Here is a 72,089-nt window from a genome sequence, read left to right as displayed (position 1 = left end):
TAAGTAGGACATAAAATGATGAAAAACAAGTGCAGAAAGAAAGCATTGTTGTTATGCAAATCAAGTTGAATGCTTTACAACAATTCAGTAAAAACTTGTTACTAAAAATAATTCTTGCCAATTAATTGTAGGCAAGTTAAATGAAAAAGGAAAGTCATAAAAGTCTAGAATGATTCTGCATTTAGATGTCTTCACAACTATCTTTGCAATCTCACTTGACTTGAAGAAATAGAAACCTCTAAATCACAGGTGGTGTGTTAAAGGGAGTTCTGAGTGAGAAAGGTAATGTTGGATTTCATCCAGAGGATTCATATTCAGAGAATGAATCTTGGCCCTACATTCATTGACTGGCAAATGAATATGCATTTGTATGTTTTTAGTTACAATGGTTAGAATGTGTCGTTTACTTTCTTTCTTTTTTTTTTTTTTTTTTAGAGCCAGAGTTTCGCTATTGTTGCCCAGGCTGCAGTGCAACGGTATGATCTCGGCTCACACAACCTCCACCTCCTGGGTTCAAGCCGTTCTCCTGCCTCAGCCTCCTTAGTAGCTGGAATTACAGGCATGCGCCACCACGCCCAGCTTATCTTGTATTTTTAGTAGAGATGGGGTTTCTCCATGTTGGTCAGTCTGGTCTTGAACCCCCGGACCTCAGGTGATCCGCCCACCTCGGCCTCCCAAAGTGCTGGGATCAGAGGCATTAGCCACCACGCCCAGCTAATCTTGTATTTTTAGTAGAGATGGGGTTTCTCCATGTTGGTCAGTCTGGTCTTGAACCCCCGGACCTCAGGTGATCCGCCCGCCTCGGCCTCCCAAAGTGCTGGGATCAGAAGCATTAGCCACCACACCCATTCCAAAAGTGTCGTTTTCATCCTACTCTTTTTAAATCAACTTTTTCAATTAACTCACCAAGCGCAGGCACCGATCATATTAAGTAGGAGTGCTTCTTCTGTATAAAAGATACCTATATTGTTTAAGCAGGAGGGACAGTTTTGTGAAGAGGACATTAGGAAAATTCAAAACTATATTGTTAGTCTGGAATTACTGGCTAAAATTTAATAAAGTTACAAAAACAGCGGCATAATTACAGGATAACAAAAACTAGCTTCCTATCTCTGCAGCTGAATATTTGCCAAAAAGATGGGATCTTGGGTAAAATACGTTATGAACAAAGAGGCACAAAGGTGCGTGGTAGTTTGGGGAAGCAAGGAGATTTGATCAAGGGGGTAGCTCATATTGGCTGTAAGTGAGATAATATATAAGTAATTCTGCAGGAATAGGAGATGATTCTGTAGGAAACAGGAAGAAATTGAAAACATCCCTAATAAACTTACAAAAAGACTGATTTCAGTTCAATTTAAGGACATATGTATGAAAGCTGTTGGGGAATGTACAGACTTAGGAGATATTAAGTCACTAAAGAGAGTCTGCATCAGGAGTTTTTGACAGATTTTTCTTCCCTGCATCCCTTTTGGCATACTCTTTTCAAAATTATATTATTAAATGCATAAAACAAAATACTTAGCATTTCAAAGAAAACAAATCCTCTTTTATAATAATTATAAAATAATTTAAAAGGCATATTTTGATACAGTACATATGCTTCGGCGTACATCCACTAAATAGCAACGTCTGATACTGGGTCTATTTGATGAGCACGATGAATATTTAGAGATGTCTGATATGAAAATACAGGTAATTTCAATTGATGACAAGTATCAGGTAGTGCTAGTACAACTTTGGCTCGTTTAGATTCATCATGGAAGGAAGCGAAAAGAAAGGCATAATTTTATATTTTCCCGTAAAATTTCAAGGATTTCCTGAATTCCATCCATTGTATAGGTTACATTAGGGCTTATGTGATTCTGTAAATTACCGTGAAATGTTTTGATTGACGATAACTAATTAGAGGCATTCAGAAGATTCATTAATATATATAGAGATAATAATATATACTTTTTCCCCCAAAGTTTTCAGCTAATCTCAGGAGAGAGTGCTTATGAGACACTTTCTCTTTCTGAACATACATTTGTAAAATGTTGAGATTTTTACAATGAGCATGTATTATTATAAGAAGAAAATGCATTTTAAAAATACTGGTTTCTAACATAAATAAAAGGAAGGAAGGAAGTGGGGAGGGAGGGAAGGAGAGAGGGATGGACGGAAGGAGGGAGGAAGGAAAGGAGGAAAGAAGGAAGGACAGAAGGAAGAAAGGAAGGAAGGAAGGAAGGAAGGAAGGAAGGAAGGTAAAGGAAGGAAGGAAGGGGGGGAGGGAGGGAAAAGGCAAAACAGAAGACACAACCTGCCTTTCCATCAATAGAGAAATGGTTAACTCAGTTACAATCATTTCTACCTATAGAATACTGAATGTGTTTGATAAGATTTTTAAAAAAATCTTAATGATATATACATATTCACTGAGTACTACACTTGAGGTTTTTTGTGCTTTATTGTATGTACATTATACATCAATAAAAAAGTTAAGAACAATCAAACTTTGATGAAAAAAACTTCAGAGGAGAGCAACAAGGATGGCAGGAGATCTGGGAATTGAAACCAGATGTAAAAAGACAGGAAGAACTAGAGAAATTTTATTAAAAAGGGAGAAGAACTAAGGTTTACAGGACGGTGTACAAAAATAATTGAAAGGTTATCTTGCAGAACAGGTGGAAAAAATTAATGTTGAAGACCCGGGCAAACATATTCCAATGTAAAGATGACAATTTATGCTAAGTCAGTTTTCTATCAAAGTAATGATGATATAATGAAATATTGTTGAAATAACAAGAAGTATGTATTTGGTCCTGGCATAGAGCTCCGAGAATCCTTGAAATTTCTCCATGATAGGGGTGAGAGGAGCATCTTTTGCTGTAATATTTGGTCTTAATCTCCAGTTAATGACACAAGAGCTTCTAACACCTTTGGAATCTCCAGAGTGATAAGTGTCTTTTTGTGTGCTGAGATGACAGGTGGCTGGGGGACCCTAGATAGCTGCGAGATGGGAACTGGCTGTTAAAAGAACCAGCCCTGTGAGTAGAGGGTTAAACCTCTCAGCCCCATCCCTGGACCTCTGGAGAGGGCAGAGGGGCTGGGAATTGAGTCCAGTCACCAATGGCCAATGACTTAAACAATGTTTTCTACTTCATGGAACCTCTATACAACTCCCAAAATGACAGGGTTTGGAGAGCTTCCAGTTCGGTGAATACACTGAGGTGCTGGGAGGGAGTGGCCCAGAGAGGACGGAAGCTCTGCAGCACTTACCCACATGCTTTTTCGGTGCATCTCTTTTTTTTTGGCTGATCTTTGAGTTGGGTCCACATAAAAGTGATTTCCTGTGTTCTTTGAGCTGTTAATAGCAAATTACTGAACCTGAGGAGGGAGTTGTGGGAAGCCCCTGGCATCACCACCTGTACGTCAGAAGTACAGATAGCCCAGACTTCCACTTGGCATCTGAAATTGGGGAAAATGGGTGGGACTGGCCCCTTCACTTGTGGGATCTGTGCTAATTCCAGGTAGTTTGTGTTAGAACTGAATTAAATTCTTGAATACTCAGATGGTGTCCAGAGAGTCAGAGAATTGGTTATTTGAGTGGAAGAACCTCACACATTGGATATCAGAAGTACTGGGAGTATAAACGTATCATGGTAATAATCAAGTATTCAGGGAGAGGCCAGAAACTAAGAGTAACAAGTTTCCAGTGTTCCTTTTAGATGGAGAGAATCACTAAGATTCTTTCCACTTCTAGCAATCTCTGGTTCTTTGGTGATTGGTGTGAACAGTAAGAAATGTTATCGGGGGCTTTGTTTTCTTAAAAAACCTCATGGTACTCGTAGTATTTGAATTACAGCTTGATGTGTGAAAGAGCATTATAGTAACACACCTCTGACTCCCAGGCTTGTGAAGAAAGTCAGCAATAGCTGTCTTGAAGTCTTGCAGATAGTAATCTTTAAGCAAATATGTATTAAAATGTGAATATAAAATAAATCTCTAAAATTCGAGGAAATTCAGTAAAGCTTGATAGTCATCATTAAGCATTTAGGGATTACCAAGCATTTGAACATATAATTCTAATAATTGATCAAATCCAGTGGTATAATCATTGTATCATAATCGTAATTAAAGGCTGAAATGTTTCCTGAATGTTCATACCAGCAATGAGTTTCCAAAATTTTAGGCTAGAGATTTATAAAGTGGATATCCAATTATTTGATACCATATTTAAATTGGTTTGACTAATTTGAACTATCTGGTGTCAGTTACATTGCATGAGACTCAGAACAGGTTATATAGTCAAATACACATGTCAAACATTGAATTAGTTACCTCTTAGATTTGAACAACTGGTTCAAGTTTTTGATGATTTGATTATAGGTCTAGGCATAATAGTGACTTATTTGGGTTAGATATTGATAGATAATAATATAAAATTTTGAAATTCTACTAATGACTGTTTTATTTGCTTATTCATTTAGCTTCTTCAGTAATAACTTAGTATTATTCAATAGTATTCAGACTATATTAAATGCAGGCTGAAGAGTAAGGTCACAAGGCTGAGATTCAACATGTGTCAGATATAAAACCATCAGGAATTTGGGGAAGATGAAAAACCAGGCTTTTGATGTGACCTGATGTAACTGAGTAACTCACAAAGTCACAAGTCAGCTTCTGACTATAAAAGAGACATCTGATCAGATTGTCATGCACTGTGGTTAATGGAGTGTTGCAAGGACTTTGACACAAACCATTACCCACTATTTACTTATTCAAAGCAGAAACTTACTGGAAAATTGAGTGAAATTATCCATACTTTAACAGTTTTGAGCAGATTGCATTATTATCAACATTTCTAAAACACACCCTTCTGAACACATAGGTATTAAGTATTACTGCATTCTGTTACAGTACTTTAATTGTCATGTTTCACAAGACTGTTTCTATCCTCAGAATATGAAGTAACATTGCATAAGTGTGGGAGAATTTAATACCTACACTTAGATCTGGGATTCATCAGTAGCTGTGCTATTTGGAAGGATGTGATAGCCCAGAAAGTAGCTTAACTTTCACACTCTTCTTTTCTCGGCAGTCCTGTTTTATTTCCAGATTTCTTTCTCTGCTTTTTTTTTTTTTTTTTTTTTTGAGACGGAGTCTGGCTCTGTCGCCCAGGCTGGAGTGCAGTGGTGCGATCTTGGCTCACTGCAAGCTCCGCCTCCCGGGTTCACGCCATTCTCCTGCCTCAGCCTCCAGAGTAGCTGGGACTACAGGCGCCCGCCACCACGCCCGGCTAATTTTTTGTATTTTTAGTAGAGGCGGGATTTCACTGTGTTAGCCAGGATGGTCTCGATCTCCTGACCTCATGATCCGCCAGCCTCGGCCTCCCAATGTGCTGGGATTACAGGTGTGAGCCACCGTGCCCAGCCTATTTCCAGATTTGTAACACTAGTTCTTAATTTGGGTTCTTTGGACAGAATTATATAGTAAACCAAACATAAACTTTCTTGTGCTTTAGGCTAATTGAAAGAAACTTTTTCTAATAAGAGATAACTCTGAAACTCAGTGAATAGTTTGGGTATTATTATATTTTAAATCGACTGTTAACATTACATGGGACTGGGTGCAATGGCTCACACACGTAATCCCAGCACTTTGGGAGGCCGAAGCGGGTGGGTCACTTGAGGTCAGGAGTTTGAGACCAGCCTGGCCAATATAGTGAAACCCGTTGCTACTAAAAATACAAAAATTATCCGGGCATAGTGGCACACCGGCTGTAATCTCAGCTACCCAGCAGGCTGAGGTGGGAGTATCACTTGAACCCAGGAGGTAGAGGTTGCAATGAGCCAAGATTGCACCGTTGCACTCCAGCCTGGGTGACAGAGCAAGACTCCATCTCAGAAAAACAAAAAACGAAAAACAAAAAAACACATTATATGGGAATATGTTTTTCTAATTTCTCTTGTGGCCATTAAAGGTAAATTAGAGCTGAGTTAAAAATTGTCTTTTCAAGTCTTGCAAAGTCATAATGAACAACTAAAATGGGAGAAACTGCCAACAAATATTAATGTTAAAATGTAAGAGTACTTAAACATATTAAGTAAATGTATTCCAAAGCCTCTTTATTCTTAATTAGTTTGTATCTTTTTCTTTTTAACTGATATGTGATAATTGTACATGTTTATGGGATACAGAGTGATATTTTGATGCATGTGATATTTGTATACATGTATACAAATGCAATGATTAAATTAGGGTAATTGTGATATCCATCACCTCAAACATTTCTATTTCTTTGTGTTGGGAACATTCAAAATCCTCTCTTCTAGGTTTTGAACATATATAATAAATTATCATTAACTGTATTCATCCTACAGTGCTATAGCACACCATAACTTATTCCTCTTATCCAGCTATAACTTTGCATCCATTCTCCTCTCCCTCTCCTTCCCTTCTTCCCATCCTTCCCAGTCACTAATAACCATAATTCTCTCTCAATTTCTATGAGCTCTTCTTCCTTAACTCCCACACAGAGTGACAACATGTAATATTTATGTTTTTGTGCCTGACTTATTTAACTGAACATAATGTCCTCTAGTTTCATCCATATTGCCGTGAATGACAAGATTTCATTATTTTTTATGTCTGGATAGTATTCCATTGTGTATATATACCACATTTTTAAATTCGTTCATCCATTTTTGGAATACTTGGATTGATTCCATATCTTGGCTATTATAAATAGTGCCGCAATAAACACGGGAGTGCAGATATGTCTTCGACATACTGATTTCATTCTTTTGGACATCTACCCAGTGGTGTGATTACAGAATCATTTGGTAGTTGTAGTTTTGATTTTATGAGGAGACTGCATACTGTTTTCCATAGTGGCTGTACTAATTTACCTTCCCATCAATAGTGTGTAAGTGTTCCCCATTCTTCACATCCTCATCAGCACTTGTTTTATCTTTTTGGTAACAGCCATGTAACTGGAGCGAAGTGGTATTTCATTGCAATTGCAATTTGCATTTCCCTTGTGATTAGCGCTCTTGAGCATTTTTCCTATACCTGTGAATTATTTGCATGTCTTTCTGAGAAATGTCTACTAAGGAGTTTTGCCACTTGTTATTCTAGTTATTACTTTTTCTATTAAGAGTTTAATATATTCTTGATATTACCCCTTGTCAGGTGCGTTGTTTGCAAATATTTTCTCCCGTTTTTTCAGGTTGCCTTTTCACTCTTTGTTTTCTTTGCTGAGCAAAAGCTTTCTGTTTGGTGTAATCTCATGTGTCTACTTTTGCTTTTGCTGTCTGTAAGTCTTATTTAAAAAATTATTGCCTACCCCACTATCATCATTTCCCCTATATTTTCTTCTAGTAGTTTTATAGTTTCATGTTTTATATTTAAGCCTTCAATCCATTTTGAGTTAATTGTAGTATACGGTGAGAGGTAGGGGTGTAGTTTTATTCTTCTGCATGTGTATATCCAATTTTCTCAGCACCGTATGTTGAAGAGACTGCCTTTTCCCCGATGTGTGTTATTGGCATCTTTGTTGAAAATCAGCTGTAGGAGCATGAATTTACTTCTGGGTTTTCTATTCTGTCTTACTGTTCTGTGTGTATGTTTTTATGCCAGTATCATGCTGTTTTGGTTACTGTAGCCTGTAGCATATATTGAATTCAGGTAGTGTGATTCCTCTAGCTTCATTCTTTTTGTACAGGATTCCTTTGGTTACTTGGGGTCTTTACTGGTTCTATATGAATTTTAGGATTTTATTTCTCTGTATTTTGATAGAATTACATTGAATTTGTAGATTGCCTTGGGTAGTATAGCCTTTTTATCAGTATTAATTCCTCCAATCTATGAATATGGGATATCTTTTCATTTATTTGTGTCTTCTTCAATTTCTTTCATTAATGTTTTATAGTTTTCAGTGTGCAAATCTTTTATGCCTTGGTTAAGGTTATTCCTACATATTTAATTTTTCATAGTTATTATAAATAGAATTATTTTCTTCTGTTATCATATATAGAAATGCTACTGATTTTTGTATCTTGATGTTGTATCCTGAATTTTTACTGAATTTATTAGTTCTACCAGTTTTTTGGTAGAATTTTTAGGGTTTTCTATCTGCAAGATCACATCATCTACAAACAGGGACAATTTGACTCCCTCATTTCTAATTAATTTGCCTTTAATATGTTTCTCTTGCCTAATTGCTCTGTCTAGAATTTCCAGTACTGTGTTGAATAGGAATGGTGAAAGTATGCATCCATATCTTGTTTCTGATTTTAGAGAAAAAGCTCTTAGCTTTTTTCTTGTTCAGCATAATGTTATCTGTGAATTTGTCATGTGTGTTCTTTATTGTGTTGAGGTACATACCTTCTATACTCATTTGTTGAGAGTTTTATTACAAAAGAATGTTAAATTTTGTCAAATGCTTTTTCTGCATTTATTTAAGTGATCATATGGCTTTTGTCTTTTTGTTAATATAATGTATTACATGTATTAATTTGCATATGTTGTACTATATTCTCATTCCTGGGATGAATCCCATTTGACCAGGGTAAATGATGTTTCTAACGTGCTGTTGAATTAGGTTTGTTAGCTTCTTGTTGAGAATTATTGCATCTATATTCATCAATTATATTCTTATTTTTCCCCTCTGTTTACTTGTCTGGTTTTGAAGTTACTGGCCTAGCTAATGCTGGCCTAGGAAAATGAATCTGGAAGTATTTCCTCCTCTTCCACAATTGTTTGAGAAGAATTGATATTAGCTCTTTAAATGTTTGGTAGATTTCAGCAGTGAAGTTATGAGGTCCTTCACTTTTTTTTTTCTTTTTTTGATGGAAGATTTTTATTACTGATTAAATTTCTTTACTGCTACTGGTCTGTTCAGATGTTCTCTTTCTTCATAATTTAACCTTGGTTGGTTTGTGTGTATCCAAAATTTGTCCATTTCTTCTATATTCTCAAAGTTGTTCATAGTGTCTCTTATGATCCTCTGTATTATGTCTCCTGTTTCATCTCCAATTTTATTAGTTTGGATCTTTTTTTACTTTTTTCTTATTTAGTCTAGCTAAAGATTTATTGATTTTGTTTACTACTTCAAAAACCATATCTTCATTTTATTGATTTTTTTAGTCACTATTTTATTTATGTTTCTTGTGTCCTGACACTGATATATGTGCATCTAGTGGAACAGTCATTTTTTCTCATTTTATGGAGTAGCTTTTGTAGGAAGAGACTTTTTTTCTGTAGATGGGAATTGGTGTTGATTGGGAATGGTGTATTGGTTGGGTGTTGATCGGAAGTAGGGTGTTGACTGGAAATGGTATGTTGGCTTTTGTTCTGGGTGGACTTAGTAGCATGGTCTCCATGCAGATTGTTCAGCTGTAATCTTTGTCTGCAATGTCTGTGATTGTCTCAGTGGCCTGGGCTGCTGTAGTTTGTAACAGCAGTGGCATGATCCAAAACCTCTTTTAACCAAGAGAGTTAAATGTATTTACTGATGAATGTTTTATGTATATTATGTTATCCACTAATTAATGAATATAACAACAGACTTTGATTACTTTTTTTTTTTTTAAGTATTTCAAACAGGATAGATGTTTTTCTTTGCCTTAAAATATTTCCAAAGAGGAGTTTTGCAAAACTGAACCAATTTAATAATAAATAACTCCCATAATCTAAAATTTAATCCTGGATATCTTGATCTTTGTCCTAGAACAATCTTTTAATTCTAGTTTTCTTATTAGTTGAAAGTCTGGTACATATTGTAAGATAAAATTAATTCTTTCATCTTACAGTCTAGTGGCATTAAGATGAGGCCTAATGTTAAGCATATCAGTCACATACCTAACTTGAGAAAAATTCCACTGGAAAGCTTTTTAAACATCAGCAATAACATCTGAAGTAATTACAAAGTTCAAGCACCAACTTAAATGAAAGGCTACCTCCTTTATTCAGTAGTTGAATATTATAATGTTAAAAATCATTAAAGTACCTGTAAGGTGAATTAATAATGTAGCATTTTATTGATTACCTATATATTCATTGAAGAATTATATTTTCGGCCCAGAGATTTTTACGGAAAGATCATTTCTAAAAACATTGTATGCAAAATTCTGAAAGCTACTGCTTCAAAAAAATTCGCTACTGAAAGGGCAATGAATTCTGAAGGGCCTATAAGTCTTGTTTGAAGCATATATTCTGCTTCTAAAATTACAGTCATAACAAATTCCTCAGACAATGCCACCTAACGAGCCTTCAAATGGTCACTAAAGTCATATTGTGATTCCATCATCAATCTAGTAGATTAAAAATAGACTCTTATTTTAGAAGACTCAACATGAATAAATGAAATAAGTTGAAATATGACTTATATTGGCAGCAAGGTAAGATTTTCACATGAAACAACTTGATGGGTGTTTAAGGGATATGCAATTTTATAATACCATGAGAAAACAAACTTCTTTTATCCTTTTAATATGATAGACTCTAGCCAATGGTTGTGTTGCATTTTGTGCCTTGACTAGCGAGAATAAGACAGATATAAAAAAGGAAGACAACTGCAGGCAGAAATTAAAGTATAAAACAGGGAAGAAGAAGAGTGAGAGGTACTGCTTTAAAGCTATGATTGTTGTTGGAACTGTGCTATGTAAATATATACCTGTCACCTTTACTGTGTCTTGCATTCCTATCTTAACCAGAAGCTGGGAAAACACCCTTTTATTTACGGCTTGCTGACTGGTGCCACCTTGCTTTTGGTTCTTGACTGGTGTTGAAATTATAATTCAGAAGCTATACTTTTATATTATAAATAATATTTGTCATTTTCTGATTGTGAAAGTAGCATACGCTGAAAATTCAATAAATTAAAAATGGTCAGTGGCAAAAGAAAATTAAATGCAACCACGAACCCACCACCAAGGGTTTCATCTTGTTGTAATTCATCTACATATAAATTTACATGAAATAGTACTTTTAAGAATGTGTTGTTTTGAGTTTACTAAAAATATGTTGTCTCTTTAGAACAGTGATGGAGGCAGTGAAGGAACTTCAGTATAGGAGATGGCATCTCATTTCTTCACTGTTCTCACAAAGGTGACCAACTGTGTGACAAATCCTCTAGAATCTGGAGCTGACCCCTGAGGGGTGAGTTTTGTTTCTATATCGGGAAGGCTTGTGCATTTGTTAAAATGCTTTTAACTATAAGTAATAATACTTGATTAACTGAAATGTAGACAAAGGCAGCTTACTTTTCTTCACATAAAGAGAAGGCCAGCTATTCACCAGCTATTCATCTTCAGTTGGATGGCTCAGGTTTCTGACTTCTCTTTCAGTCTTCTCTTGATGGTCTTAAAATGGCAGTTGCTGCAAACATCATAAACTTTGATAATCATATCTAAAGGCTGAAAATCATTGGGATGTACAGGAAGGGATGTTTCTGGGATGGGATGGCAAATTCCTCACCCTGTGGGTCTCTTTTTATTAGAAAATAATATTTTTCTTTTTATTATTTTTGTTTAATTTCAATAGGTTTTTGGGAAACAGGTCGTGTTTGGTTACATGCATAAGTTCTTTAGTGGTGATTTCTGAGATTTTGGTGGACCCATCAGCTGAGCAGTGTACACTATACCCAACGTGTAGTCTTTTATCCCTCACCCCACTTTCACCCTTTCACCTGAGTCCCCAAAGTCCATTGTATCATTCTTGTCTTTGCATCCTCGTATCTTAGTTCCCACTTATGAGTGAGAACATACAATGTTTGGTTTTCCATTCCTGAATTACTTCATATAGAGTAATGGTCTCCACTTCCAGGCTGCTGCAAATGCCATTATATAATTCCTTTTTATGGCTGAGTAGTATTCCATGATATATATTTACCACAATTTCTTTATCCACTTGTTGACTGATTGATTTGTGCTGGTTTGATATCTTTGGACTTGTGAATTGTGTTGTTATAAACTTGCATGTGCAAGTATCTTTTTCATATAATGACTTCTTTTCCTCTGGGTAAATACCAAGTAGTGGGATTGCTGGATCAATTGGTAGGTCTACTTTTGGTTCTTTAAGGAATCTCCACACTGTTTTCCATAGAGGTTGTACTACTTTACGTTCCTACCAACAGTATAGAAGTTTTCCCTGTTCACCACATCCACTTCAACATCTATCATTTTTTGATTTTTTGATTATGGCCATTCTTACAGGAGTAAGGTGGATCACGTGGTTTTGATTAGCATTTCCCTGATTACTAGTGACATTGAGCATTTTTTAGGAAATAATATTTTTCCTGGAAGATGCTCAAATGACACTTGCTTAAATTGATCAAAATGGGATCACATGCCTGATCCTAAACCAATAACTGGTTAGGTAAAAAAGAATTACCATAATTGGCTTATCTTACTTTTCTTTCATGCTTTGAGGGTATGAGAGGAGCACACATCCCACCCCCCAATTGGATTTCATTAAACTAAAGAAAAAAAAGCAAAAGTGAGCCTTATAGAAAACTGATAGTACCTACCACATCTCACCATTTCAGCTTAGCAATTGGGCATCACAGTCATGTCAGGATTTCTGTCCCTATCATATTACCTAATCATAAAGCTCATATTTCAGTTTCCTGGTTGATTTTTCATGACAAATTAGAAAGATCTTCTGAAACTTATATAAAACAATTATCTGTTTCTTTATAGCTTTACATTTTACAACTGTCCTACTTATTATTTAAAAAAATAAGAATGAATGATTGAAAGACTGAAAGGAACCTCTTATTTCAGAAAAGATTTAAGGTATTTTAAAAAAATCTACGTGCATTTGTATTAAGTCAGTCATTCTTGCACTGGTATAAAGAAATGCCTGAGACTGTATAATTCATCAAGAAAAGAGGTTTAATTCACTCACGATTCTGCAGCCTTTATCTGCAGCCTTTACCAGGAGCATGGCGTTGGCATATGCTTAGCTTCCAGGGAGGCCTCAGATGGCTTACAATCATCGTGGAAGGCAAAGGGGGAGCAGGTACATCACATGAGAAAAGCAGGAGCAGGTGAGAGACACAGCCAGGAAGGAGGGGAGGAGATGCCACTCACTTTTAAATGACCAAATCACATGAGAACTCAGAGTGAGAGCTCACTTATCACCAAGGAGATGACCCAAGCTATTCAAGAGGGATTCGCCCCCATGATCCAAATACCTCCCGTGAGGCCCCACTTTCAACACTGGGGATTACATGAGATTTGGATGGAGACAAATATCCAAACGATATCAATATTTTATACAATAAAATTAAAAATTAAAACGACACGCAAAGAAATGTAATAGTTTAAAAGTAAAATACTACTAGACACAAAAATGTCAGAACACAAAATGTGTGTTATAGACTCCTATATTATTTGCTTGGAATGTGCCATAAATTTTGCTCTAAATTTATTAGAAATGGATGCCTAGAGGGTTGTCCTAATTAGTTACAAGATACACAGTACACATATTTAAATAATTAATAGTTTGATACTGAGATTGGTATGATATCTCCCATGGGTTCTCACTGAGCCCACACTGTAGACAATGAACTTCATTCTTGAAAACCTGTGTAGAATGATCCTTACTATAAGTCCCTCTCTTAAGACATCTCCTAAAACGGGGGTTACCAAATCCTCCAAATAGGAACCCTTTTGAAAGAGAAACAGTAACACCAACACAACCATAAATTGGGACTGCTGTCAGCACATCATGACCTACAGCTGCCCTTCTAGGACCAGTGATGACATCTGATGACCAGTGATGACACTGGTTTGATGACAAACTTTTAAAAAATTTCCAGTTAGTTTTTCTCTCTTACACCCCACAGTAGCTATTTCAATCCTTTGGTATGCTCTTTTAACTCCAAGGTCTTCATCCACCTTGTCATTTTTCGCAAATAGCCTCATCTCTAACTTCAAGTGTGAAACTAAATTTACTTGGCTGAAGCTCCTTTCGCCGGCTTCCCCATCCTCTGAGCTGTCCTGTTTAAGTTTCCTTGTATCCCTCTCTCCCATCACATGTGAATGAGCCTTCAACTACTGCCATGTTTTTAAAGAAACTTGGCTGTGAAGGGAAGAACAGAGTTTTCTGTTTGTCATCTTCATTTCTTCACTTCCGTTTCTCCACTCTGTCTACTTTCTTGTGGCTTTTGCCTCCAACCTTGCACAGAAAAGACAGGCAGAACCCACCTATCTCTGCTCAAGGGCCACTTTTCGGCCCTTGATACTCATGGCCCCTCTCTGTCTTGTTGCATTCTTGGCCACATCCTCCTTAAAATCCATCCTTTCTCTTCTTTTGTGATACCACACCCTCCGCCTTCCCTCTCTCTTCTCTGATGTTTTCTTTCTATTTTCTCCCTTGGATTCTCTTCTGCCCCTCACTTACTTATGTGTGGTGTTCAGCACACATAAGGGATAGTACAGCCTGTGGTTAAAGCTCGGCCTCTAAGTCCAGATCACATGAGTTTGATTGCTGACCATGCCACTTACTATATCTGCACCTTGGACAGACTACTTCGCTTATTTGGCCCTCAGTTTCTTCAATTATATATTTAAAAAGGTAATAAAGATGTATTTATCTCATATGCTTGTTACGAAGGTTAAGCAAAGTAATATACATAAAGCATACAGAGCTCTACATGGCCATTAACCTAAGAACAAAACAAACAAAACTCAGGTTTCCCCACTTAATTATGTTTCCTTCATTGCTAGTCTTCCTAGGTGAACTAATTTACTCTAACGGTTTTTTCTATCAACCACACACTGATGCACCAGGCCACCTCTCTCCAGCCCGCATCCCTCTCCTGAACAATAGATTCAAGTTGACTAATGGACATCTTCATTCACTTCAGATTCAGTCATCCAAAGTGAACTCATCACCTTCCTCACCAGAGCCCATACTCTTCTATTTTCTTTCTTGCCAAAAGGTGTCCAAATGTACAAACTGGGATCCTGGGAGTGAGTTTTTATTCTCCCCCCTCCCAATATCCAGTTAGTCATGAAGTCCTATCAGTTACTGACATAGTATCTCTAGTACCTCTTGCCTTCCCTTCATTCCCTGGACCTCTCTTAAATTGGGACACTTATCATGGCACTCCTGGAGTACCGAGTCAGATTCTCATTAATCTGGCCTCTGATCACATTCCTTCACAGAGCTAGGAAGCGATTTGATTTGATTGGGTTCCTCCCATTCTTAAAGTGATTCATAGATTCCCAATACTCCTCAGGATAAAGTCCAAAGCCTTTAGCATTGCATGCTTCATCCTTCATAATCTATACCCTCCTAGGCCTTCATTTTTTGAAACTTCCTCCCTTGAAATATGCACTTCAACCATATTGATGTACATGTGGAATCAATATGTTCTAATCCTACTGAGTTAACCTCAAGATGATTTTTATTGAGAGAATGTTTTCTCTACCCAACGTGGTAACCCAAATTATTGCTTGTCTAAATGTTTATGTAGCACGATTGCTTTATATACAATTTAGCATTTGAAATTTTATTGAAATAATATCATTAGAAAAATGTTTGTGTTAATTTTATACTTTAATTTTATTAATTAAACATCTTTCTGTCATAATACTTGTATTAGTCCATGTTCACACTGCTGATAAAGACATACCCCAGACTGGGTAATTTATAAAGAAAAAGAGGTTTAATAAACTCATAGTTCCACGTGGCTGCGGAGGCCTCACAATCATGGTGGAAGGCAAAAGGCACGTCTTACATGGGGGCAGACAAGAGAGAAAATGAGAACCAAGTGAAAGGGCTTTCCCCTTATCAAACCATCTGAACTCGTGTGACTTATTCATTACCAAGAGAAGAGTATAGGGGAAACCGCCACCACGATTCAATTATCGCCCACTGGATCCCTCCCAGAGCACATGGGAATTATGGGAGCTACAAGATGAGATTTAGGTGGGGACACAGTCAAACCGTATCAATACTGAATGCACTATTTCACGGTATTAACATTCTTAATTCATTTTTATTCCATTTTAAGATTTATATTGTACCTGTCACTTCTATCAAGCCTATTTCATTGTGGGTGAAATTTTGGAGATTAAAATTTTACCATATCTAGTTTTAGCCCTTATTAAGGCTTTTATTTTGTTCACTATATTTTTAAATACAGTATTACTTCTTATGAATTGGAAGAAAAACTGATCACAGGCATCCTTATTTATTTCAGAAGATGATAAAAAGCAATTCTGTCTGGGATTCCAGGATTGTCCAGAATGGTGAGAATAATGTATTCCATTGACAACTTATTTATTTTGTATATGTCTTACCATTTTGGCTACCACATACTCGCAGTCTGCGCTCTGGCAGAGTACAGAGCAAGTGACAGGGTTAAAACGGCAGCCTAGGGCAGCAAGGTGGCTTGACTGGTGGGACCCTGACGGCTCTTGTTCATAACTGCTGGGTCCTCACTGTGTTACATTCTTGCCACCAGTGTTGCTCCCTTTTTAGAATGCCTTCTCGGCCGGGCGCGGTGGCTCAAGCCTGTAATCCCAGCACTTTGGGAGGCTGAGGCGGGCGGACCACGAGGTCAGGAGATCGAGACCATCCTGGCTAACATGGTGAAACCCCGTCTCTACTAAAAAACACAAAAAACTAGCCGGGTGAGGTGGCGGGCGCCTGTAGTCCCAGCTACTCCAGAGGCTGAGGCAGGAGAATGGCGTAAATCCAGGAGGCGGAGCTTGCAGTGAGCTGAGATCCGGCCACTGCACTCCAGCCCCGGCGACAGAGCGAGACTCCGCCTCAAAAAAAAAAAAAAAAAGAATGCCTTCTCTGCTAGTCAAGACTCATTCAGTTGTGAGTGAGCAAAGCCTGGTTCAAATAAACTTAAGCAAAGTCTACATTTATTTGTCAACACAGATCCTTTTCTCTCTCAGCATCTGTGGAAAAAACGCTCAAGGAATATTTATTGACCAGCTTGGATCATGTGCTTATTCTGGACCAATCATAGTGGCCAGGACAGTGAGGCCTTGTGATTGGCCCATCTCAGGTCGTGCTCATTCTCGACCAATAACAGTGGCCAGGAAGATGGGGCCTTGTAATTGGCCCACTTAGGTCATGTGCTTATGCTGGACCAATCACTGCAGCCAGGAGGATGGGGCCTTGTGATTGGCCTTTCTTGGGTCACATGCTCACCTCTTTAGGCAGGAAAACAAGAGGTCGAAGTGAACCTCCCAGGGATGAGTAACTCTGCAAGCAGAGAGGGGTGTACGCTCCAGGAAGAGAGAAGGGAGACTGTAGGCACAGTAACAGTTTGCTGCACATTTTGCTGTCTCGCCCATTTGCTCTCAAAACACTTTACGCATTTTTCTCATTGCTCTTATAGAAATATACTGTAATTCTTTTAAAACTTGGTTCTCTCTTCCGTGAGATTGGGCCATTTTTAATGATGGAGAAAATGCTTTGCTCAGTTTTATGCACCACTGTTTACCTGATGCTCAACAAAGAGTAAGTATAAATAAGGCGTGTGGAGAAAGGGGATGAAGTTGGGATAGGTCTAGAACTCATTATTTAATATTAATTTGTGTCTGACTGCAAAACTTATACAAATTAACGAGCTGTACTTTGGAAATCTTTTTCTTCACCTCAAACTCATGTGGTGCACTTGCATTTAATTTAAAGGTGGGGAGTAAAGATGATGATAAAATGACTTAAGATAATAGGAAGAAAAATTAATAAGTAAAGAAAAGTCCTACCTTTGGTAATGTTTGAGCATCAGCGGGAAAGTAACAAAAAAAGATGCTGCAATGAAGAGAACAGAAGTTATTTTTCTTTTCAGTTGGTTGAAATATTATGTACCGTGATGATACAATCTTTTTGAAAGATAGTCTAGTAAAATATTAAATTTGTGAAATAAATACGGATAAATTATCACCAGGGTTGATAGAATGCAATGATTATCAGCCGTTTTAGACAGAGATAGCATTTTTGCAACAATTTTAAGTCTGTGCCACACATAAGGCGAAGCCTCCCATGGAAATCACAGAGAAAGGAATAAACCTGCCACACTGCAAGATTTACAACACTGCCAAGCAAGGAACTCAAAGGTCACTCCTGAATTAAGTTACCTTTGTATGACTTTCTGTTCTGGGTGTGAAAATACACAGAATGGTGAAATCCATTAAACTACAGTTGACAGCAAGAGGGGTTCATTAATTCCGGAGTGGGAGTAAGTTTGCCTTTCTACAAAAACGTTGTGGGATTTCTATGGGCATGGTTTAATTCTTAGAGCCAAATGGAGCATTAAAATGGAAGACGGCTCTGGGAATAAAACTAGGGACCTCTGCCTAAAACCTCTGCCTAAAAATAGTCATTGCCTGAACAGGCCATGTGGTAGCCAGGGAGAAACCGCATTTGTCACAATGCATGAGAGCTTTGTGGTAATTACATGATGAGAGGAACTGGCAAGCCACTCCCAGAAGACACTGGAGACAGACCCAGGCTAAATACAACGTAATGGAAGTCGGTGCCATCGCCCCAGGCAGTAAACGAGCAAGCAGTTGAAGCTGGTGTGGCTTTGTTGTGAGGCTGCAGGCTGCATAGGGCAGAGGACAGAGTTCCTCACACTGAGGAGCAGTTCATTACTCCTTGAGGCCAGAGATTTGATAATAGCATAAATACGTCACTTTCTCCCCAAAGTGGGATTAGATTGTGCTGCCTCCATGGTTTTAATGTTTTAAGAAATAGGTTACCAATATCAAGAAATCAAGAGGCTTGCAGCTGTCACTGGTGACAAAACTGATCCAGGAGAGGACGCAGCCTGCCTTTGCTCATAGACCAGGTCCCGTTTCCCATGGAATGCTCTGGGTGAAGGCGGACAGCAGTGTTCCAACCTGAAAGTGGGAGAACTGGAGTAGGAGTGAGGGCTCACCTTCTGGGGACACCTTCTTGTGAAGATAGAACTTTCTTTTTCCTTTTTTTTTTTTTGACGGAGTCTCACTCTGCCGCCCAGGCTGGAGTGCGGTGGCGCCATCTTGGCTCACTGCAAGCTCCGCCTTCCGAGTTCCCGCCATTCTCCTGCCTCAGCCTCCCAAGTAGCTGGGACCACAGGCGCCCGCCACCTCGCCCGGCTAGTTTTTTTTTTGTATTTTTTGACGGAGTCTCACTCTGCCGCCCAGGCTGGAGTGTGGTGGCGCCATCTCGGCTCACTGCAAGCTCCGCCTTCCGAGTTCCCGCCATTCTCCTGCCTCAGCCTCCCGGTTAGCTGGGACTATAGGCGCCGCCACCGCGCCCGGCTAATTTTTTGTATTTTTTAGTAGAGACGGGATTTCACCGTGTTTGCCAGAATGGTCTGCATCTCCTGACCTCATGATCCGCCCGCCTCGGCCTCCCAGAGTGCTGGGATTACAGACGTGAGCCACCGCGCCGGGCCGAAGATATAACTTTCGATATGCAGTTCCTTTGTGGAGTATTACAGTGATCCTGACCTGCAAGAACTACTTCTTGAATGTGCATCATGGCTTAGCACATGGGCCTGTTGGAGGTAAGGAGTCTGGGGAAAGGGAAATCTCAGAGATCTACAATCTGGAGTGTGACAAAGAGGACCTAGGGGAGGAAGTTATCAGGTATTTTGTAATTAGTTACGGCTGTACCTGGGGTAAACTTTATCTGTAAATACAAACTAGGATACTTGTTTTAGCCTATTGTGCTAGGTTTTGTTCTGGAGAAGGTGGACAAGATGAACAGAATAAAGCAGGGCCTCTGATTTCTGGACCTGCTGGGCCTCTGTTGGCTAGGCTACTCCATTGGAAAGATTTTTCCCACCTCCTGAGGCCAGTCCCACAGTTCCACTATGGCCAGCATCTCTCCGAGGGCTCCAGATCTTGTTCCCTCCTAGTTTGAATCATCTCCAGCAACTTGACCACTTCCTGCCTCCTCCGAGTCCTGCTGCTCAACACTCAGACAAGTTTCTTTGTCTCTCACTTGCAAAATCCTCTCCTTGATTCTGTTCTCCTTTTCAACTACTGCCCGTCTGTTCAATACCATGAGGTTGGAATGCTGCTGACACTTCCCGCCCTTACAGTTACTGTGTGTGTGTGAGAGAGAGAGAGAAAGTGGGCACATTTTGAAGTCTCAGATATAATCCATAACTATCTGCCATTGTAAAAGATGTTAAACATATGGAAATGCATGTATCCTTCGTCTTTGAACATTACTCTCGACCCATTCCTGGCAATATTTCATGCAAATCACTCTGGACTTTTTCTTTCATAAAACATGCAAATGTACATAGATGTGTATCAATGCAAGCACACTTTAAAGACTCCATGGACTGACTTTATACATAGTGTTCTACAACTGTCTTTTCTACTTAAAAATGTATCATGGATATCTTTTAATGTCAATAATGTATATCCAGTTCATTCTCCAAATCTTTATATACTATGGATATTTATTATTACTTACTAAATTGGGGTTCTTTTCAATTTTAACTATTACAAACAATGCTACAAAGAACATCTTGGTTCCTCTGTATGTATACATATATATGTGTATGTGCATATATGTGTACACAAACATTTCTTTTGGCTAAAGTATTAGAAGCATATTTGCTAGATGGAAGGATATAGGAATTAAAATAAAAAAATCACACAAATTGCTCTCTATGAAAGTAAATACAAATTATACTGCCACTATTAGTTGATAATGGAATTGATTTTTTTTTCAGGCATCTTCTGAAACTAGATTTATCAGTCATCTTAATTTGTGCCAATTAGATGGAAGAAAACAGTTTTCTTGTTTTAATTTGCACATCTCTGTAGCGTGAGAGCTTCTTTTTATAGGTTTGTTTATTTTTATTTTTCCCTTGAATTGCCTCTTCATATTATTCCTTGTTCACTTTTTTTTGTATTGAGTTCTTTTTCCTTTTTTATTTTTTCTCTGTATGTATGTATGTATGTATTTATTTTTTGAGACAGAGTCTTGCTCTTTCACCCAGGCTGGAGTGCAGTGGCACAATATTGGCTCACTGCAGCTTCTGCCTCCGGGGTTCAAGCGATTCTCCTGCCTCAGTTCCAGAGTAGCTGGGATTACAGGCATGAGCCACTCTGCCTATTTTTGTATTTTTAGTAGAGATGGGGTTTCACCATGTTGGCCAGGCTAGTCTCGAACTCCTGACCTCAGGTGAGCTACCTAACTCAGCCTCCCAAAGTGCTGGGATTACAGGTACGAGCCACCGCACCAGCCTGAGTTCTTTTGTTTTTTTTAATTGACTTGTAGCCATCATCTATGTAATATGAATATTAATTCTCTCTGTTTCATATTCAGATGTATACACACATACATACATATGGGAAAGTAAACATATTTGGAAATGTGTGTGTGTGTGTATTTATCAATGATCTATTGTAGGATAACAAACCACCCCCAAACTTAGGGGCTTAAGTCAACAAGGAATTGTCTTATACAGCCCTGAGGGTTGCTGGGCACAGGTGTAAGGTTCCAGCTCAGTGTCTTTCGTGTGGCTACAGTCCATTGGTCACTGGTGTAGTCTTCTGAAGCCTTCACTGGGTTGAAAATCCAAGAGGGCTCCTGCATGTGGTGGCTGTGGATGTTCTCCTTGCATGAGAGCTCAGCTGGGGCTCTGCTGGGGCTGTCAGCTGGAGTGTCTACATGTGGCCCCTCTATGTGGTTTGGGTCTTACAGAATGGTGGTGGCAGGCTTTTTAGAGCAAGTTTTCCAAGGAACAGGTTGTAGAAGCTAGCAGGCTGCTAAATTCTGGGCATGGAAAATGGCACAGCATCTTCTGTTATAATGCGTTGTTCAAAGCAGTCAGACAGTCCATCCAAATTTAGTGGAGGAAACAGGAAGAATGTTAAAAAAAAATTGAACCTCTTTAATTCACCACAATTCATTCTCTTACCACAAGTTATTTATAATTTGCCCCATACAAAATTTACCTTGCGTATCCACCTCTCCTTACTTCCTAACACACCCTCCATCTGAAGTTCCATACCCTATGGCTTTAAGATCAAGTTCTATGGTTCAGGGTTTTATTGTCTAAATCAGGTCCAGATATAGATGAGCCTTCTCTGGGGTGGGTCTTCTCTGTTTGATGACCTGTGAACCAAAGAGACAAGTTATCTATATGCAGGCACTTGACATAGAGTGTTGGACAGCCATAGAAAAACCACAGATGACATTATCACTTGAAAACAAGGGAAATGGAAGACACATGGCAGTCATTGGTCCATAGCAATTATGAAATCCAGCTGGGCACACATTGCCAACTCTTTGAGTTTCTCTGTTTCTGAGGAAGGGTTTTTCATGGTTCTTGGCTTGTGTGTTGGTTTCTCATTTCTTCCATCAAGTCATCTTTCTTTTTCCATAAGATATAAGCTGTTAGCATCTGAATGTTTCCTCTGCTTTCTTGCTGCTCATTGTAGTTTAGGAGGGTGGGTGGGGATCCAAAACACTTTTTCTTTTGTACTATGACCTCTTCAGTCCAAGCTGATATAATCCTTTAAAAAACTTTATAGATTCCTTGTCTATCAGATTATAATATACTTCATTACACAAAAGACATATTCACAGTTTACCTATGGAGGATCTTTGTTTAAGCCAAGAGTCAGGGCACTGTGTGACCACACCCTTAAGATCCTCAGAAGCTTTTATTTTAGCTGGAAGAGTCTTGAGGCGTGCACTTAAGATTCTTATAGTACCTGTTAGCTAAGAGAGAAGGTCTAAAGGTGATGACCTCGAGATTCTTTGAAGCCCTACTAGGCACACACTTAAAACATACTTAACATCATGTCCTCCAGTTAAAGTTCATATAGCCACACTCTTAAAATCATCACCCTGAAGCCATGCTCTACTGAGCATGCTCGGGGTTTGACATTTGCCCTGACATCATTTCTTATTTTGTGGGTCCTTTGCCCTCTGGAGCAATGGAAGTGAGAAATAGTTTAATTTTTGATCCCAGTAAATATTGCCTTCAATTTACTTTCTTGAAAATTATCTTGAAAACTGAACAGTAAAATAGCTCAGCTATCTATCCATTTCATACATGACAGTTTTTTAAAAAAGCAGTTGGTACATTCCATGTTCTTACTAGAAATGCCCTTAGCCAAAACCATCAGTGTGTTAGATATATTTTCTATTTTTCATATTACCACTGGTGACAGTGTTATCAAACATTCTGCTTCTTTGTAATAGGGGCTGCCCTTTCTCCAGCCTCCAATGAAATGTTTTCACTCTTACTGAAGCCCTTATGAACAGTCTTCTCAGGATCTTCCGTCTTCTGTCCATTGGGCCCCAGAGCCAGTGCCACATGACGCAGAATTTGTTACCACAGGATCTCATACTTGGTGCCATATTGTGTTCCATTTATCTTTTCTTTTTTTTTTTTTTAAAAAAAAACTCTAAAACGTAGTTGTTTCAAACCACAAGTTATTATCTTTCACAATTCTCTGGATTGCCTGGATTCCCATGGGTAGTTCTCATTGGTGGTGGTGTAGTCAGCAGCTGGGATTGGAATTGTCTGAAGGCTCGATGGGCTGGATGTTGGGATGGCATAATCCCATGGCTGGCATTGACGTTATCTGTTGGTTGTGGGTTCTTTTATGGCTATTGGCCAAGGTATCTGCAAATGACTTTTTAATGTGGTTTAGGTTTCTCACACATTGTTAACTTATTTCCAATAGCAGTTATTCTAAGCTTAAGGAAGTGGAAGCTACCATTCTCTTAGGGCCTAGACACACAAACTGGTATAACATATTCTAAAGTGTCCTAGTTTTCAAAGTAATAACAGAGCCCTCCAGGATTCGGGGGATGAGAAAAGGGGTCATAGAATTTGCCTTTCAATAGAAGAGGTGCTAATAATTTTGGTCATCTTTAATCTGCCACCAACATTAATAATACTTAATCTCAAACTGTGCATTCCATCTTTTTAAAGAGTGGCTTCAGGATTTTGTGTTTTCTCAGGAACTCATCCATATGTTGAGATTCTAAAGAAAAATACTCCTGCAGCTTTCACTAATACATGGATTCCATTTTTCACTCTATACCTCATTAATCCATTTGAAATTTGTTTTTGTGTATGGTTTGAAGTAGAACTCCAATTAATTTTTCCAAAGAAGTAACAAATTATCCAACATCACTTACAGGCAATCTGTTTTAAAGTATTTTGATTTTCGTGTGATACAGTCCTTTGCATGTAGATCAGTTTCTCACCTATTCTGCTCCATTGATTTCTTATTCCTGTACCAATAGTACATTATTTAAATTTATATTGGTTTATATTTCATTTGATTTCAAATACATCACCCCTTCCAGTGGCCTTTATTATAAGTTATTCTTCCAGATAAATTTTAGAATGTTGCCAAAATTTGTAAAAAAAAAAAAAAAAAGATGAAAAGTTTTGAAAATAGTGATTATTAGATTTACATTGGATTTTATAGATTAATTTATGGAGAAAAACTGCCTTTAATTTTCTTGTCTCCTTGCTGTTACGATATTTTGCATAGGAATTCCTTCTTCTCTGATCTTAAGTTCAGATTTTTTTTTCTATTTATAATAATTTTTTTTCCATGCTTCTGCCCATTCTCTCCTTTCAGAACACTGCTTGGATGTATGGTTAAACTCTTGGGTGTAATATTTTTGTTCTTAAACATTTCTCTCAAAAAATAATTTTATATTTTCAATGTGTTTTGGAAGAATCACCGTTTCATGTGCTTCTGCTTACTTACATAACAATTGTATGTGCTATAGCTTTCCAAGCCTGAGAATAATAATTGTACTTATTTTGAAGATTTCTTCTGTTTCTTTCTTTAACACTCCTTCTAGGAATTATTTGCAAGGTATGTGATTAGCAAATATTTCCTATTCTTAATATATAAATATGTAGTGGAAATCAATACTAAGAAGAATTTTCAGGAGCAAAGTGGGTAAAATGAATGAATAGGCAAATATATCCAGAAGAAACACAAAGAACCAATAAGTAAGCCTATGAAAGGATGCCCACATCAAATGATGCACGTGTATATACATTCTAACAATGACTGTTTTTTCATGCAGCTGAGCATAAATGAAAAACATGATAATCCTGGACACAGAAAGGGTGTGGTAGTCAGGTATGTTTGTGTACAGTAGGCAGCAGTGTGTATTCTGTACAGCTTTTCAGAGGACTGTTTGACAATGTGTATCAGTAAAGTTTGAATGCTCTTTGACTCATTAATCCCACTTACAGGATTTTTATCTTACAGAATTAATCTGATGAGTTCCAAAAGGATGTATGCGCCCGGGTAGACAATGCCAGCCTGCCAGTTAAATTTAGAAATGAAAATAAGAAAGAAACAACATAAAATCCAATAATAAGAATTTGGTTAAATATATTTTAGTCTGTTCCTTAAAAACATTAAAAAGATGAAATAAAGCCTCACGTACTGACCTGGAAAGATGTGTATAGTATTTTGTGACATAATCCCATTTAAAAAATATACCCCTATATGAATATAAATAAAAACTTGTGGGTTTATAGAAATCACATCAATTATACTGGTTATTTCTGAGAGTTAGAGTAAGAGAAAACTTTTACTTTTCATTTTAGTAACTTGTTTTATCCCATTTGATATATTTGTCAATAAACTTACATTATTTTATAATCAGCGAAGTAATCTATTTCCATTAAAATCTCAATACATGCTTATTGAAAACGTGTTCAGAAAGTATATATGAGTATAAAAAGAGTGAAAATGATCATAATTCTATATACAGACATATCTTTTTAATGGCTTAACACTAGCTTGATTTATTTTCTGATGCATGCACACATAAATATATATTTACCAGAAGGGCACACAACCAGAAGATCCTTCTCCCCTTTTTTTAAATCTGTGTGTTACTTAGTGGTGTGTGGTATAGGCTGTATATGGTTTCATGTCAATAGAGGCATATTTGTGTCTCCATAAGGGTAAACACATCATTGTCATCATTTTTGAGGACTGCGTGATATTTTTGTTGTCTGTCACAGCCGTGTGCTTCCCTTTATTTGAGCATTTTCGTCTTCTCCCCTACAGTATTGGCCTCTGCTGGCCTCTTTGCCTCAACGCCATGTTTCATTCATCCCTATCTCCTCCCTAAGTCCTGAGGGCAGTGCCTGATACATAGATTCTCAACATTTCCCGTGGATTGAATGAGTGAGCAAATGAATGAGTGAATGAATCAATCAAAGCCCATTTTACTGAGCTCACAGACACTCATGTGCCTTTGGAAAGATCATACATTTCTCTGTGGTTAGTTGTCCATCTGGAAGCTGAGAGTAATAAATGCCACATCACAGGAAGTTTAAAGGGATGAAAGAGATAATATTTATAAAATACTTAACTTCTTTAGAACGAAAATCCCTGCCAAGTCCAATGTGTATACTATTATCATTGATTCTCCCCAGCCCCATCCATCACACAGAGGATTCTCTGGCTGCGTTTTCTCTTGACAGCTTCGTTTCTAGTTTCTTTTCATCACAGTATTCTGGAAAGTTAAGATGAATACAATTCAGTGTGAATGTCACACCTTCCTTAACATTGCAGAGTGTTCTAAACTAATTAAAAAGGTGATCGTTTTTAATCCTTTCACATCTCTTTGAGATAGAGGAGGGAAGTTGTTATAACCCTAATTTTGCAGCTAGGGAAACTGACACAGAGAGACACTTACTCAGCATTAGATCTCAGATGATAATCCAGGCAGAACTTGAATTTGAATCTTTTGGTTTGCATCCTTCAGGTGATGTCCAGCACACAATAAAATCACCTTAGAATGCAGTAAGCTTTTTGAGACTGTGGGAAGAGAAGTCTTTTATTTCCCTAAAATGATATTAAGTTTTAAAAATAAAATATTGACAATAAAGCTGTACAGACAGTGGTTTTCATCAGCGAAGGTGTCTGGTGATACTGCCTTTACAGGAAGTAGGCGGAAGATTGTGAGGGGGCTGGTGGTCTCCTGACCTTTGGAGTGTTCAGTCTGGAGTGAACTCTCAGAACATGTGTGGTACTTGTGATAACTATATAAGACAGAGATCATACTTGCTCCAAATGCTAGCATTGAAGCACTATTACCAGCAAGTAATATTGCTCTGCTTTTCTGTGATTGAAGCAAATGGCCTGCTAAACAAGACCAATAGAATACGGCTGATTTTTTTTATTAATTATTCCAACATTTATTGGATGTTGGAGATCCTGAGGTAGGAAAAGCCAAGTGCCTTTCCTCATGGAACCTACATCAGTAGGAACAACAATGAATAAATAACAAAAATAATTAGTTTATTAAAAATCTAAAATACCCAGAGTGATAAACGCCATGAAGAAAATGAAGCAGGTTGAAGTTCAGAGAGGGTTGCAAGTGGGCAAGTATTTAAACAGGGTGGCCAGGGAATGGCTCCCTGAGCAGGGCCTTTTAAGCAGAGACCTGAGTTTTTGAGACGAGAAGTCCACTGTCCAAGATCTGGGAGGAATATTCCAAGAGAGGGAAGGGCAAGTGTGATCCCGGCCATTCCCCTGCCTGAGGGGCTTTTCTTTTTCTCATGCGTCTTTCCATTTCTGGTCAATGGGATTGTGAACCTTTCCCTTCTTGGTGGTTTTTTTTTTTTTTTTAAACACAACTGCTACTTGTTCCCCTTTTCGGCTTCTTTTCAATTGTTGAACATAATAGCAGGCTAAGGACTGCTCTGCTGAGGGCTGTTCTGCAGCGGGAGCGCCTCATGGGCAGGGGTTCAGAGCATATTCCTTGTGTCGCTGGTACCTATTAGAGAGCCTGACACATAGAAGCTGCTCAGTAGAGTTGCCCCAAGAACATCCTTACTTTTGGGCCCATGCCTTTTGCATCCTTGCTGATACTGTTACGTGCCATATAAAAGGCTTGATAAGAGATGAGCTGTTGGAATCAAGCGTTCCGACAGCTTCAGTAGTTTTTATCTTGTTTTATTTGCCTCATTTCTGTTTGGCACTAAGTTGAGGATGGGACACAGGCAACACCTTACCAAAACAATGATTTCTTCCTGAAACGTCACTGATTTCTGGAATCTGCTCTTGGCACCATCTGGGGACTTTTCAACTGTGGGAGGCAGATAAATTCTGTTTTATGCTCTCAGGACATAGCCCTCCCTTTCTGGGTCTCAGACACCTAAAAGAATATGGGAATTAAATTGCAGTTGTCTCTTTGTGTGCCAAACACCAGTTGCTGAACCACAAAGTCAGCCAATTCTTTTGTAAGGCTGTTTTTAATTTCTGCACCTCCCTTTACCATTCTGGTTTTGTTTGGAGAGTAAAGAAAGTTTCTAAATATTTTGAACCCCGGGGTCTTTTGTGGCATTCTTGTGTCTTCTCTCCTTTCGCTGAAACATAAAACAACCCACAACTGTTTGCTTGTCTAACCCTTTCTCTTTTATATACATGCCGTAGGATGAAGCATAATTTAACAAATCGGTTCTCTCCCAGCTTCTGTCACATTCTTTCTGATGTGAAAGGGTTAGAATCACCACAAGAAAGTTCATTTAAACGGAGTCAACCCAGATGAGTTATCTCAAAGGGTTAGCATATGAGAAAGGGTGCTGGCTTAATATTCAAGTCAGACAGGGTACAATTAGGAGCTCCCTCATTTGCCTCCCACGTCCCTAATAAATATTCCTGGTAAATGATAATTAAGTTGTGGCTTTGAGGCACTGTGGTGTGACTCTCGCAAATGGGCCAACTCGTTTTTTCAAAATCCTATCCAAATGACTCTTTGATCCCACCTGGAAGCCACACCTGTTGCTCTCTGGCTCAGCAGCCTGCTGGGGTGGTGCAGAGCCTCTTCTTGCTCCTTGTGCCCAGACACACATCCACCTGCTGCCCTGGCCCATGTCCCCTGGCTTTGATCTCTAGGCATTGTGGAAAGTATCAGTTGTGACAGAATTTTGGTTAAGCCTCATTGCCTTGGAATGCAGTTCTCAAGGGTTCTGCCCCTGGAAATTTGATAATGAGGTAGTACATGTTACAGGAGGTAGGCTGGTGTGTTGGGATGTTTCAAAGGAACCATTTCATAACTTCACTCTTCTAGCGGACTGGCCAGTAATGATGAGTAGCCCATTACTCTTGAAGTCGAAGAATCTTCCAAAGGATAGCATGAACTCCTTCCCACGCTCAGATCCGTAACTGTATACAATTGCGCTTTGCAAAGGCAGCTTGAAACCGTCTGCTTACCTCCCTCTCTGCAAGCAGGTGGGAGATCTACATAAAAGTTAAGGTTTCGGGCATTGTAAGGGGCTAGGAATATTTTTTACAAGAAAAAAACAACACAGTTGACCCTTATTTAAATCAAATCCTTCTCAGCATACAAAAGGCGAATGCTTTCTTATTTTTTTAAAAGGGCCACCTAAAATGTATCAGTTGTTAGCCAAAAGCCACATCTGACTCAAATAAGCAAATCTGTTGTATATAGCCTGTGCATGTAAAACAAAATCCAAATGCAAGCATACATGCTTTTATGTTGTTCAGCGACGGCAACCCGTATCTTATTTGTGTGTATCTTTGATGTCTGTTATGTTATGTCGTCCAAAGTGATTCCATTGCTTTTATTTAATAAAATTTTTTCAAGTTGTTTTATGTTTCTGAATGGAAAGACCAGAAAAAAAAAAAAAAGCTGAATTCTTACTTGCTGCATCTCAGCTTTTATGTTGGAAGCAGCTTATGTTGAAGTTCTTAGTCTAAACAATTTACAGTTTTCCGGATTAGGATCATGTGGAAGAAAGATGAAAATCTTAAAAGCATCATTATATAAATGCTCCTGATACTCGGGTAAATTAGACATTTGTGAACTTGAGCTGCTGGGAACGATGGGAATTTTCTGAAGAGGGCAGAAGTCAAGTCTTTGGGAGAGTTACAGGAGGAAGGAAGATTAAATCTGCTCCCCAAACCTGAATGCCCATGAATGCAAATATATCCCTGCACAGAAACAAGGAGGGAACACAAAGCTTTCAAGTTATTTGAGGGAAAACAAACTCATTTCATGCCCATCTGTTGATAGGGATGGTAGGAAAGGCCTGGGTTGCTGACAGAGCAGTTCCCCATAAATTTGACTATTATTTCAGGTTTCTATTTTTTCCTCTTTGGTAGGAAGATATTAAAAATGAGTTTCTGGCAAAGAGTACAGAAAAACATAGAGTCTCTGAAATTGCAACTCATATAAATTCCTGGCCAACAATCTTAGTTTTTACTGCTTGTCATCAATGAGCAGTTTACAGAATCGACTTTCTTAAAGTATTAGGAAACACTGGACTCGCAGAATATTTCATGAATATCTTAGAAGTCTAGAAATTTGCTAACTCTAGGAGTACTTGTTATGTGCCGAGAAGAATTTCATATGGACTTTGAATATCAGGGATTCCTGTACACATAGAAAAGCTGTCCTTTGCCTGTGCAGAAACCACTCTAAAATTTTGGAGAACTATTGTTTGCATATTTATTTCTGACAGGATCTTCAGGTTATAATTTGCCTTTGCTCAAAAAGTTACCTCTTCTTCTTTTTTTGTGTTTTAAGACAGGATGTCGCTCTGTCGCCCAGGCTGGAGTGCAGTAGTGTGATCTTGGCTCTCTGCAACCTCCACCTCATAGTTTCAAGCAGTTCTCTTGCCTCAACCTCCCAAGTAGCTGGGATTACTGTCTCCCGCCGCCCCGCCCAGCGAATTTTTGTATTTTTAGTAGAGACAGGTTTCATCGTGTTGGCCGAGCTGGTCTCAAACTCCTGGTCTTAAGTGATCTGCCCATCTCTGCCTCCCAAAGTGCTGGGATTACAGACATGAGCCACTGTGCCTGTACCTTTTCTATTTACTCTTCTACTATGTGTTGCATCTGTCTGGCGTACATTCATTTCTACACTGAGATAAGTTAACAGCTTAGAATAAAAAGGTAGATCTAGTTAATCTGAGGTATGGAAGACCAAAAATCAACACAACTCACTTTTTTCTCCTATCAAAATATTTCACGGATCAGGGCTTTATTTGGAGGATGAGTGGGTGGTAACACAGAAACACTCGTGGGATTCAAACACTTTAATTTACCAAAGGTTACGATCAAGGTATAGGGGCAATCATTCTTACGTAATGCAGTGAATAGGAGAAATATTACTTGCTCCTATTCCAAAAAGTGCCTTTTTGTTCTGTCCTTATTTATTAAAAAATATTCAACCTTTGCTTTCATCATTTCTCACCTGAAAAACTCAAACTGAGTTTTCACAGGTCTCCTTTCATTTACCTTCTCAAATCCTTTTAAACAGTATTTCACCATCATCAGTGTGCCTTTGTTACAAACTAAATCTCATGTTGCTATGCTTCTGAAGGGGAAAGAAACTCAGTGACTTCCTCAGAACCTTCAGGAATGCCCAAATGCCTGGCTCTGCAAACCCCACTGGGCTGCCTCCAGCCGTCTTCCTCTGGGGTTCTTCCTTCTCAATGTACTCTCCTACCATGTGGAACCTTTTATGGAAAGCCAGGCCCTCCCTAGCATCTAAGAACGCTTTCTTTTTTTCTGGAACACCCATCCCAGACCTTTGTGAACTCCTGATGTGCCTTCAGATCTCAGTCTAGCTGTCCCATCATCCTCTCCCTATCCCAGTCTTTATCTTTCTTCCCTGAGAAGCCTTCCCTGATCTTCCTTGTCTAGACTAGGAGCTTCTCCATCCTTGCCTGATGCTCTGGGCATATCCACATGGGGTATGATACTATAAATGCTAGTTTACTTATCCGAGGCCTGCACTAGATTAGAAAAACTCCGTGATCAGCTACTGGAGATAACATTCTTTGCATCCAGCGTTTAGCATTGGCCTATCACATAGTAGGTGTTCAGTATAGAGTGCTTGCCAAGCATATACATGGCATGTGTATAGAGATATTTGTACAGAGATGTATATCTCTATACATCTCTTCAAGAAGTAGTGATTTTGATAGTTGAACACATAATTTTATCATACATTGGTTTTTATTTCATGTTTGAGACAAGAAACGGGGTGTTCAGGAAGAACAAGGCCATTTTTGAGCCTGCTTGCAAGTTTCACCAGGATCCTGCTATGACCTGGTGGTGCTTTTTTCTTCAGAGACAACACTGGGATAATTTTGGGGCTTTCTGGAGGGAACTAGGAAGTCCTTGCACAAATCACACACTTAATGGAACTGAGCAGTCTCCGCACAGGTGATGCTGGGATGGAAGGTGAGCATCCATGCTCCATGGCTGGTTAGGAGATTGGGCTCTGCGCCCTGAGTGTGAGTTACTTAATATTTACGGCCTATGTATCCTGATTTATAAAATGGCACCAATAACAGTGCCTACTATGCACAGGGCTGCTGGGAGACCTAAATGTGTCAGTCCACATCAAGTTCTTGGGTGCCTGATGCACGGTAAACACTCAGGTGAGTTATCATCACTGGCATCACCACTTTTCAGTCAGCTTTGCCCTCTTTCAGTACGGCTCTTGCCTTTGAGGGCATGGCCATCTTTCTCCCTGGTTTTTGAGTGTCTTCTCCTCAGTCTGATGCAGACTCTGGTGAAGAGCCTGTATTCATATCACTCCCTGGAGGTCCACACCCCACTGTCTCCTGCCCGTCAGCCTTCTGGGCACTTTTCCAACGTGATTATGGGTGTGGAAACTTTCTGGATGGTGCTGAATAAAGAGTAAATGAGAAGAGGCTGAGATTAAGTGGTGGATTAAGTGTGGTGTCTCTTCTTGGCTGTATATTTCAACAAGGGTTCCACATAGCTCAGGAGCAGCTGCAGAACTCACTGGCTCAAAGAAAGAGGGAAAAACCAGGTTTACGACATTGAGTTTTTTCATCTACAAACACACAACCAGCCTGGGGAACTTTTTGTAAAATCTGTGGAATGAGATTGACATGAGTTCCTTGTATCATTTTCTCAAGGGTATATTCATGGACTAAGTAGTTCTCATGAGGGAAATTCCTACAGGGGATATCAGATGAGACTCTCTTGATGAAATTCTTTTTTTTTTTTTTTTTTTTTTAAACACAGAAGCTAACTCTTCTAATGCACTCCCCATAGGGACCTCTCCATATTATAGAATTATTAGTTGTGTTAGCTGTGTGAAGGCAGAGAATAAAACAAGACCAAGATGAATTTCAAGAGACTTGCTACAAATTTTTGCAATCACAAACATTCAGAAAAACTGAATTATGGTTGCAATTGTGAAAAACAATTTTGGCTTAAAATTTGGAAAAGAAAAATATAATTTCAGTAAAATAATTTTCCAGATATTTATATGTGTATACACACACACACATATACATACATATATATACACATATATACACGTATATATACATATATACATATATACACACACATATATACTATATATATCTTTGGAACATATTAAATATATACACACACATATGTGGTTTATATGATAATATATGTATACATTTATATATATTTGAAATTTTAAGAGAAATGGCCATTGCTAAAAACAAATCTGCATGAAGATTACCTAAGTGGTGTAAAACCTTGAACTCTGCTGTATGATGTAGTTTAACACAGGGATAATATTATCTGCATTTTCCCCTAAGACTAAGAAGAAAGTTAGCTTGAAAAGTGTCTTTCAGAAATTCATTAGTAAAATAGGAATGCCACCAACTCTTGAAATCCATAGTAGCTCAACCCTAAGGCAATGCTGGAAAGTCAGGGGCTGGGCTGCTGAGTGCAGGCAGGGTGTTATGGATGGACCCTGTCTGTGGAAGACAAGCCAAGCTGGCTGTGGGCTGCCCCCTGAGATGAGATAGTCAAAGTGAGCTCCACCCACGTTAGGTTTGATCGCCAAGAAGATCTGGCAGTGTTAGAGGCCAAGGACAGCAGGAGAGTGCTAAATTATTAAATTAGTTGGAGGGTTGGGAGCCAGACGGGAGCCAGCGGCTGGTAAGACAGAGAACCGGGGGTCCACCCAGGTGTGCTGAGGGCTGCAGGTCAAGGCAGCCTCTGCTGCTTAGTACTGGGGACTTGTAATACATGCAGTAGGCCACCTTAACTGGGACAAACCACTCAATGTTAATGAAAGGAGTAAGATTAGTAAAGAAGCCTTAAGCTCACTGAACTTGCCTTTCCAAGTATCAAGTTATGCTTTCAACAAATGTGTATCAAATGTGTGCTATATGTCATGCCCACTACTGGTCCTGGGAATATGGCAATGATCATTGCAGACGTGGAGCTCACAGTCTAGTGGGAAAGAAAATGGAATATTCCCATGAATGTGTGGTGCAAACTCTGTCAAGTCCTCAGGAGGAAAATGACAGGGCGTCTAAGAGAGTGTAACAGGACCATCTAGACCAGGGAGGTTTCTTAGGCAGTGATGACGTTTGAGCTGAAAGACATCCAGGAGCAAGGGTGGCATGGAGATGGGGAGAGGGAGGGTAAAAGATTTTGGGGAAGAAGCAGCTATGTGCTCAAGGCCTCCTTGAGGCTGAAGGGAATCTGGTGCTTTGGAAATGGAATGAAGAATGAAGGAATGAAGCATGGCCAGGACTCAAAGACCAAAGAGGACAGGGGCACGAGCTGAGCTGGCAGATGGAGGCAGGGCCAAATCACGTAGCAGGTGGAAGCCACCTTAGCCACACAGGTGTTCTGGGAAGAGCAATGGTGCGAGTGAACTACAGGCAGTGTGAGTGGTGGTTAAAGGCATCAACAGTGCAGTTGTCCAGGGAAGGATATCAACCACCTGTGCTGGGGCCAGCAGCAGGGATGGACAGAAACTTCGAGCTCTTTTGGGGGTAAAGGTTTTAGTGCTTCCACATTTGTATGTGAGGTTGTGTGGTAGAGGGAGATGTTGACGATGGCATAGGCTTGGGCCCATGTGTCTGGAGGGATAGCAGTGCCTTGTGGAAGGCACACTGGAGAAGTATCAGGTCTGAGGGAAGTCAGTTTAGTTGGGACCTAGTGCGTTTGAAGCATCTTTGAAATGTGTGAGTAGTGATATGGAACAGAGCTCTGAGCTATAACCAGCTGGAGATGGAAATCGGGGACTCAAGGTCTAGATGGCAAGGGAAATGTCACAGGTGCCTGGGAGACAGGACAAGATGAGAAGAGAAGGGGCTGGGCCAAGAATTGCCCCTCACTATCTAAAGTCTGTGTTGAAGAAAATAGGCCAGTGAAGGAAAGTAGGCAGAGAGGAAAGAGGTGAGGCAGGGGAGGGTCATTTCAGAATCTGAAGAAGAAAGGTGTTTCCTCAATCATTGGGTGGTTCACAACACTGACACACTGAAAACAGGCCATTTAATGTAGTGACCTAGAGATTATTGGTCATATGGATCATCGCAGTGAAAACCATGTGTCATATGCTAGGGTATAGGGAAACCATCTGATTTTAGACTTTATCACTGTTATGGTTGGGGTTTCTAAAGAAATGAATTAACAGATAAAAGGCCAGATTACCTCCCTATCTCTATGCTGGGCTGAAAATGGTACAGTGTGACACAAATATTGAGTGAAAAGGAAAGGCCAATTTTGTGAATGTAGCTTCAAATACAATAGTAAATGTATATATATATATATTTTTAAGTATAATGGTGTCTATGCTATTGCTTTTAGTGAACCTGTTCATTCAGATTCCTTTCATTATGAATCTAATAGTAATATGTTGACTATTTTCTTGGGAACAAGAAGAAATGCATTATTGTAGGAAGCTAGTTTGAATTGTAACCACATCACAATTTATAGATAAAGTATCATGTTTTCTAACAGATAATAGCTGTGAGACAATGTGTGAGACTAGCATAAAAATAATGTGAGTAGGAGGTAACAGTAGCAAATGTTGCCAGATAATGAAAATTTAAGTGGACTCTATATAGTTGAGGTAGGCTAATTATGATCATTTTTTATTTAAGAAGCTATAAAGCCTGCTAATTCACGTACATCATTGCATTATGGTATTAACTTCCTCACTAGTGGGTAAATGCAGACTTCAAGGTCAATGAATTGTAGCTCTTTCACTTGTTAACTGTGGGACCTTGTGAAAACTGTTTTCATTTTTCATGCCTCAGTTTCCTCATCTATAAAATAGGATACAATAAAACCTATGTTGCAGCATTCTTGCTAGGATGAAAAGTGCTGACCTATATGTCACTTAGAATGCCTGGTGTATAGTAAGCGTATCATAAATCAAGCTATTATCATTATGTCATTATTATTCCATGATAAGTCTATTTTCATAAATCTCTGGCAACTTTTCTAAATTAGATATACAGCATTGGAATTACTAGGTCAAAGGGTAAAACTGTCATTTTGTGTTTACAGTTTTTGCAATTTATTTCTTTAAATAAAAGAATACTTTGCATGTGAGATAGGTCTCCTGAACACAGCACACCGATGGGTCTTGACTCTTTATCCAATTTGTCAGTCTGTGTCTCTTAATTGGGGCATTTAGCTCATTTACATTTAAGGTTAATATTGTTATGTGTGAATTTGATCCTGACCTTATGATGGTAGCTGGTTATGTTGCCCGTTAGTTGATGCTGTTTCTTCATGTTGTCAATGATCTTTACAATTTGGTATGTTTTTGCAGTGACTGGTACCGATTTTTCCTTTCTATATTTAGTGCTTCCTTCAGCAGCTATTGTAAGGCAGGCTTGGTGGTGACAAAATCTCTCAGCATTTGCTAGTCTGTAAAGGATTTTATTTCTCCTTCACTGATGAAGCTTAGTTTGGCCTGGATATGAAATTCTGGGTTGAAAATTCTTTTCTTTAAGAATGTTGAATATTGGACCCCACTCTCTTCTGGCTTGTAGGGTTTCTGCAGAGAGATCCACTGTTAGTCTGATGGGCTTCCTTTTGTGTGTAACCTGACCTTTCTCTCTGGCTGCCATGAACAGTTTTTCCTTCATGTCAACCTTGGTGAATTCCACGCTCATGGATAGGAAAAATCAATATTATGAAAATGGACATACTGCTCAAAGTAATTTACAGATTCAATGTTATCTCCATCAAGCTACCATTGACTTTCTTCACAGAACAGAAAAAACTACTTTAAATTTTGTATGGAAGCACAAAACAGCCCATACAGCCAAGACAATCCTAAGCAAAAGGAACAAAACTGGAGACATCACGCTACCTGACTTCAAACTCTACTACAAGGCTATAGTAACCCAAACAGCATAGTACTGGTACCAAAACAGATGTATAGACCAATGGAACAGAATAGAGGCCTCAGAAGTAATGCCACACATCTATAGCCACCTGATCTTTGACAAACCTGACAAAAACAAGCAATGGGAAAAGGATTCCCTATTTAATAAATAGTGTTGGGAAAACTGGCTAGCCATAGGCAGAAAACTGAAACTGGACCCCTTCCTTACACCTTATACAAAAACTAACTCAAGATGGATTAAAGGCTTAAATGTAAGACCTAAAACCATAAAAATCCTAGAAGAAAACCTAGGCAGTACCATTCAGAACATAGGCATGGGCAAAGACTTCATGACTAAAACACCAAAAGCAATGACAACAAAAGCCAAAATTGACAAATGGCATCTAATTAAACTAAAGAGCTTCTGTACAGCAAAGAAACTATCATCAGAGTGAACAGGCAACCTACAGAATGGGAGAAAATTTTTGCAATATATCCATCAGACAAAGGGCTAATATCCAGAATCTACAAGGAACTTAAACAAATTTACAAGAAATAAAAAAAATCAAAAAGTGGGCAAAGGATATGAACAGACACTTCTCAAAAGAAGATATTCATGTGACCAACAAACATATGAACAAAAGCTCATCATCACTTGTCGTTAGAGAAATGCAAAGCAAAACCACAGTGAGATACCATCTCACACCAGTTAGAATGGCGATCATGGAAAAGTCATGAAACAACAGATGCTCGAGAGGATGTGGTGAAATAGGAATGTTTTTATAGTGTTGGTGAGAGTGTAAATTAGTTCAACCATTGTGGAAGACAGTGTGGTGATTCCTCAAGGATCTAGAACCAGAAATACCATTTGACCAGCAATCCCTTTACTGGGTATATACCCAAAGGATTATAAATAATTCTGCTATAAAGACACATGCTCATGTATGTTTATTGCAGCACTGTTCGCAGTAGCAAAGACTTGGAACCAACCCAAACGCTCATCAATGATGGACTGGATGAAGCAAATGTGGCACATATACACCATAGAATACTATGCAGCCATAAAAAGGAATGAGTTCATGTCATTTGCAGGGATGTGGATGAAGCTGGAAACTATCATTCTCAGCAAACTAACACAGGACCAGAAAACCAAACACCGTATGTTCTCACTCATAAGTGTGAGTTGAACAATGAGAACACATGGACCCAGGGAGGGGAACATCACACACTGGGTCCTGTTGTGGGTGGGGGTTAGGGGAGGGATAGCATTAGGAGAAATACCTAATGTAGGTGATGGGTTGATGGGTGCAACACACCGCTATGGCACGTGTATACCTATGTAACAAAACTGCTTGTTCTGCACATGTACCCCAGAACTTAAAGTACAGCAATAATAAAAAAGCTACAAGAATAGAATTCCCATACACATTTACAGCGGCAGTGACTTAAGCTTCCCATACACATTTACAGCGGCAAACAGTGACTTAAGCTTCCCATACACATTTACAGCGGCAAACAGTGACTTAAGCTTCCCATACACATTTACAGCGGCAAACAGTGACTTAAGCTTCCCATACACATCTACAGCGGCAGTGACTTAAGCTTCCCATACACATCTACAGCGGCAGTGACTTAAGCTTCCCATACACATTTACAGCGGCAGTGACTTAAGCTTCCCATACACATTTACAGCGGCAGTGACTTAAGCTTCCCATACATCTACAGCGTCAGTGAAACAGTGACTTAAGCTTTGCCTCTTTACCATCCATTTGTATTTCTCCTTCGTAACTTCCACGCCTGTGATTTTGCCAGTTTTTCCACGTGAGGTCTTATGATTCTTTTTAACGATTTATAAATGTTCTTTGAGAATTCAAAATATTAACCCATTTATGAATAATGGATTTTTGAATGTTTATTGTGCATGTAGTTTCCAGTTTGGTAGTCTCTTAATTTTGCTAGTGATCTTTTTGAAATTTATTTTAAAATGTCAAAAAATTTTAATTTCTTACATTACCTTTGTGCTTAGAAAGTTTCCCCTCTACAATAGAGGTCAGAAAAATATTAAAATATATCTTACAACTTTTTAACTTAGAAAATTAATATATGTTAAACTCTCCAGTCTACCTGTAATTAATTTTAATGTATGACGAGGGATAAGGAGCTCAACATATTTGGTTTCCAAATAGCCAGTCTCCCTAATTTTATTGATTTCAATGTCTCCTTTATTTGACATGGGTTATGAATGGTAAGTCAATTTTTAAACTTTTTAGAAAAAGAAAGGTGGTCCTGTGATAAATTTTTCCTTTTAAATATTATTTAGTATCTTCTTTAAACATTTTGGAAAAAGAAAGATTGTCCTATGGTAAAATTTTTCCATTTAAATATGATTTAGTGTCTTCTTTAAACTTTTTGGAAAAAGAAAGGTGGTCCTATGGTAAAATTTTTCTTTTTAAATATTATTTAGTGTCTGCAGTTACTGAACAAACATGATGCCTTTAGACTGTAATAATTTGCTGGTCAGTGTCATTTTTCTGAGTACAGGAGCAGGAGCGAAGCTCTCAGGTGGAGTGAGAATCACTGTTTCAAGAACGGGTCTCAGTGGAGCTACTCACTATTCTCAAAAATAGCAACAATTTGCTAGAACTTTTTGTTACAGCCCTTTGAATTAGGACCGGAATACCTTCTTAGAGAAAATGAGGTGAGAAGATGTATTCATCAGCTCTGACTTCACAGACATTTGGATAAGACATAGTCTAATCCGGACTATAAAGCTGTGTTTTCGTATAGTAATTTTGCAAGGAAAAAAAAAAAAAAAAAAGAGCATGAATTTCCAAGGATTAATTTTCACTGACTTCATAAAAGAAAGACCCTCTGAATGAAAGGGATTCTTGGATCAAAAACTAAATTCAAGTATTTCTTCAACCTCTAATGACAGTACTTTTCTGTAATTTTAAAAATACTTTGGGTGAATGTTCCTTTTTGCTTCGATACCAAAGTGAGGGCACGGAGAAACAAGTGTCACTCTGTTCCATTTTCCATGCCTCAGTAATTCCAGGTGAGCCGTTCCTACGGTTATAAAATCTCTTCTCTGGTATCATTGCATATTGATACTACACCAGCCCCAAACTATGTCTTTCCGATTGCTTAGCTTTTAACTTATCATTTGACATTGAAAGGTACTCTACACAATAATTTGCCTTTTTCTCCTGCCTCCCAGCACTGCTTCTCAACTGATACAAAGCCGACGAGCATATTTCAAATAAATTTAAAGAAACGTACAGTAAGACAACACACAAAATTAGTCTATCTGAATATTAGAGGGAAAATTCTGTTAAGCATCTTTAGAACTTCATCACAATACAATTTACAATTACAATAGATAAAAGATTGTACCTTGCAAAGTAACTTGGTGTATACTAGAAGAGCTAGCATACTTAGTACAGAAAACTTACCACAAGAAATGTATCTTACTTTATTTTATGGTGAGAGAACAATTAATAATAGCATAGCTTGTGTCACTGGTAACTTATTTTCTATTTCATGTCTGTGAAGTTTCAGGGGAAAAAAGGAAGGAAAATTTAAATTTTAAACCTTATTTTAGAATGGATTGTAAACTATGTTATACTGTTAATATGTCAGGTTTTTTTTTCTGTTAGCCTATCATTTTTAAAGAAACTTCAAGCAAATAGCATTTAGAACTAATACATAAATCTGTCAGTATATTCAAAAGTACTATAGTGTTTCAAAGAGAAAAGCATTGTTCTTAACTTGCCTGATATAGCAACGAAAGTAGGCCAGGCTGATTTCGGGCAGGTTTCCACAGCGGCAAGTCATGTCACTAATGCTAAAAGCTCTTCACTTACATTTTCAGAAAAAAAAAAATTATAGAATTAAATATCTTTGAACCAGCAAGACTACTTATTTCAGGAAGTTATTATTTTGATCAGGCTGTTGGTTTCTGAAGTCTCTTGGCAACAATACAAAAATAGCTTTCTCTTGTTAATAAAAAACAATCTGCAAAAACAAATTAGAAATGTGTTAAGAACAAAATAAACAGGCATTTTATTTTTTAAACTTGGGGGCCCCTGAATTTCGCAGACTTCTGGAATCTGGGGAGCTCCACCCAACTGCTACACATTTTATTGCCCTGTTATAGGTTTGGCATGAGAGGAATAATTTTCCAACTGTTGGAACAATGTGGATTCACATTTTTCCAGAAGGAAAAAAAAAAAAACAAAACCTCTCTATCTTACATATTAAATTCCAAATAGAGAAACAGTGTCTGTATCACTCTTCCCATTTTATGATGGAATTTGAGAACTAAGGGAAAAATTATATATATGAAAATGGTGTATCTAAGTGTAGTTAAAACCTACATCTGGTAAAAGAATTTTTAAATCAGTGTAGAAAAGACAATTCCCAGAGCAAAGCTCCCATGTTGTGAAATTTCACTGGTAACAGTCACTTGAGGCCAATCACCTGGGATTTGTTGAAATAACTGCTGTCTAGTTCTTACTGTTACATATTATACATGCATTGCTTGCTGCTAAAGAGAGGTTGGCATAAGTCTGGCTAAGAAATAGTTCTTTGAATACTTGCTTAGTCTAACAATTTATTCTAGGTGATTAGAAATTGATATTGACTCAATTGCCACTGCAACCAACACACCTATCTGGGTGGGATGGGGAGAGATGGATGCTCTAGCTATTTTAAAAGTATGAAATAGCAAATTTTCATATTTATAGAAAAGGGTGATATTTTAAAAACATGTAACAGAAAGTGATTATTCCACGTTTTTCCCCTACTCTGTGGAATGGGTGGAAAAAAAGTGAGAACTGTTCATAAGATCTGAAGGAGCTAATTTTCTCAATTGGAATTAATCATGGCGTTAGGTACTGCAGGTACAGCAGGGGATATTTTGCTCTCCTAAATTTAAGGCATGTTGCTGGAGCAAAATGAGAAAAGTACAGGCAGAGGAGATGAATGGCTCATTCACTGGTCAGTTGGTAATATCATCACACCAAGATGCACAGAGCATGCAGGTGTTTGCTCTTGTCAAAGAATCAGTGCCAATAAGAATAGTGTCTATGCATTTTGGACGGTTCTTATCTCTTTTGCTCAGACACCGACTTAGTCAAGCTCCCTTTTATTATAACCGTCGCGTTCCCATCCAGGGATGACATGCTTGCTGGAATGTCAACCCAGAGAGCTGTGTTTTTTCTGGCTTGACGTCCCCGCTTCCTGATGTCTGAGTCCGTGCTGGTCCCATGGCTGCTCCTTTGCTCTCAGTGTTCCCTATCCCTGGTTTCCACGTGCCCCCAGTGCTGACTTTACCTCCCCTTTGTCCCTGACTGTTTCCCGCTGTCCACCAGCTGCCTGCTGTTGTGCCTATCTGGTGAAGAAGGTTCCTTCTTAGTCCTCATGCACACAGCCCTGGCTCCAGCGCCCCTCCCAGGTCGATGAGAAGAACTTGGCTAGGGGTCATTGCAGCAGCGACACAGCCAGTTTGGAACAGGGCTGCATTTCCAGGCTCTCTGATGCACACCGTGACAGGTCCCAGAACTGAATGGCAAATGGAGGTAGGGGAGGTTCGTGCTCTTTATGACTTCTGTCTCTGGAGAGGCAGGTAAAGCTAATATCATAGCGCTGAGAACTAAAGCATCCCAAGAGGCTGTCTAGTCCAGCCCTTGGCTTTCAGCTGGGTGGGGTTTCGTTACACTGGAGAGGCACCCAGGGCCTTGAGAGGTTAAGTGATGTGCCCAAATCTCACAGCTAATGAACAGTGGAGGCCGGTGTGTGTGTAGGTGCGTGTGTGTTTGTGTGAATGTGACACAGACTAAAGCGTTGGCTGCTTTCTTTTAGAGTAGATTTTTTTTTTCATTTAGAGAAATGTGAAAAACACAGAAAAATGACAAAGAATAATATAACAGTCAACTATATTCTCACCACCCACATTTAAAACTGAACACATTATGTAATATTTGTTGCATTCCTTTTTTTTCTATTTGTATTTTTTCAAAACTATACGGAAAAGGTGTATGTGTGTGCTTTTCCTACGAGAAAAAGGAGGCACACGAAAAACAAAACAAACACATTTATTCTTTTAACAAAAGGGCAGAAAGGAGAAAGGAAGTAAACCTTGTAGACAAAGCCGAGCTCCTCTTCACCACCATTACAATATTATTCCTCTCCTTTCTTTACCTCTTGAGAATGAAACAACAATCAATTTGAGTTTGATGAGATGTTTTTCCATATTACCTGTGCACTGATACCCAAAAACAGTGTGCAGTGTCGTCTTAAACGTGTTTCAATGTCAAGTGTGATGGGTCATCCTGACACTTCTTCACTTACCATCATTGGATGAGACAAAACACACAGCCCTTTAGTTTGGTTTATTTTGTATGTGTGTGTGAGAGACGGAGTCTGGCTCTGTCTCCCAGGCTGGAGTGCGGTGGCGCGATCTCGGCTCACTGCAAGCTCCGCCTCCCAGGTTCAAGCCATTCTTCTGCCTCAGCCTCCCGAGTAGCTGGGACTACAGGCGCCGCCACCTCGCCCGGCTAGTTTTTTGTATTTTTAGTAGAGACGAGGTTTCCCCGTGTTAGCCAGGATGGTCTCCAACTACTGACCTCGTGATCTGCCCGCCTCGGCCTCCCAAAGTGCTGGGATTATAGGCGTGAGCCGCCGCGCCCGGCCTAGTTTGGTCATTTTAACCATCATGCAGTGAGACATGGCATGCACAATCCACATGTTTTCTGGGTAGTCCCTTCTAAAATGTTCGTTTATGATTTGGGCTTTTCCAGAGGACACCACGGCAAACATTCTTGTGCATTTTCTGAGTGTTTCCCTAGAGATGAAATTGGGCATGATCATTGATCACGCACATTTTCAACTGTCCTAAATATTGCCAAATTGCTGTCCAGAGTGGCTGTGACTAATACATCCCTGCCAGTGTGCCTGGGGGCTTCTGTTTCCGTAAATCCTTCCCAGCACTCAACAGTGTTACTTGTTTTAGTTTTTCCAGAGCTGACCAAAATACAGCTCAGCCTTTTCCAGTGCAAGGAAAAGGTAAGAGACTAGGTGGGTGTTTGGAACATTTCAGCGTATGTGAAACTATGACGGTGCGCAGACCCTGGGAGGTGGCCTGACCCAACTCTACGCAGGGGGCCCTACTTCACCACTGCTGCCTCCTTGGCACTGCTTTTCGAGGCACATTGAGAATTTAGCTACTCTGTTAAGGATAGCAATATAGACTGATTAGCCTGACGTAAAAGAGGAAAAAAAAAAGCATTTTGCAAATGCAACTCTGTGTAGTCCATATTTGAGTATTTTTTCACAAGTCAACTGCTTGATTACATAGCTAAGAAAAACAAAAGGCCAGAGAGTTTACATGACTTATCCAAGATCTCTTCTGTGTAGGAAAATAAATTTCAGGAAGGTTGAACAATTGGCAGAGAAACACTGAAATAGAAATCAATGACATTCATAGGGCTTAGCCTCAGGGGGCCTTCCGCTGGTTTTTACCTATGCCCTGTACCTCTCAGAGTTCCTGTTTCTGCTAATGACGTTCACTTGCATGGAGGACAGAGCCTGGATTATAGAAAACACTAGATACATATTGCCCAAATTGACAATTGAGTCAAAATGGGGAGCATATCAAAATCTATGTGGTGTGTGCATGTATTTAAAACATGTCCCAGAAAATCAAAATACTGTGCCTCCCAAGGAATCATACACCTGTGCTCCCCCTCCACTTTTTCCTCTCTTCCCTTTCCCAGGACCTATATGAGAGTATTAATTGCAGACTGACCCCAATAAGGACAGAGTTTGAAAAGAAATACAGTAGTGTTGTGGATACACTGATTCTATGAAAAAATGTTAAACAACAAAACAGGGCACATGTTATAAACAGCATGGGATATGGGTGGATAGACCATTTATTTAAAGTTTAAGATAGATATCATCACTATAATGCACAATATATCATTAGACAAATTATTTTAGGCTTTATATAAACAGAGGCAATGATATAGGAACAACGTCTTTAAAATTTACCGTTAGGACATGCTCGAGAACATTAAGCAAAAATTAGTCCAAACTGTGGTTGTATAAAATTGAAGAGAGGTAATTTTGATAGGGATAAATGATAAGCTATTGATAAAAAAAAATGAAGATTTTTTTAGGTAAGATGTCGTGGTCTAAGAGTACTGTTTGTGAGAATAGATGACTGCTTTCATTCGGAAAGGCAACATGGCGTTAAAGGTAGTTCTTTCATGAGACCTAGCAGAATAGGTTACACTGAGACCAGAAAATACATTCAGTGAGTATCAGCGTAACAAGCAATGAACAGACAGAAGAAGACACCCTGAGGAAAAGAGGTGCACTGTGAGCTTGAGAACCAGACCATACTGCAAGTCGCCATCCCTCAGTGTTCTCCAAGGAAGGAGATGGTGCACTTTCTTAACTCCTGTAATTTCTATGGCTGTGACTCACTGGGCTGGTGTAAGAGAACAAGTATTCACATTGCTCTTCTCAATCAGGAGTCAAGCTTTGAAAAAGGAAATAAGGAATAACTTTCCCATATTTGGAGGTAACAAGTGTAGCAAGATGGCACAATCCCTCCCTCTCAAAGGAGCTATGAGGTTTTACTAATAGTGGCTATTACTCATCCAAAGGCCAGCGCCTCTGCCAGCACAGGGTCCCCTTGTCCTTCACTGGAGAATTTTAGTTTTTAGCATAGAGCATTGATGTGTCACATTAAAAATGTTTACGAAGCATTTATAATCATTATTTACTGCCTTACATAGCAACCCCATGCTACAGTTCAGTCCTGCCTTTTGAACAGCATGAACCAGCTACTCACACATAGGACCCAACTCCAAAAGGCTCCTCTTGACATTTTTGGCTGAGCTATCATTTAATCTGGATCAAAGTTAAATTTTAGAAGTTGTTGTGGTCAAAGAAAAAAGGATAGATAATTTAGCTTTCTTTTGTGCTTTTAGGATTACGATGATAGCAGATTTGTAAGAAAAGAAAATTCCTTTAAAATTAAAGGTCATGTCTTTGACTCTGACAGTTTCTCTTTGTTCAAAAATGAATAAGAAGATATTAAAGAAAAATATACAAGCACAAAAGGAGTCATTAAAATTTATTTTTCAGGCTATTTGTTGAATGTAATGTAGAAACGAGTCAGGAACAGGACATTTTTTACACTAAAGGGATTAAGCAGAAAGACCAAAGCTAGTTTATGCCTTTTAAATCAAATTATTTTCAATGTTTACAATGTAGACTGCATTTATGACATGACATTTATTAAAAATAGCGTCAGTTAATTTTTCAATTTTTAAGGAATTCAATAAAGTAATGTCTTAGTTACGCTTGAAAGTCATGTTGCAGACTAGACCATGGAAGAAATGTATTAGGTTAATTTAAATTGTGGCTGATATTAATTCATATCTTAAAAAAACTGTTCTTGTGATTCCAGCAAACATGAGAAATAGTCTATGAAACAGAATTCTGGGAGAACTGCTACATGACTTGAGTCATTTTAAGCTAGAGGGACTCAACATTCAGGAACATCCCTTGGGGAATTTCCTGAAATTGACAATGAGTAAGACACCCTAGGAGAATCCCTTTCCATTTTGGAGGTGATTTCCCATGCTCCCTGTCTTATTTGTCTGTCTTCTGATTGAAATAGAAACCCCAACATGTGTCTATGACCAAACGACCCTGAATGTGCCCAGTCTCATCTGATATTAGAAGCTAAGCAGGGTCGGGCCTGGTTTTTGCTTGGATGGGAAAAATTCCAACAAGTACTTGTTTTGTCAGCGCGTGTTTTATGATACGTGTGCACCAGTTACACAATAAAATAATATTTGTCAAAAAATATAAGCAGAGAGGAGTATGCGGTTGTTACTCAAAAGTAAATTATCAAGTAGACAAGTCGCAACTGATTCAAGGAATTTTTTGGATAATATTTTATTTCATTTGAATAAAGAAGCATCATAAAATCTAGTGTTATACCTCTTTTTCCAAAATTGAAGTGAAAGTAGTAATACAATATGGAGCTCTGAAATTTATTCTAAAGCATACTGTAGCTTATGAGTGGTCATGGAGCTGATTAAATAACTGTTGTTTAAGCAGTTACTCCAAGAGTGAACACAGTTTCTCCCATTCAGGGTATTTCCCTTACAACTACTGTATTTTTTTTTTTTTTAATTTTGGAAGTCACAACTGGCCTTGTATATGTTGTCATTATGGTATCTCCCAAGAGATAGCAGCACTCCTATAGGGTTTAAGTGGAATTGATGCATTTATATGCGTTTATTTATTTGCTCCAAGACATGGTGTTTCCTCATTACTATGGCCAGAACTAGGAACAGAGCCTAAGAATTTGGTGTCTAGGCCTTTATTCTAACTAACAACAACACTCAATCCCCCTACAAAAAGAAAAAAAAAAGTAATCTGCCACGTCAGAAAAAAAAAAGGGGGGGCCTTCAGCTCCAGTAAATTGCAGGGTTATACTTTAAAAAAAAAAAAAAAAAAGGAAAAGGAAAGAAAAAAGTAAGGCAACTTTCATTCAAAAGGTTTAGGATTCTAGTAGGACATACTGCTTTTATATCTTTGAGTAATGCTCAAAGATTTCTGCTGAAGTACTATGCAATTTTCTCTAAGTGCATAGAGAACTCACATTCAAGTTTTTCTCTTCCTCTTCCCCCTCCTCTTAGAGCAGAACAACACTTTTCCCCTTTCATCCTGGAGTGTGCATTAGTGGAAAGGGCAGTGTTCTTTCCAGAGGAGAAGGAAGTTGATCTGAGAGGGTGAGCTGAGCCTGGGCTCCAGGCAGCCAGTGCTTTCTGCTGCCCTGGAATTATGCCCCCTCTTTAGAATGGGTTGAAACACTGACATTTTGGCAGTGGGTTGTGTTTGTGTGTGTTGTCACGTTGCTATCGGGCCTTACTTATTTGAGTGTGGAAAATGTTTCCTGCAAAGAGTTTTACGTAATTTCTTTTTCTGATGCTGTGAAGGTTAGGATTCCTGTATGATCTGGTTTTGTAGTGAGACAAAGTTCTTCAAGAATTTTGATCTCTTCCTAGTCTTCAGCTTTTGGAGTTCATCACATGCAAATCGTTTTCAGCAGGTTAGTGCCTGTCTGACTCAGCCTTTGTTTTTGTACCTAGGTGTTTTGTTCTTGTTGTGTTAGGCTATAGTTTAGAGATGGAGTAACTCAGTAGAGCTTTCTGCACTATTTTGAAATATGTATGTATTTTTGAAATAGGTGTGTGTGATTTCTACTTTGTATATAGTCATTGCTGGAAGATGGTCGTTCTGATTTTTGTCAGTGTAGGATAAGCCAAATAATATGTAATAATACCATAGTCTCAATATATGTAATATCATTTATGGTAATATAAAAAAGGCAATAACATACGTATCTAATGTATTACTTGAACTATTGAATTTTTTTTACCTGAGTTACCCAGTGAAACCGTCAGCAACAATGAAAATAAGTCACTGTTAATGTCAGAGACTCAGAACTCAGTTCTCAGGACCCTCTTCTCTTCTGTCTTCATTTATCCCCTCTGTGGCCACAGCCCATCTCCTGGCACTGCTTGCTGTTTATATGCAGAAGACCCCCAAGCTTATATCCCCAGCTCAGAACTCACTTTGGAATTACAGACTCATAGTCACCTGCCTCTGATGTCTCTACGTAAAGTCGAAGAGACAATGAATTCTTAGCAAATCCAACTTCTGCTCTGTTTCCAAAATGTGCTCCCCTGTAGACTCCCTCATCTTTGTCAGTGGTGACTCTGAACTTCCAGTTGCTCTGGCCAAAAACGTAGGTTCATCCTTGACTCTTTCTTCTCTTTCCCTCACATACTGCATTCAACCAGTGAGGAAGCACTGCTGACTTTGCTTCTGTAGCTCTCTGGAAACGCTTCTCAGCACCTGTCCTTCTCCTGCCTGGGTCTGAGCCCCCACAGTGCTTCACTTGGATTGCTACAAGACACTTGTTGCCACCTCCTGTGGTCTGCTCTTGTCCCTACCATCTCGTCGCAACCCATGATCAAAATAATTCTTCCAACACACAGGTGGGGTTATGATGTCATGCATCTGTTCAAACCCCTGCCATGGCTCTTCTTTGGAGATAGTAATAAAAGCTACAGTGGGTACAAGATTCCATAGGACCCTTCAGGGTCTGACTCTCCACAGCCTGTACCTGGTCTCACTTCCTGCAACTCCTCACTACTTTTCCACATGGTCTTACCTGAAGTTTTCAGAATGATAAAATGATACTGTTCCTGCCCAATGCCTTTTGCATTGACTACTACCTTTTCCTGGAAATATTCTCATGGCCAGTTCCTTCCCTTTCATCGTCTATGCTCAAAGTATCAAAGTATTTTTCACAATGAAGCCTTTCCTAAATTCCTCTTTAAATTGCACTCCTCAGCCTCACATTCTCTACTACCTTACCTTACATTCTTTTCTCCTCACAACTGTCTAGTACATCATTAGCTCATTTATTATTTTGTGAGTATTATTGACTTTATCTCAGTCCTTCTTTTCCGTGAAAGATTCCCAGTGGAGGGACCATTGTCTGTTTTATTCTGATGTATCCCAGGCACCTAGAACAGTGCAGACATATAAAAGATGCTTAGTAGGTATTTCTTGAATGAATGAAATCTTATAGTTTTATAAAGTCAAATAAATTCTATAACAAAAAAAAAACAAACCTCATCCCTTAAGGTGCTCAGTAAACTAAGGGAGGGAGAGGAAACCCAAATGAAAGACTACAAGGGTTCAAACCCACAGAACATCTCAGTAAACGAAAAGCACTAACAGCCCTGAAATAATAGGGGCAGCATCTAGAAAAAATATATTCAGGAACGACAATACGTAGTATTTAACTCACTGCTCTCATTTGCAGATGATGAAGGCTTACTCTGGCCAGACAGCAGCTAGTTCCCTGAGAACACCTTTTATGTGGCCCAATGCAAATGCTACTAGAGGCAGTGGCTGAGCAACCTTCTTCCTTTCTGGCTATTCTACCTCTGAGCCTTTGTCCAAGCTGTTCCTTCTGCTTAGACACCTGTTTTAGTCCATTTTCACTGCTATAAAGACAGGCCTGAGACTGGATAATTTATGAAGAAAGGATATTTAATTGACTCACAGTTCTGCATGGCTGTAGAAGCCTCAGAAAACTTCCAATCATGGTGGAAGGGGAAGTAGGCACGTCTTACATGGCGGCAGGAAAGAGAGAGGTGTAGGTAAGGGAGAAGAGCCCCTTATAAAACCATCACATCTTGTGAGAACTCACTCAGTATCATGAGAACAGCATGGGGGAAACTGCCCCCATGATCCAGTTACCTCTCTCCCTTGACATGTGGGGATTACAATTCGAGATGAGATTTGGGTGGGGACACAGAGCCAAACCGTATCATTATCCTCTCTCTCTCTCTCTCTGTTACTTAGCCAACTCCAGTTTACCTTTGGGTCTTGGTGTGCAGACCACCCCTCTAGGGATCCTTTCCTAACCTCTTTCTCTCCCACGGGACGGCTTCCTCTGCTCTGTGCTCCTGTAGCTCCTTCTTTTCACTCTGTCCTCAGACTGGCTTTTGAAAGCTTTCTTCCTGACCACTCTGTACATTCCTGAGGGCAAGGAAGCTCTTTGTCCCATTCCCAGTCACAATCCTGATGATACCCAGCAGCCACAGAATGTTTGTGGGATGAATACCATCAGCCACACCCTGGACCAGGCTACATGAGCAATTATCACTGACAAAGAACCTGGAACTTGACATTGACAGGGCTTGGATTTCCCAAGCAGACTGTCTCCCTGCACCACTGTACCAAACACCTTTTATCCATAGAGGAATGACTCATAAGAAATACTTTTCAGAAGAGAAAGAAGGAGTATAGAAATTACTATCCTCTTACTTTCCGTGATTATTTATTTATTTGCCACACGTTGAGAGCTTGATGGGATACACAATTACAAAAGAATTTTCCTGCTGATAAAGAACTCAGAGCCTGGTTGAGAGGAAAGATAGTACAACATATATAAAATACTGAAACACATTTTTTTAGAGAGCTGTATTAAAGAGGCTATGCCAACACTATGCTTGGGCATGGTAGGCTCCCAAGACTGCCTTAAAGAGCAGGTTGGAGATAAATAAAGTAAGACTGCAAGACTGAAGCAGAGTGGCAAGTGTGGCCTGTGGGCCCAACCAGACCCACTGCCGCTGCCTGTTTTTGTGTGACATGGGATCTAAATATGGTCTTATATATTTAAATGGTGGTGAGAGGGAGAGAAATATTTCATGACACATGAAAGTTATATGAAATTTGAAGTTCAGCATACATAAGTAAAGTTTTATTGGAACACAGCCATGTGTATTCATTTATGTCTAACAACAGGGTAGTGTAACAGAACCTTTATCGTTCAGTTGCCAAAAATATTTGCTATTTGTCCCTTTACATAGAAGTTTTCTGACCCCTGAGCTAGAGAAAACAGCATGTGCAAAGGTCCAACTGCAAGCTGTTCTGCTTGATTGGAGTGAGATGTGTGTGAGCCTGTGTGAGTGTGTGTATGTGTGTGTGCCGTGTGTGTGCAAAGCAGGGTGGGATATGTAAGGATATAAATTTTCTTTTAAAAGGCATGATGCAATCTTGAATAGGTTTTTGTTATTTGTTTGTTTGTTTGTTTTGAGACGGAGACTATTGCCGAGGCTGGAGTGCAATGGCACGATCTCGGCTCCTTGCAACCTCTGCCTCTCATGTTCAAGCGATTCTCCTGCCTCAGTCTCCCAAGTAGCTGGGATTACAGGCATGAACCACCACATCTGGCTAATTAATTTTGTATTGAATAGAGATGGGGTTTCACTGTGTTGGTCAGGCTGGTCTTCAACTCCTGACCTTAGGTGATTTGCCTGCCTCCCCCTCCCAAAAGGCTGGGATTACAGGTGTGAGCCACTGTGCCCGGCCTCAAACAGATTTTGGATGCCATGCCAAATGCCTCTACCTCTGTTCCGTAGGCTGTGGGGAACTAACTTACAGATTTAAGCAGAGGAATAAACCTCTTAGACCTAGGTGTTACCCAGCTAGCCTTTTGGTAATTTGTGTATGTGTGGCCTGGTGGGAAGAAATTGTGAGACTTCAGCCAACTTGATCATTAATCCTGTCACTGCCATTAAATTATTCCACTATTTATAACTCCACCCAGACTGCACCCAACCATAGCACTTACTCTTTCCTCTGTTTTTTTCCAGAAATACTTTCAAAACTGATACCTTATTCATGAGGATTAACTTGTTCTTGTTAAGACAATATACCTACGTATGTGTGTATATATATATGTTTTCTTTCTAAATGTATATATCTATCATCTATATCTATCTGTAGAGAGTCTTTTAGGGTTTTCATGGGGAAAATGCTTCATTTAAGTTACAATACAGTTGTGATTCACCATCTTTTTTTGGTGTTTGTTTATTTTTAGAGCAATTTTCCAAGAGTACCTCCAACCTATTATTCTGGAACAATTTCCCTCAGAGCTTTTTTTGACTTCAAAGAAGTCTACTTGTAGATGGATGGCAGGAGAAATAAGCCCCAGATGGGGATGTTATCAGCATCCACATGTTCCCATCTCTGGAAATGTTCACATTTTAAAATTGCAGAGTTAGCAGGCTCTGGTCACCTTTTTGGGGCACTCTTTGAGGTGTATCATTCAACTATTAATTTTATACTTCAAAGAGATTTGAGTTTATGAATGCAGCTGCAGAACGTTGAAAATATTATCCCTATCACTGTGGTCTCCTCCAGTTTTGTCTTTAAAATAACAACGTCAACCTGTGGTTAGAAATAGTGAAGGCAGTAGCATTTCTAGCTACAGAAGGCCATCTATATACCATGTTTCTTCTAAGAACAGGCTTCCCCTTGCTTTTAAGTTGTATTTATAAGACTTGACTTTGCTCTCATTCAGTAAACTGTTCACGTCGATGAGGAAAAATAGGTATCAGTGTCTTTGACAGATATAAAATATGGAAGAAAATATATTACCGTTTTCCCTTCATGTTCGTTATAAGTTACACTGGTTTGGAGGAAATAGAAGGTCAAGCTTTCAAATATTCTTTTTGTTGCTTTTGCTAATAATTTTTTTCTCTACATCCTTTATCTTTTGCTTACTTCAAAATGACAGTTATTAATGACATAGCTACAATTTAAGAGGCATTGAATACCATTTTTAAAAAAGTCGTATGTATTATTAAAGCTGTATGAAAACATTAAATGCTATATAAATTTATCTTTCTCACTGGGAAGAGAACAAGGGTCTCCTTCCTGGTACTCCCTCTCAAAACTCCCACAGCATGCAGTGCTCCTGTCATGGAAGGTGGCATGCTGGAGCTGGGGCTTGGGGGCTGGGCTGCATGCTCCATAGTGAGCCAGGCAGACAGCCACTGGAGGGAAGTGGCCAGGGGGTGGTGCACTGGGGGATTCCTAGAGAGGAATCTGGGTGCAGCTGCTAGAAGACAGCTCTGGATGCGCAGACTGGGCATGTACTTAGAAGATTTTTGACAACCTCTGATTCAAGGCTCACCTTGAAGGGAGTGACAAGGTTTAGGACATTCTGTTCCCAAATAGGGCACCTTGTCCACATGAGGAAACAACACAAACAGGAAGCCCACCTTCTCCTCGCCCTTTGTTACTGAAGCATTGCCCCAAGACCCTTATTCCAGAGGAGTCCTCTCCCGTCTACACCTGGGGGAAAGGAATGAAGACATGGAGATGCCAAGGAGACCGATACGGTTTGGGTCTGAGTCCCCACCCAAATCTCACGTTGAATTGTAATCCCCAGTGCTGGAGGTGGGGGCTGGTGGGAGGTGATTACGTCATGGGGGTCGTTTCTAAGGGGTCAGCACCATCCCCCTTGGTTGCAATGTTGAGTTCTAATGAGAGCTAGTCATTTAAAAGCATGTAGCACCTGCCTCTTCTCTCTCTTCCTCGTGCCCTGGCCATGTAAGATGCACATGCTTCCCCTTCACCTGCTGCCATGATTTTAAGTTTCCTGAGGCCTCTGCAGTAGCAGAAGCCAGTATGCTTCCTGTATGGCCCGGAGAACAGTGAGCCAGTTAAACCTCTTTTCTTTACACATTTACCAGTCTCAGGTTTTTTTGTTTGTTGTTTTTTAATAGCAGTGCCAGAATGGACTGATACAAAGACTCTCAACAAATAGTTTATTACGGTTAGCTCATATCCCCCTCTGTCTAATTCTACTTCTGCATGACTCTGTCCTCTTACTCCAACCTAAGCAGAAACATACACAGGTTGCCCTGTTTCTTTCGAGTCTTCATTTCTAAAGGCTGCCACATCTGTAAAATTTAGATTAAATCAATGTGTTATGTTTTTCCCTATTAATCTGTATTTTATTATAAAGGCCTCAGCCATGAACCTTGAGATGGGTGAGAAAAATACTGTTTCTGTCCTACAGTAGCCAAGAGTGATGTTGGTGCGCTCAAATCATTCTTCTTAAGGAAAGTTAGTACTTACCATTTGCCTCCTCAATCCAAAGAGAGGGCATGGGGGATTCTCCTGGCTCTCTGCTTACTGAGCAGGACTCCAGAGGAGCCACTTATGTCTTAGGAGACATTGTGGAGTGGTGTTGAAGCCCTGCCAGTCACAGAGTGAAGAGCTGGGCCTGAGACTGTGCAGTCACACACTGCTCCACGCCCAGACGGCCACACCTCGTTTAATGGTGTGTTGTCACCACCTAGAAATTCTTAATAGTGTTTGAACAAGAGGCCCTGTATTTTTATTTTGCAGTGGGCCTTACAAGTCATGCAGCCTGTCCCATTGAAGGCCATAGCTACATTGGGAGCTAGAAGAACAGAGGTGAGCCCTGGGGAAGGCACCAGCTGGAGGGTCGCTGTCGCAGTGACCCCATCTGGAAGCACACACTTACTGATAGCAGAAAGAGCTTGGAGGGGTGTCACTGATATAGAACCTGAGTGGTATGTTAAGTGGCAGCCAGAGAAAGAATTTTGACATCATTAAAGGGACATAATGGGACACCTGCATTGAGGTGGTGTCTCCAGATAACTCATAAATGCATCCCAAGACAAAAAGAGTTATCCTGGAAGAACCCCAAAGTTCAGAGAGTAAAGTCCAGAGAGCATAGAGGGTTTTCTATCCACTCCCCTCTCCTTCTTCCCCAAGCCCACTCCAACCCAGGAAGAGCCAGAAGGCCGCCTAGTGGGGATAGGGTAAAGTGAGAAAAGGAGAAGTCTTTGAAAGGGAGAAGTTTTCGCTTACAAGAGGCAAATGGAAAGTTTCCCTTTCACCCTGAGGAGGTTTGCTAGAAAATCAGCTCACCAAGGGCAGATGAATGGGAGAAGAACCACAGAAATTTATTTGATCATAGTTTTGGGTGACAGGAGCATTCAGAATGAAGAAGCTACCTCCCATTGGGGTGCAGAAGCTTATAAACCATCTTGAAGTTACAGAATGAATGGGAGCTTGGATCTTGGCCAAACAGGTCGTAGGAGAGGGGAGAAGAGGAATTCTGTTGAGGGGCAATATGTAATCCCTAGGGAGAATTCAGTGGGTTTGAAGAACCTACGATGGTCTGAATCAAAGTCTGTTGGGCCCACAGAGTGCACAATGGTTTGTGACACAAGTCTGTTCAAGTTCGAGAAACTTCAGTCTTCTTTCCTGTGAAATTAGTTCAGTTAATGAAAACTTACGGAGAGGACCAGAGGTAATTTTTTCTTCTTTGGCAGGTCTGGACTTTAGGCAGATAAGGGAGCTTCAGAGAATGACTTCATCCTATGTTTTGGGAGAGATGGTTGGGGATGAGGGAAGGTCAGAGAGACCTTGAGGCTTCTTTGTCAGTTCAGCATGTATGAAGCACCATATTTTGGCAGTATTGGTTTCCCAGCCCCAATACACTGTAGGTCTCCACAAAGCAGGCCCAAGGGGTGGGAGGGAGAAGGAGGGAAACAAGAACTCCAAGTGAAATTCAGGATTTTGACAGTTGCGTTGGTTGGACAATAAAATTGCTGAACCGGGGCTATTAAAAATGATGGGAGGGCTTTGCTTATCTAAGCAGAAACACCATGTGACCCGTTTGAGCAGCCACCTAAGGATCAAAGTCTGTAGAGAGAGGTTTCAAATGGACAGTAACGAGAAAGGGGAGCCTCGTTGTTTCCTCCTTGTCACCAATGGAATCTCACCCTCTCAACTTAACACAGAAGACTGCAGAAGATCTTTTCTTGTAAATCATAGCAGTAATTTTACACAGAAGGTATCTTTCTTGAACCTGTTTTTAAAACAATAAGGATATTGAAAGCTTTCCAAAAGTTTTGTTAACTTTATGAAATAAATTGCATATTAGTTAATATCAGGAAAAACATTTTATGAAGATGTCACTTCTGAAAAACCCCATGCGTGGTGATCAGTGGTGTTGGATAGTGAAGGAAAACCCACCAGGCTTGGGACTAAAACTAGAGCAATATCTCCATTTGGCCATAATTGAATCTCAGTTGTGGTAGCTTAGCCTATATCAAGGTCATACTGATGTTGTTAAAGAGAGGAAGTTAAATGCACTAACCAGAAAGTCTCAGAGTACACTCAAAGCACATTTACACTCAAAGTACGTTAAGGTTGTGTCAGAAACTAATAATAAGGAAATTCACAGTTTAAGCTGATCTCCCATCCATGGACTCAAAGGGCCATATAAAGGAAGTGGTTTAAAAGACACCCTGTGGTGTCTAGGTATTGGAAGTCAGCCTTAACTATAAATTTCCTTGTTTTCATTAGCTTGGGTTACAACAAGCTGAGCATTTTCTGAATGCCCTCTTAGGTAAGGGAACTTCCTTTTTTTTTTCTTATAAGTTCCATGGTAAGAGAACTTCTGTAATCAGTAATCACACATTTTATTCCTATTTTATATACTTTCACAATGAAAGACAAACTTATTCATGATCTCATAATTACCTATCTTGTCCTGTATAACAATCCGTTCTTTGTGTCACAAAACATTCTTCTAGGGATTTGGTCAAACCGGGTAAGCAGGTTTTCCTGTAGAAAAACCCAATTCAAACAGTAGCTCACAAATGGAATCTCAAGTATTTATTTTCACATATGAGTAGGTAAACATCAAATACATAACCAGCAACATTTTTTTTGAACATTCAAAGGTAGCATTAAATTCGTGTCTGAGAATAAGACAAAATATCTCAGGTATTTAGTGATCAGTCAAAACAGGGAAACACAGTGATGTAAATCTCATGACAGAACCCAATGACCGGAGACGGCAGTCCATTTTGATGGCAACCTTGAGGTTTACCTGTGGCCAATAGGGCTGGAGGCTTTGGCTCTATCTTATTAAAAAGCAATCCAACTGACTCTTTCAAAGATTAGTGTGTGAATATTATTGAATTCATTTGTTGACTAAATTACATGTTTCCTTTAATGACTCAAGTCAGTATGACATTTCTTTCCATTTTGCCTTCATTGGCGTCAAAGAAACTGAGAAAGAAATGCACCCTGTGTTATAATACTATAATTTAGTTATTTTTATTTTTATTTTTTTTACTATTAAAGTGGGAAAAAAAGGACATTTTATTAGTTAGATAAAAGGCAAAAGTTTAGGGTAAAATTCTGCAGCTCCTTTAACCATAAAATAACATTAGATCAACATCATTAAATGCTGGTATAACTCTTATCCCGAAGCCTCTTCCAAGTAAACAATCCCTCCAGGATATCGGTTTTCTGTAGCAATGTGCTTAGAAAAAAAACCTTAGTTTCTATGCCAAGAATAAAATTCTAGCTCTCAAATATTTGCATAGGTAAACATTTCCAAATTCATATTCTATACACATGCTAAACCTCTTGGTGTTTATACATGCTTTTGTGATTAGTCTTCAAACTTTTTGTTGGCCAGATATGTAAAACCCAGAGCTAGAAGTTGGATATTGGAAGAAAGAATAAAAATAGCAATAAGGAAAATTGTGTTCGTTATTAGCACTTAAAATTATGCTTAGCTCTAAGAAGGAATTATAAAATACTGAAGACCCCAGGTAGAAGTATTTGCAATTTAAATTTTACCTGTTTTTAGGTTTGTACCTCAAATTTGTCAGGATATCTTAATTTGGTAATAGGGGAGTCATTGGCTAAGACATAAGGTAAAAGGTGCATCATCTTGATGGGATACAATGATTTTCCTTTTCTCTCCAGCTGAGGCAAACTCAACTAGAGTTTTTGATGTGACATGAAGTCTGAGACATCACAGGCCAATCAGTGGATGTGCCTATGATGGGTTAAAAATGAAGGCACGTAGACATACCTAATTATATATATTTCACCCTAAGATATTCAAATTCTAAATATTGGGGAAATACAAGAACTTTCTAAAAAGGTGCAATTTAGCTGTAGCAAATAAAAGGATTGTTTCTAAGTTCCATATTACTTCGGTGCCTGTGAATTTCACTACACAAATAATTCATAGGAAGCTTACCTTAATAATTACCTTGAAACGAAGTCATGAATATCAGCGATTTCAAAGATTGAATCAGTTGTTTTCCATGATCCCAGAGAGTTGCAATTATCATACATTTTCTACTGCTTTCTCAAATGTTATTTTTTGGTTCTCTGTACTTATAGCCCATTAATTTAGTCACCCAAGCTACAGACTAGCTTTAGTACTTCTCTTTGACCCTTGGGGGAGCTTTAGAGGAATCGGACAAGTATGAGAGAGAAGCCAGGCAGCTTTGTGCTGATACTGTCACTGATTTTTCCCCTGTACATTCTTCAAAAATCTTCCTTTTGACAGCAAAAACAGTTATTTCATTCTCTGTCATTCTTTAACATATAGTGGGAGACATGGCTGATTCATTTTTTTTAAATCAAATGTTGACTGAACACTTACTCTGTGCCAGGTATTTTGTTCATTCCACGAACCCAAATAAAGAGAATACGCCCACCCTGAAAGAGCTTATAGTGTATTTATATCTTAGTCTGTTTGGGATGCTGTAACAAAACACCATAAATTGGGTGGCTCATAAACAACCGAAATTTATTTGTTATAGTTCTTGAGGCTGGGAACTCCAAAATCAAGGTGCCAGCAGATTTAGTGTCTGGCGAGGCCCTACTTCCTAGTTTATAGAAAGTACATTCTAGGGGAGTCCTTAGGGCCTGGTGTAAGGGACAAAGGAGCTTTCTGAGGACTCTTCCTCATGACCTAACCACCTCTTAATACCATCACCTTTAGGGTTGGAATTCCAACCTATAAATTTCAGGGAGACACAGGTATTCAGAGAGTAGAAATTTATAAATGTTAATGTGTGTCACATTCACACATTATTATGCATACTTTTAGATATAACCTTCACCAGGTAACTTACCATCTTTATAAAGAAGACTTCTAATATTTTGATTTGCTTTCACACTTAACATAATAGATATTGGCAGATAAGTAAGTTAACTCATGGTATGTTGTTTAGTTCCAAGATCTGGGCTTCGGTGCAGAAGATAAAGACATAACTCATCAATTGGGGAAGTAATGATGTTCTAGAGAAAAAGAATAGCAGAAAAAGAGAGAGGTACAGATACCCTGAACAATCAAAGAGGTGTGTGAAAGGGATGCAACTGTATTTTAAGGGAATTGAAACTTATTTGTGGCTGGCAAGAAAATAAGTTGGCACTCCCATTTTTTAATATATCTCTTAAAAGTCAATCAGCACCTATTGACACCTGTCAACCCTTTTAAGTTTTCTTCTAATAGGAGTTAGCTCAGTCACAAGCTCAGTGGGCATCTATTGATTTAGTGTCTTTGAAAATGAAAGTTTAAATTGGTGTGTTGGGGAATTGGTGTTGAGAGGCATGTGAGATGGTTGGTTCTATATCTGAAATAAAGCCCTGCACTTCAGGAGATTCATGTTGGCCTCCTTTAAAGGAAAGAGCATTCTTTGGCACAACTCCATGTAAAGTTGGTTCAATATTCCAATGACTTTACTTATTTATTTATTTTAATTGTGGGTTTGGTGTAGATTTAGGTGATTGATGTTTTGTTTTATTTTATTATTTTATTTTTAGACAGAGTCTCACTCTATTGCCCAGGCTGGAGTGAAATGGCACTATCTCAGCTCACTGAAACCTTTACCTCCCGAGTTCAAGTGATTCTCATGCCTCAGCCTCTCAAGCAGCTGGAAGTATAGACTCGTGCCACCATACCAGACTAATTTTTGTATTTTTAGTAGAAATGAAGTTCACAGTCTTGAACTTCTGGCCTCAACTCACCCACCTCAGCCTCCCAAAGTGCTGGGATTATAGGCGTGAGCCACAACGCCTGGCCAATATTCCAGTGACTTCAATAGGAACCTGTTAGGATCTATAAGGTATAAGTCTGTTGTTTTAGGAGAATAGCAGTTGTCTCAGGAATCAAACACCAGCCCCAATTTTCTAATTTAGCTATTCAGAAAATGTTGTGATTTAAATGTATGTGTCCCTCCAAAATTCAAAACTTGGAACTTAACCCCTAAGGTGATGATACTGAGAGGTGAGACCCTTGAAAGGTGGTTAACCAGCGAAAGTCCTACCCTGATGAATCGGATTATAAAAGCCTTATGAAAGAGTTTGAGGGAGTGAGTTTTTCCCTTTTAGGTCTTTCCACCAATTGAGGACACAGCATTCATCTCGATTGAATGATGCAACAACCAGGCATTGCATCCAAAGCAGAGAGCCAGCCCTGAACAGAAATGGAATCACTGGAGCCTTGATCCTGGACTTCCTAGGTTCCAGGACTGTTAGAAATACATTTGTATTATTTATACATTACCTAGCCTAAAGTAATTTGCTGTAGCAAAAGAAATGGACTAAGATGGAAAATAATGACAATAATAGGCTGTGTGCGGTGGCTCGCGCCTGTAATCCCAGCACTTTGGGAGGTTAAGGCAGGTGGATCACCTGAGGTTGGAGGAGTTCAAGACTGGCCTGACCAACATGGCAAAACCCTGTCTCTACTAAAAATACAAAAATTAGCTAGGCGTGGTGGTGGGTGACTGTAATCCCAGCTACTTGGGAGGCTGAGGCAGGAGAATCGCTTGAACCTGGGAGGCAGAGTGAGCCAAGATTGTGCTATTGCACTCCAGTCTGGGAGACAGAGTGAGACTCCGTCCCAAATAATAATAATAATAATAATAATAGAAATAATATATCTCATTATTATTGAGATCTTATAATACGTTGGGTATTAGAAGAGAGCCTTTATAAACATTATTTGAACATTCGAACAGTCATGAATGGTGGGTAAAATCATTCTTATTTTAAAAATTAGGAGCCTGAGTTTTGGAAAGATCAAGGAACCTGGGACTCTACAGATTGAAAGTGCCAAAATTGGTGTTACAATCAAAACGTGTCTCTAAAACTTGTGTTTTCACCATCATTCCATGTTGCCAATGAGTAGACGGACTTTATACTATAAGCTACGTAGCTGGACATTTTTAGACATGGAGTTTGTTCCCTATTTCTGATATTTTCTTATGTATTGAGTAAACCTCAATAGTAATAATGAACTATTTAATAGCTTTAGATGGGCTTCTCTGTATTGATAGCAGAAAGACCCGCAGTGTCTTGAGTCACAGGGTGATCATGCTTTATTGCAATGTTATTCATGGTAGCACTTAGAGATTTTGCTAGTTGGCTCATATCTAGGAAATGTGGGGGCAAGCTAAGGGTAGATCAATTTGTTTCTCATGGAATTGTCAAGACAAAAGGTCATCTGAGGGAGCAGAGGTGAAACTCCTGAGCAAAGGCTTAGGTCTGTTTATTTGCTGCTCTAATACGTTTGCCAAATACTTTGTCCTGAGTGTATGATTTCTTGATGATAACTTGTGAACTGCTGTAAAATGCTTTCAGAGCCACAGATAAAAGGAATTGTGTCAGAACTGAGCTGATAATGCAGTTGCTATGTTTGAAGTTATAAACACTTTTATTTTTGATATTATTGTCCTTCCCTGATATTTTAGGGACTAAATTTTGTCACAGTTGCCTTTGAATGATGTTTACTATGAATTGATGTATTAGTTATTCAGTGTTTATAGCCACATAAAAATTCCCATTTACTCAAGAGAGGGACTGTATATAAATCAGAAGTGAATACAATAATGGTCTTAGTGGCTATAATTTATTAGCATTATGACTTTAATTAACTTGTTCATAATAATGAATATGTGACTTACTCATGGTTCTGCCTGACAGATATATTAGTCAGTGCTTTCTCACCTTGAGCGTGTTCGATAAACATAAACAATCCCAATTCAGTGAACTCCAGTATTCCCATATTCGTGAAAAAATAAACTTACATGCAAAACAACTTTCAATTAAGTTTTTCCATGATGTGTAAGAGAATCATATTAGAGATTTTGCTATATGGTTTGTGGTGTGACCTCCTCCTCCCAACTTTTATTGTGCTGATTTAAAATATAATAAAATAGATTCATTTTAAGCATGCATATACATGTAGAGTTTGATACATTTTGGCGATTGATACAGTCAGTTAATCATCACCACAACAAACACATGGAACATTTCCATTATCCTAAAAAGTTTCTCCTGCCCTAGCCTCAGGGAACCACTGATATGCTTTCTGTCACTACTAATCTCTTTTTTTTAGAATTTCATGTAAATGAAATTATATGATATATAGCCCGTATTATTCAGGGTTCTTAGAGAATTAAGATAAAATGAGAGTTAAGACAAAATGAGAGTTAAGACATGTATGTGTGTGTGTATACATATATATACACACATATGTGCATATGTATATATATGTGCATATGTATATTTTAAGGAATGGAGTTATTTGATGGTGCCTGGCAAGTCCGAAATCCGCAGGGTAGACCAACAGGCTGGACATTCTGGCAGGAGTTCATGGTACAGTGTACTTTTGAAACCAAAGGCAGGTGGAAGCAGAATTCCTGCTTTTTTGGGGGACCTCGTTCTTTTCTCTTAAGGCCTTCAAATGGTTGGCTGACCCTTCCCGCATTATGGGTGGTAATCTTCTTCATTCTAAGTCTACTGATTTAAATGTGAATCATATCTAAAAAGAATTTTTCACAGAAACATTTAGATGGGTGTTTGACCAAACAACCATGCACCGTAGCCTAGTCAAGTTGACACATGAAATTACCTAGCACACAACCTTTCTGTGTTCAATTTCATTCACTGTAGTGTAATGCTTAGGATCTTCATTCATGCTATTGCATGCATTATTAGCCCTTTATGCCTTCATATTGTTGAGTTGCATTCCATAGTGTGACTATCCCACACTGATCTATCCACTTAACCAGTTGATGAGTCTTCGGGTTTTTTCTAGTTTTTGTCTCATATGGGAAATGCTTCTATGAACTATGACAATCAGATGACTTCTAATATGACTTTTTGACTCACATTAAAGTATTATCAATTTTACTCTATATACTGCTACATACAAATGGCTAATGTTTATATGGGGCGACTTCAAAAAGTTTGTGGAAAATGTGTATTATGAAAAAACTGTGCATGGATTTCAATTTTTTTTGCACCAAAATAAACTTGTTCTAAGTTAATTAACAGCAGAAACAATAGCCAACACCACAGACATCTCAATTGTTTTGGCTTACGCAATTCTGAATGAAAATTAAAGTTGAACAAACTTTCCATTTGACGGGTGCCAAAACCATTATGCCTAGATCAACTGCAGACAAGAGCAGAGCTTTCAGTGGAAATTTTAAACAAGCGGGATCAAGGTCCTGATGCATTTCTTTAAAGAACTGTAACAGAAGATGAAACATGGCTTTACCAGTACAATCCTGAAGACAAGGAACAATAAAAGGAATGGCTACTGAGAGGTGGAAGTGGGCCAATCAAAGCAAGATCAAACTGGTCAAGAGCAAAGGTCATGGCAACATTTTTTTGGGACGCTCAAAGCATTTTGCTTGTCGACTTTCTGGAGGGCCAAAGAAAGATGACAACTTCTTATTATGAGAGTGTTTTGAGAAGGTCAGCCAAAGCTTTAGCAGAAAAATGCCTGAGAAAGCTTCACCAAAGAGTCTTTTTCCATCGAGACAATGCTCCTGCTCATTCCTCTTACCCACCAAGGGCCATTTTGCAGGAGTTTCTATGGGAAATCATTAGGCATTCATTTTACAGTCCTGATTTGGCTCCTTCTGACTTCTTTTTGTTTCTTAATCTTAAAAAAAAATCTGTGAAGGGCAGCCAGTTTTCTTCAGGTAATGACATAACTAAAACTGCATTGACAAGTTTAAATTCCCAAGGTCCTCAGTTCTTTACGGATGGACTAAATGGCTGGTATCAGCACTTACACAAGTGTCTTGAACTTGATGGAGCATATGTTGAGTTTATATTTTATACTTTAATCTTTTAATTTCATTTTTCATGAACTTTTTGAAGCCCCTTGGAGTGGCCCTTTAGAGTTTACAGAGTGTATTTGATTTTTTACTTTATTAAATTTCCACCATTAAATTATTCTAATAATAGATACGCAAAACAGTGCTTTACCAAAGTTTTAATATATACTACCTCATTTATTATTTACAACAATTCCAAGATTTAAGTATTTTAGTTCCATATTGCAGATGAAAAAGTTGAAATTTAAGAATAGGTAGGGACTTGCCAAAGGCAACTACAGTAGAAAGTTAAGGAATGAAATTCAGAACAGGATGTTCTGACTCCAAGCCCAAGTGGCCCTATTCACCAGTGACAATCAAGGGCACACCCAGAAAATGGTAAGATTGCAATAAAACATTGGAAAGAGTCACGGTTAATGCCCAATGAATCTGAAAAAATTTACTAATTGAGAAAAAACAGTCTTTACCAATCAGGCCACATTTTAGTATTAAAAAATTTCAATAAGTGATTTCTTGGAAAGGAATTAAAATGAAACGGTTGCCTTCCCCATATAATGTTGGAATAATTAGCCTTCTCACTCAAGAACACTCTGTGTTTTCTTAAAATGATACACAGATTGTCCCCGACTTGACTTACGATGGTTGGACTTAATGATTTGCTGATTTTATGATGGGGCCAAAGCAATACGCATTTAGTATGTCTTCATTTGCAATAGAGTCGTGTTCTGACAAACCCATTATACACTGAGTATATTGTAAGTTGAAACCAATATACAATATTTTAGCTTACAATGTATTTATCAGACATGACCCTATTGTAAGTTGAGGGGCATCTATAAATAAATCATGAAGAAATTGCTGGTGTATAGTGTTACTTCATGTAGGGCAGTTAATGCCTTCAGTTATCCCTGCAGTTCTGTCAGATGATCTGCCTAAGAAAGTTCCTGACCCTTGACATCACTGCAGTCTGTTCATTATAAACAGTTTCTTGCTGATACTGGAGGAGTTTCTGAATGTTGCTATTGCTTGGTGATATTGCTGAATGTTGATACTCACTGATACTGTTATTTGCTGATACTAGAGGAGTTCCTGAATGTTAATATTGCTGAGTGAAGATCTGGGGCAGATGACTTTTAATGTCTCAACATAATTTAATATTTGCATGATTTCATTTCATGGCTTGAAAATTCAGACTATTCAATCAAAAAATGCTTATTGAGCATCTACTGCATAGTATGTTATTATCAGAAACACTCAGCTCTTATGTACCTATATGTTTTGTAAACTAATTTTTGATGGCATTTAATATTTAACAGAATTGCAAGATAATATGTGAGAAGATATAAATGATTAAATATTTGTTCTATTTTGACAGATGTTGCATGTACTATGTTCTAGGCATCAATCTTCTTTAAGGTAGGTGCTCATGTCTCCATTTTACAAATAGGGAAAAGTGAGGCTCATTACAATGAAAAACTTTGTGCCAGATGGCATAGCTCATACATGGTTGAGTTGTTATTAGATTTTATGTCTGACTCCAAAATTAGTCCTATAATGTAGGAGTCAGGCAACTTTTTCTGTAAAGTGCCTGATAGTAAATATTCTGGGCTTTATTGTCTGTAAGTCAAAATAAAGGCTATTGTATAGGTCTTGATGTATCATAGTGTCTCTGTCACAATTACTCACCTTTGTGCTTGTAGCATGAAAGTAGTCATAGACAGCATGGAAAGGAGTGGGGCAGCCGTGCTTCCATAAAATGTCATTTATAAAAACAAAGAGATGTGACCTGTGGACTACAGTTTGCCTTCCCTTACTCTAAACTATACTGCTCCCTTTAATGGGGAAGGGAGGTGTCTTTTAGCATTTTAAAGTTATTGGATAAGTGGAAGATTTTAACGTGGTCCATTTGGAAAGTTTAATGCAACTTTAATAAAATGACATTGAATAAAATTTTGTGTTAGTGCCTCCTGTTTGCGGAGTGTGAGAAGATGGGCAAATTGTCATCTTGGATAATGTGGGCAGGCCTAAGATCACAGAACACTGAATTAGCTGAACACAAGGAAGAAAAATTAAAACAAGGAAATAAAAGTTAGGTCATATAATAACTTTTAATTTTCTGAAAAAGACACTATTCCGGTCTCTGTCTATATGAATGTCCACTTTGTGTTTTTCTTCTGTGAGCACTTCATCATACCAATTGTATTACCTTCTTATTGCTGCTGTTGTACATTATCACACACTTAGTGGCTTAAAAAATGCAAACTTATTGTCTTACAGTTCTTGTATTAGTCTGTTCTCATGTTGCTAATAAAGACATATCTGAGACTGGGTAATTTATAAAGGAAAGAAGTTTAATTGATTCACAGTTCCACATGGCTGGGGAAGCCTCACAATCATGGTGGAAGGTGAATGAGGAGCAAAGTCACATCTTACACGGCAGCAGGCAAGCGAAAGAGCATGTGCAGGGGAACTTCCCTTTATAAAACCATCAGATCTCCTGAGACTTATTCACTATCATGAGAGCAGCATGGAAAAGACCCACCCTCATGATTCAGTGACCTCCCACTGGGTCCCTCCCATGACATGTGGGAATTGTGGGAACTACAATTCAAGATGTGGCTGGGGACACAGCCAAACCATATCAGTTCCAGAAATCAGAAGTTTCAGTGGACTAAGAACAAGGTGTCAGCAGGGCTGTGCTTTCTCTGGAGGCTCCAGGGAGAGACTATTTCCTTGCCTTTTCTGGCATCACAGGCCGCCCGCATCCCTTAGCTCATGGCCCCTTCCTCTCATCACCCCAACTGCTGCTTCCATTGTCACAGCTCCCCTGACTTTGATCTCTTGCCTTCCTTTTAAAGAACTTTGTAATGACTTTGGGTTCACCTGGGTAATAGAGGCTATTCTTCCCTTCTCAAAATTCTTCCCTTAATTCCATCTGCCAAGTCTCTTCTGCCTGTAAGAACATATCCAAGAGTTCTGTGGCTTAGGCTGCCTTTGGGGGAGCATTATTCTGTCTATGCCAACCATGATGAGTGGTAGGGTGGGGAGAGACCATCTGAATGGGCCTGTTCCTGCAGAGGAATATTGGACTGTCTAGTTTGGGGAGCCTTCTCAATAAGCAGTCCTGTCAACTTTGACCTGTAATTTTACCCCAGAAATAAGTGTAAGCATCCCCCTGCTGAGCATATATGAAGTGACAGTCACACTGTCTTCATTTGAGTTTGTAAGTTTACCAGTATGCTGGCTGGCTTGCTCCTTGTGTCTTTTAGCCAAGTAATTTGTAGCATTCAAAACGTACTATTGTTAAGGAAATGATTTAAAGATGATTCACATGTTGATGGTATTTAGCACCTACTGAAAGGGTTTGTGAAATTTTCTTGCTTGCAGAGTTGCATGGAAACATGCAAAGGCTCCCTTATAAATAGATTTATATAAAAATGCCCGATGTTATTACGGCTGTAGAACCAAACATTACAAGTGGTATTTATTTGCCAATTGGATGGTTGATGAACACTGCAGTGCTGGTTTATAGATATTAGTTCTTTCAGAATTTTGTGAAGAACACCAGTTAAGGATATTCTCGCTGTGAAAACAACCAGCTGATGATGCTACCCTGGTTTACACCAGAGGACTTTGAAGCAAACAGAATAATATTCTTTGCACGGGCCCATTTAGATGAACTGAAAACAAATAGTGAGCTGGACTCTAATTCCAAAGGCTTCCCAGGAGAAATTCCAGGGACTTTGTGTGAAATAACTATCCACACAGTGCTCTGTTGAGCTTCAAAAAGAGTTGGCATGTGTAAGCATCTCACCACCACACTGAGGGATTCACAAAGTAGTGATTACTGTATTCTATATGATAACGTAGCAATTGCTTCTCTGAAACGTGCTGGCTGGACTGAGATTAGTATGGAGTTGAAGTTAGGTCTCATGGTTGGATCTGAGAGCCAGATTGGTCTCCTCAGTAAATTGCAATAATATCTTGTGGCTATGTCTTTGGCTGTAAAGATGTAAGTAGTGGAATCATATTTTTGAAAACATCAAGCTTTAGCTATTTCCGTGTGTCGTTAATCACTGGCAGTCATACCTGGGTTGATGAGTAACACTCTAACTTCAAAATTGCTTCATAGAAGGATATTCCCCAACGTAAACACCAGGAAGCAGGATTGAAGTTAGACTGAAAAGTTGGCTGACGGTAAGGTTATGAAATGCTGAAACTATTTATTGAAGAAGGTGGTGAAGTCTTCTCTGCAGGTCTTCAATAATGGCTTAGGTGTTGTCTTGCCTGAAGACAAATTATATTTTTAATGTGTTGAATTTGCATATTATAATTTTGGGACCATCTTTAAGAAAGTTCTTTTTTTTTTTTTGAGGCAGAGTCTCACTCTGTCGCCCAGGCTGGAGTGCAGTGGCGCAATCTCAGCTCACTGCAAGCTCCGCCTCCTGGGTTTACGCCATTCTCCTGCCTCAGCCTCCTGTGTAGCTGGGACTACAGGCGCCCACCACCTCGCCTGGCTAGTTTTTTGTATTTTTTAGTAGAGACGGGGTTTCACCGTGTTAGCCAGGATAGTCTCGATCTTCTGACCTCGTGATCCGCCCGTCTCGGCCTCCCAAAGTGCTGGGATAAGAAAGTTCTTAAGATACTCTTTGGGGCAAAATAGATCTATGTGGACCTAGTGATAGTAATACAACTGTATTCCTTCTCTCTGAATAGCCAGTCATAATTCAGAGTTGAGATGCTTCACCTCTGTCCATTCAGAGTTGAGATGCTTCACCTCTGTCCTTGGTTTGAGGGGCCGTAAGAAAAAAATCAAATCTGTTTTAGACCTTTTCAAGGGCTCTAGTTAACAGGTATTACATTTACAGCTGAGGAGCAAGGAAATTCAGAAATTCCTCCAGGTTTGGACTCTGTTCTGGGATCTATTCTTACCCGACATTAAACTGAGGACTCCTTGGGCCCTCAGGACAGAAGCATTATTGGTCCTGCTGAGATCTGAGCTCTGTGGCTTATAGAAAAGTTGTAGTCTACCAAAGAACAATAGAATCCCAAGCTTTTTAACCCATATTGGAAAGTATATGCAAGATAATCTAGGAATGTCAGTCCTGCAGCAAGGAACTTGTTATTGAGCCTTAAACATACTGGCTTATGGAATGTTATTCCAGAAGGAGGGAACAGTTTGTCCTGAGGGAAGGGGTCCTAAATGGGTGATTGTCTCTCAGAAAAGAAAAGAGTGCCTGTGTTTGTGTGTGCATTGACCTCTTTCTTCAGTGATTGCTGCCTCTTTGGGCCTTCCTTTTGCTCGTTTCAGCAGATAGGCAGCTGTTTGTTTCTGAGGGCTTCACTGTCAGTGGAGACCATAATGTGTTTCTCATAGCCACGTGCTGTTTCATGTTCTCATTGATGTTTGAACAAAGCCAAAGAAGGCATGCTTGCATTTGTGGGTTGCACAAAGCAGGGAGGTGCTAATCCAGTGGATGGCTAAATCAGAAGGTGGAAAAGATGTATAAATAGGTACAGTGATAGATCAAAGTCAGAAACATAAAATTTAATGCCATTAAGTGTAATGTCTTGTAATTTAACTTCTACAAATCAACTACATGATATGAGGCTCTCATTATCGTGTTCCCTGTGAGGTCAGCACTATAAGCATGGAATAAGAAGAGGGGTTGCCTTGTCAAAGGGTGAGGACAATTAGTAGATGCTCAATAAACATTTACATAAAAATTAAATACAACACTGATATGGTTTGGTTGTGTCCCCACCCAAAATTTCATCTTTAATTATAATCCCTATAATCCCTATTATCCCCACATGCCAAGGGAGAGACCAGGTGGAGGTAACTGAATCATGGGGGTGATTCCTCATGCTCTTCTCATGAGAGTGAGTGAGTTCTCATGAAATCTGATGGTCTTATAAGTGTTTGGTAGTTCCTCCTGCGTTGCTTCTCCTCCTGCTGCCTTGTGAAGAAGGTGCATTGTTTCTCTTTGCCTTCCACCATGATTGCAAGTTTCCCAAGGCCTACCCAGCCATGTTGAACCGTGAGTCAATTAAACCTTTTTCCTTTATAAATTACCCAGTCTTGGGCAGTTGTTTATGGAAGGATGAAAACGGACTAATACAAACATCTAAATAATAGGTTTTCTAACACTTCTTTAACATTATTTCTTTATGCTCTTCAATAATATGTGTTTGCATTTCATAAGAGAGTTTCTCAGAGTCCCTCTCTGTACCTATTGTGCTTTTGTGTATTTTCCAACTTTATAGACATGCGATTCATGCGTGGAGTTAGCTCCTTCTCTTTTTTTATTTCTGTGGTCATTAAATAATATAATACCCAGCTCAACCCCATAGCTCTACTCCACAACTCTATCTCCTGAGGAAATTTTGTTTCTTGAGAAAATATTTCTAGATGTAATTCCATTCTAATACGATTATTCCCAATTTTCTTCAGCATACACAAAATTATATGTTCATTTTAAACATGGCTGACACTAATCATTGTATTTAGTTTCTGGATTGTTCTACAGTGTTTTACATTTGTTGATCTGTAGCTTTATAATCTCTTTATACTCTTGCTTGATTTTGTGAGGAATAAAATACAGAATAGTGATATTTTGAGGAATATAACATTGTTATTAATGTTATTTATATTCCTCAGATTTTATTAATTCATATGTTATTAATAAATTGAGTTCAGTGAAATATTACAATATTGGGAGGAGGAGGGAAAAGAAAAGAATGATTCCAAACTGAATCATATGTTTAACAAGATATTCTGAAACTTGATAACATGACCTTGTTTCTAGACCATTAGACTTAAGTGCTAGCCACACTGGCAAATATCACATTTGCCACAAATGTGATAATAATAAAGGCATGTGTTGGCCTGTACAAATAATGTATTGTGATCATTGTAGCTCTTTGTAGACTGTCACTGGTGCACTAAGAGGTAAACAAAGTACGTTATCCAAGAGCTCTGCCCTGAAGGCTTAGCATCTGTATCATTTAGTCAACAAAATTTAGACATAAATAAATATTGACACTCTGAAGGGATTGCCTAGCTGCTTTCTAGGTTATTGCTGGGAATCCACAGAGAATATATGAAGTTAGCCTTTAAAGATAAATCACTTGAAGTATGAGGAAAAAAAATCATTACCGTATACACATATGCTTACCTAAAAGGCAAACAAGGAAGTGGAGGCAAAATGAGAAGTGGTTTAGAAAAACAGAAAAGAAAAAGAACCTTTGGGTTGATTATGGAGGTCACAGGAGTGCAGTTTAACCCAGGAGTTAAATACTGCAGCCTGGAATGGATCTGAATGGCTAGGTCTGTGTTGAGGACAGACTAGATGCGAGGAATTGGGCTAGTCACTCTGGATATAGAGTTAAATGGGACAATGTTTGCCGGGAGAGCGCAATAAGCAATGACTTACTACGCATCCCTTACAGGTAAGCATGGAGGACTCATTGGAATGCAGAATGGAACTACCCATCCCAACCTCACAGGCTCATAGGAGGCTTGCCAGAGAAGGAGGGATGTGGTAGCTGGATCCTGAAAGGTCATAGGAATTAGTC

The sequence above is a fragment of the Colobus angolensis genome, unplaced genomic scaffold (genome assembly GCF_000951035.1).
Source record: "Colobus angolensis palliatus isolate OR3802 unplaced genomic scaffold, Cang.pa_1.0 Scaffold13, whole genome shotgun sequence".
Lineage (NCBI taxonomy): Eukaryota > Metazoa > Chordata > Mammalia > Primates > Cercopithecidae > Colobus > Colobus angolensis.
This window is presented reverse-complemented; position numbering follows the sequence as displayed.